Raw genomic sequence first — 52,328 nt, 5'->3', positions numbered from 1 at the left:
GCAATGCTTGGGCAGCTAGACAAAGCTTAAGTATAACTAACTTATCGTACAAAATGTACATTTAACTGAAATGTTTTGTCTATTGAGGTATATTCTTTCTAATCATTCCATGCCTTAGCCTTAACATGCTTGTCATACTAAACTGTTTTCTCACGCCGAACTCTTCCATGTAAGTAAATAAAACCAGTCATGTTCAAAGGTTGAGTTACTGAATTGTTTCAGATGAAAAACCCTTAGTTTTTCAGAAAGTAGATAAGCAGGCATTTGTGAGGCATATTGTGTTTTACGTAATTATTTTACGTAAGTAAATACCTTCATGCTATGAAATGCTGTTCAGTCTCTTACCGCTGCATTGATGGAATAACTGAATAGACTGTGTGCGCGCGCGCGTGTGTGTGTGTATGTATGTGTGTCTGTGTATTATAAGGTTCTAGATTTCAGTTATTCTATTTAAGGGTCTTTGTGAGCACTTTCTTTTACTTTTTCAACCACTTCATTGGTGAGCATGTGTGGATGAAGTGAAAATACATAATCAGATTCACACACACACACACAGACACACACACATTTTCCCACCCATATACCATCCCTGTCTGTTTTATTTCATTGTATTTGTCTGACTCTTTTAAAATGTAAGCCTTCCTGAGTTGTGACAATCTGAAGTATGATTAGGTTTGTTTGAGATGTCTTTACCCACCCTAAATGACCCTTGAATTAAACCTTTGTGGCTCAAATTGGAATCTGTGCATCGTGTTGCTTATATGATGTTAAACTAATTAGCTATTTTAGCAGTTGAATTAATTTTGCCAAATGATTTGTCACCAAGAGGAAAATACTATTTTTTGACAAAGTTCAATTAAAAGAATATTTAGCATTGCAATTTGTTTGTTTTCTGCACATACACATTCCTTTGATTTAATACACACTTGGCTTTATTTACTGTTTATTGGCCTTTACCTATGACTGCACTCCATGAAACATCTTGTTTTTGAGAAGATCCTGTGAAGTAACCTATAATGTCAAATAAGTGAAAAGGTGCTTGTTACCCATTGACCTTTTAGTTTAAATTGTGAGCACAGACCATTAAGTTACACAAAATTGATTCACCTCAAAACAAGATATTTCTCACATATATTGATCAGTAAAAATGGATCACTAAGTCCTTGAAAACCGTTACAATCATCTGGGGTTGTAAAGTTGTTTTTTTTTTTTTTTTTTGTACCCTTACAACTATGAGAAGAACTTGATTTGTTTTGATGTAGTCTATTATACTGACTTATTTATTAAATAAATTTGTGAATTACAACAATGTACAATTGTACCTGTGAGACTAGTTCAATTTTATAAACTGGCCCAATATGGAGGAATTTTCCCTCGCTATACACTCTTACCCCCCCCCACCGTAAATACCTTTTCATTTATCCTCCTGACTGATCTGTGAAAACCTCATACTTCATATTGCTGATATTGCTGTGAAATTGAACTGTACTTTGACAGTCTAGGTATGCAGACTTCCAGCAACTCAGCCAAATCACTGATTTACATGTCAATAAACTGCAATCTTCAGGAGAATTTTTTTTTTTTTTTTATATATATGATCTTTAAATCTAGACTTTTGCTGGACCACTGCTGGACTCCCACTATGGGTCATCATAAGGATTGTATTAGCCAGGAGATGAGTGGTATCTGGTAGTTGCTGAGTTCACTTTTAGTCTCAGACAATCTATTTCTTCATGGTTTAGGGCCCTATAAGTACCATTTGACAAACTTCAGGCAGGCTGTCATATGCCTGTAACTCAGTAATAGATTCCATTGAGCCACTTACTCATGGAAACCTAGATAATGGAGTACTGCTGAGGTGGTTGTGCCTCCAGCAGGTTTTCCCTGGAACTATAAGGTCTGTCAGTGGCCACTGGCTTCTTGGTCAACTCGACCTCCACTAGAGCTCCTTACCCAAATGCCCAATTTGGCTGGACAGGTTGCCAACTCAGAGTCCTGTGCATTCCAGCTTCTTTCATTAGACAGTGATGTTCAGTAAAGTGAATTTGTCACAAGGGGACTACAATAAACGTTTAGAGACATCTGAAAGATTCATTTTCTGTAACCACTTGTCTTATTCAGGCTCGTGAGGGCAGGAAACAACCCAGGATGGGGCAACCCATCACAGGGCACACTCACACACCTACAAGCAATTTTGTACCTCCATGTCACCAGTGCGTTCTTGGTAAACCGAGCACCTGCAGGAACGCCCATAACTGCATGGGAAGAACATGCAGACTCCACCCACAGAACCATGGTGGTGCTAAACATGGTACCACCATACCTCCTCCCATTGCAAAGATGATCAAATGAAATTGGATGCACCTGAGCTCAACTGCCATAGCATGCATGGTGCCTTCAGACCCTTTTATAGCTTGGAGTTGGCAAATGTACCATGTTAGCATGTGATAGGTACCCTAATACCACAACCAACTTCAGCATACAAAATGTGACAGATTCTACAGCAGTGTGACCATATACAATACACAATTACAGTTCTTTTGGTCAGGGGTTCTGGGTTTCAAAGCAAAAACCATGTTTATGTGTTTTCTCTCATGATTCCTCTCTCTGTGTTTCCAGTCCTTGGGGACCTGCAGACAGTACACTATTTTGCTGAGAGCAGGAAGGGAGCAAAGTGTGGACTATCTGGCAGGGAGCAGAGAGGGAGCAAAAATATGGACTATCTGGCAGGGAGCAAAAATATGGACTATCTGGCAGGGAGCAGAGAGGGAGCAAAAATGTGGACTGTGGCAGGGAGCTGGGACGGAGCAAAAATGTGGACTGTCTGGTAGGGAGCTGACGGAGCAAAAATGTGGACTGTCTGGCAGGGAGCAGAGAGGGAGCAAAAATATGTGGACCATCTGTGGGTCCCGGAGGACTGATGTGGGAAACACTGCACTATGTTGATCTTCCTATATATTCCCCATTAAGTGGGCACAGCATGCTGCAGCTACTGTCAAGAAAATTCAGCTACACCATTACTTTCTCACGCATTTGAGGGAGGTCTGAATGTCACTTCTAGTCCACAGGAACTTCTATATGTAGGCTGTGAAGTCCATCCTCAAGGGATGCAGAACATCCTGGTATACCAACTTCTCGTGATAGCACTGCAAAGCACTACAATGAGGACTAAAAGCAGTACAAATCATCACTCTCACGTTGCTCTCAGCAGTCCAGGATATTTGCACCACATGCTGCTCCCGAAAGGCAGATGACATTATGTCTCTTCTCCTCTAGCTGGTGGCCCAGGCCCATAAACATTCAAACATCAAGGATCTGGGATAGTTTTTACCCAGAAACTGGCACTTGTGAGCTCCCACAGCACTGTGGAAAGTGTCTTCACTAGTGGCTTCCCAGTCTGAAGTGCCACAAATAGGATCTATGCGGCTGTTTATCGATTGTATCTGTGCCCCCTGCTGCTGTAGCAGGGTAAAAACAACTCAAAGACACAAATCGTCACAAGATTTTCCTACTTGCATTTGGTAGGAGATATTGTTGTCAGATTTTACATCCATTTCTATCGTCAGGCCTTACATATCCTAAGTTAAATGCGCGAATACTATCATACACACTATTGGATTGTGCCACTAAACTACACCTTTTATGAACATGATGGAAGTTGAGTCGCTGTGTTTCTCACAACCATGTCTATTGCTATTTACAATGAATTACTGTTATATGGTGTCGTATATCTACTGCTGTTTTGGTACAATACTGTAATTTCTAATACCCTACTCCTGGAGTGTCACTTTTGTAATGTCCTTCCGTAAAGAAAATGAGATGGAAAGTTGTGAGAAATCCAATGTACTCCGTACAAGTGGCAAATAAAGCTCACTTGACAAAGGTCAAGTCACTGATTCATGTTTCGCATGCACGTCATTGTAAGATTGTCTACCGTGACGCTATTAATCGCTCTCTTCATATCTGTTGCCGTGTGGGTTAACATGCCAGTAAGAATTTCACCATATTTTGTACACATGACTTTGAATCCTCTGAATGTGGAGGAGTAACTCAAAGCCACCCACTGCACGTGGGCCACTGCTTATCCATTTGCCACAATGGGACAACAAGTGGATTGGATGTGAATGATTTCTTTATTGCATGTGAATTCTTTACTGAGCTTAAATTCTAGCCTGGAAAATAGTAGTAAATGTAGAGGCTTGACTGCATACTTCAAAAACTAACAAGCTCTTCATGTATAACACTGGAATTCTACAATAAACAAAGATACATACTAAAATACCAAACGAAACACACAAACTACAACCGTCTCCAAAAAAGTTGGGAAGCAGTGGAAACTGTAACAGAATGTGATGACTTTCAAATCATACAAACCTGTATTTAATTGAAAATAGAACAAAGACAGCAAATGTTGAAACTGAAAAATGTTTTAAGACGCATAAATGCTCAATTTGAATCTGATGCCAGCCACATGTTTCAAAAAAGTTTGGAAAAGGACAACAAAAGACTGGAAAAGCTGTGTGATACTAAAACAAAACACCTGCTTGAAGAAGTCAGTAAGATGATCGAGTATTAAAAGAGGCTCCCAGAGTGTGTCTGCAGTGAAGGTGGGGAGAGGTTCACCACTCTGTGAAAGACTGTGTGTGCAAATAGTGCAACAATTTAAGGATAATGTTCCCCAATGTTATTTTGGAAGGAATTTAGGAATTTCATAATCTATGGTACATATATCATTAAAAGATTCAGAGAATCCAGAGAAAAATCTGTACACAAAGGACAAGGCTGCAATCCAATATTGGACAGCCATAATCTTCGAGCTTCAGGTGGTACTGCATTAAAAACAGACATGATTCTATAGTGGAAATCACTGCATGGGCTCAGGAACACTTCCGAAAACCACTGTCTGAAAACACAGATGCAAATGCAGGATGAAACTTACCGTGCAATGAAGAAGCCACATCTAACCATGACCCGGGAAAGCCGCTGGCTTCTCTGAGCCCAAGCTCATTTAAGATGGACTGAGTCAAAATGGAAAACTGTGGTCTGATGAATCAAAATTTCAGATTATTTTTGGAAATCATGGATGCCGTATCCTCCAGGCTAAAGAGAGGGACCGTCCAGCTTGTTATCGGTGGACAGTTCAAAAGCCAGCATCCGTGATGGTATGGGGGTGCATTAGTGCCCATTGCTTGGGTAGCTTGCACATCTGGGAAGGCACCATTAATGCTGAATATATACAGGTTTTGAAGCAACATATTTTCAGTTTTTTATCTATATCATATATCAGTTTTTTTAAAATGCGTTGCTGCCATCAAATTAAAACTGAGAATATATTTATTATGAAACAATTAAGTTTCTCAGTTTCAACATATATCTTGTCTTAATTCTATTTTCAATTAAATATGGGTTTATAATTTGTAAATCATTGAATTCTGTTATTTAGATTTTAGTGTCCCAACAGTTTTGGAAACGGGGTTGTAATATTATGGATAAGTCCCGTTATTGCTAGTGTACCTTAAATATGTCTGCTTGGAACAGCTGTTGGTGGTACTATAATCGGGCCTGCTTTGTTACGCTGAATACCGCTTCATATTTATGAATATGGACCTGTTATAGGTACTTTATCTCCATGTGATTGCTGTTCATATTACTATAAACAGTCGTCTCCTTTAGCCTGACAAATGCTATTCTTATATTCATGTTGTATTCTTTATGGACCTGACAGAAAAACACATAACATTTATCAAATGGACTGGCTGCAGTATGAAAGTGCATATTGATAGAAATTAAAGCGAAACAAAAGGTAGTGATCTTTACAAAAGGTAGAGATTTTATTTGGCCCACTTGCTAGTAGAGGTGAATAGCCCCGATCGATGTGGCATGTTCACTGTACCTGCAACCATAAATGGTAACTAAAAGTTTTGAAGTGCAGCTTTTTCAGTTTAATCATGTTTCTAACATCTCTATCAGTATTGTTGAAGTGAATTTTCAAAGCACTGTGTGTATGTCTTCCCTCCCCCAGCCCTGCTATACTTTCACTCTTCCTCTCATGCTGCATAACTTGCATGCTCCACTTGGCTTTCAGATGAGGTGCGCCCCCCCCCCTGCTCCACTCCCTCCTTCCCACCTGGGATTTCGTTCATGAATACAGAGAATATAACAGAGAATATGTGAATGGCCTGTCCGTATTCCAAAACTGCTTAGCTAGTATAGGGTCACAGTGAGTTTGGAGCCTACCCCAGGAAATACAGGGCAGGGAACACTTCAATTATATTTCAAAACATTTCACAATATAACACTAATTACATTTTAGCTTTACTATAACCATTCCTGACAAATCCCCCCTTACAGATTTAGCAACAACATTTAGAAGCACTGGATGATTATATAACAAAAAAAACACTATTAAGTTCAAACCAGTTAAAGTCTATAATACAACAGCACATATTCTGATTGAAAATAGTGGTTGCTAATGTTTAGTTAAATTTTACCGTCACTCCAATTTCAAGAACCTAGAAATCAATTCTCTTCTACGCCCTTTATTGGAGTATCTTTCGACCTGACGTCAGCGCAACCTCTGCTGCATAACCATCAGACATGTTCCCATCCATTTCGGCCACCGGGTTAATCTTCATCCCTATTACAGGGTTGCCAGCTCTCAAGCATCTGAACCGACACTCACGCTTTCAGACTCTCACGCATGAAATCTTACGAAATATCTGTATTATTTCATTATAAACCTAAAATCAGCGACGTCAACAGCCTAGGGCAGTTTGCAAACCCTACAGACTATTTACAGGTTAATAAAACTGTTACATACATGTAAAAACGTGTCCGTGTGTGTTCAGACTTGTTTCGAATTGGCTGGCAACCCTGCAATTAAGGTCAAGGCTTTGCAAGAGCATGGGACCGGAAGAAAGGTCGGCGAATATGGGGAGCACTTAACAAGGTATTTAACGCTCAAAACTTAAGTTTACAACACTAACATTTTTCTTTTGCCCAGCAGCCATTCTAAGATATTAAATGACCCTGATGTGTTAAAACCCATACTTAAATGATTCATTACTGGCAAACTGGCTTAAAATAGAAATCACTAAAAATGAATCTATACTTCACGAGTTTCACAAAAGTTTAAGTTTAAAACGTGACCTACGTACTATCCTCACCGTTTTGTACAAGAACAGTGCTTTGTGAATATGAAATCTACTTTATTATCCTCGGCGACGTCGTTTAGTCGGCCTTTTCCGCTGACAGGAAGCAAAAGACCGCGCATACGGGCTTTAGGAGGTCCCGCGCAAAAGGACCCCCCGACGCAACTACGCTTATTAATCATAAACTGAGAATTATATAATGCACGTAATTATAATAAAAATGCATTGCGTTAACGTTCAGCACGCGCCTCGATGCACTCGGCCGGGGACACGGGGCCCTCGCGCGCCCCGCCACGCGCGTGCATGCGCGTCCCGCCATGCACCGCTAACTGACGTCCTTTGACCCGGTGTGTTCTGCTAAACATCCGGGCTACATGTGCGGTATGGTGGGGAAGATGGCGGCATTGGTCCTCCCTACTGACTGGATCAAAAACTGGGAAAAATCGGGAAAAAGCGAGTTGTAAGTGATCCTCCGATATACGATCCGAGACAACGGGAGCGTTATGTTCCCAGTTTTGTGAAAGTTGTTTCTGTGTGTTCGGTTCGCCTCGTCAAGTTTTCGACTGACTGATTTCTAGTAGTACTTTCTGCATTGTGTCCATTTGACCAGCTTCACCGGAGCAGTACAGTAAAACACCGAGTTGTGTTTTAAAATGAGAAATTTTAATCCGAGCGGTTACTTTTAAACAACCCGAAGTATTCTATGGAATAAACGCGCGTAGCAGAGACTGGATGGCGAACTAGCGTGTAGCATATGAGCCGCGCTAGATAGCCTCCCCGGAGGTTTTCGCTGGCCGTGGCGCACACTGTCTTTCCGTCGACGCGGACAGATGTGTCCAGATAACATTCTTTATTCTCTTTTAAGCCAGCATGTCTCCGTCTGGTAGCGTCTGTCGCTGCTTACGACGGGGTTGATGAAAAATCAAGTTAGCCGGCCGGCTAGCTGCGCGGACCGAGCCTTGAGTGTAATACGTAGCCGGTCCGAGGCATTTAAACAGGGCGTTGGGGTTCCAGGGTGAGATGTAAGACAGTACGATCTAAGCACTTTGCTTTACCAGCAGACATATACTCGGTATTTTCTTAAAACATCCTGTTAGAGACACCAAATTACACTCGAATTAATTTTCTGCCGCCCGTCCGCTGTAGTCCATATTGTGTGGCTACAGTTTGTCCCGGTGGAGTATTTTCTAACTTGCCTGGTGGTACCAATATATCCGTGGCCTGTTCTTCTTCTCCATCTATTAGTACTCATATATTTCTGCAGTGGCATAGCCAAAATTAAATGGAATCAGGCCGCCTTTTCCTTGCATTATACCACCGACAGCGAATCCCACTAAATGCTCTCAGATGATACAAAAACCCATCTGCCTTGGAAAATCGGGACTCGTTTTGGAATATAATGCATGCAGTACTTTTCTGTTGACCTTTGAAATAAAAGTTTTTGTGGAATGTGTAAATTCCCCCTTTGTGTATGTGTGTGTGGGGGAGGGACCTGCTTGATTGAGAATTCGTTAGAGTCTTCCTACCAATATTTAATTTCGGTATGGAATTCTTCACATTTTACCGAGATATTTGTATTACAAAAACAACAATTTTCACTAGAATTACATTTCTTAAAGTTTTAGAAAATAATTGGGAGTTACTTTTAAGTGTTCTGTTTTACCTGGGATTCCTTTCGAATGTTTAACATTTTTCTCCTGAAAAGCTTATTTTTTACCAGCATTGTTATTTTTACATCTGATGATTTATGCAGTACTCATCTATAATGACCTTTACTGTGTTTACATTTACATTTACAGTATTTGGCAGACGCCCTTAGCCAGAGTGACTTACATAAGTGCTTTAAGACGCTGCGATGAATTTTCCCGATACTAGCTCAATAAGGACCCAAGCTATGAATACCATCTATCCGAACACTGTTGAGAGAACTGTTTAGAGCAACATGATGTTCTTTAAGCATTTATCATTTTGTTTTCTTCAGTCTTCAGCTATGTCGGAATCTGTCAGATAGACCCGATGATGTGTCACAGAAAGGTAAGAGGTTACTGAACTTTTCAAATATTTGTGGTTAAATTATTTGTTCTCACACAAGAAATTTAGCTTTATTTCCAAAATGTAGTACTACTCTGTACATTGTGTGTACCTCTTGAAATTTAAACCATTTCCCCCTTTTTTTATTTGCAGACATTGCATTTTTGTAGCAGACCAGTTTTTAGCCAGCAACACGAGAATTTAAAAGTTGAAAATAACAGTGAGCTCCCCTTTAGTTGATCAACCTTTTAGATAACTCTGGTACATGTATATCTTTGAATTTCTTCTGTCACATTCTTGAAAAATAGATTTATTTTAATATGAAATATTATTTCATTTGCCATGCCTATGACTAGTTTTTGCAACTTGTCGAGAGAGCATTGCAGAAGCCATGGAATATGTTCCAGCTGTGTACAGCATGATCATTAAAAAAATAATTTTAATCTATGTATCCAAACTTTGTGACATATCTTATCACATTAGCTGACACAAAAGGGACATATTTTTTTTTAAATGTCGGGTTTAAGCTACTTTTTTTAGATCAGGGTACAAAATATTCAGAGATGAGCCATCGGGGTCTCTCTGGATTCTGTATTTCTTCAGTGGTTTCTAGGTAACAGGAGTTGCAGCTTGCTGAGACTGGAGTATGTTGTTTCACATGTTTTACGGCCTGTTCTCTCAAGGGGATCTCGGTGTTTAGAGACGATAAGGCCACACCCTGTGATGCAGGGTTGATGTTTCGAGTCTTAAACTGCATTTTTTACTCCGGCTTATCTTAATTTGCTTAAAAATAAGGCCAACCTCTGGGTTAATTTCTCATATTTTAGCTAGTTTTCTGAAGGATATTTTTTAACTTATTCTCCCCACTAAATTTTTACAGTAGACCTCTGAAATACTCTTTATTGGTTAAAATCCCTTTTTTTGGAGGTGGTGGTATTGTTTTGTCGTGATTTACAACTTTAATATCGCTGTTGTGCTCACTTCCACAACTCTTTGTGGCGGTGTGGTTGTTACAGATATTGCTTTATGATGACTAAGGGTAAAGAACTGTCCTCTGTATGTAATTAACACTTACGTTTCAGTTTGTAATGTCTGTCAGCACAGCATACCAAGTGGTGCCTAGAGGTGTGTTAGAAGTGAGGAGTGGTAGCATCATCCTGTAAATTTTAGTCTGAAAAGTTGTATTAAATTCTGGCTTGAGCATTTTCTGTGATATCACTCCTCTACTTTCTCCATCCCGTCTCACTTCTGGTACATCCCTTTGATACATTACAGAATTATAAAATGCATAAAAATCCTAAGATGTTGGTCATATTCAGACTATAGAAATTAAAAGTAGCCAGCAGTACGTTAAATAATGAAGTCAGCGAGGCCTACTCAGCATCATTAATGAGAAGTTGTAGATTGGTGCTGGATTCATTACATCATTATCTCTGCTGAAATTCCTGCCCTGTGCCCAAAGCCTACCTTGTATTAGGGTTCTTGCATGAAATGTGCACATGGAGGTTTTTCAAGAATGGGAGGTTACAGTATGTCTGAATTAGCATCAAAGTAGTCCTTGTTATTCTGCTTTGAATGAGTGATAAATAAATGCCTTCTCCTCTGCCTTCACGATTGGATCTTATCTCAGTTCCTGCTGCCTTTTAGACGAAGAGAAGTTTTCTCTGAATACTTGTCCTGTCTGGTGGCGTGTTTTGCGCATGTGCCTCGTACTGAGGTGGTAACTCACGAAGGGTTACCGTAGTAAGCTTGCTCCGCTTTCTGCTCGCTTTGTCACAGAGCTCCAAGCTGCCCTCTATGACCTCTCCTCGCACGTCATCCGCGGAACCCTGAAGCTGGAACTGGCCGCTAGCGCCCTGGCTGACGTCATGGTATGTACCGTGTGACCAGGTGGCGTGCTGGGGGTCTGCTTAACCCACCGTATCACTGTGATGGATGCAGCGCTTCTGTCTCAATAAGTAAACAAGTTTGGTTTATAGCTCTTGTAGTGGCCTGGCAGGTAACACAGCCTACTGACAGCGCAGGGCCCAATTTCTCTAACCTCAATAGTACAACTGCTGGTACCTGCTGGCACATGAATGAAGGTAAACAAACAATCCAGCGAGTAAGGATAGCCTCAGCTCTTCTGAATGCCATGCCGGCATTGTAGTGTGACTTTCTGAAACATTTTCCCCAGATGATTCATAGCCTGGCTCTTAATGTCTATTAAGACCTGAAAACCTGAAAACAAAATAAGTTAACTTTTTTTCTCTGGATGTATAATTATTGATTGTAGTATTTTATAGCATTTTTTGTTCTTTTTTGATGATAGGTTTCACATTGCAAAGTAAACACTACTTCCTTGTTGCTTTTTCCCTTATTCTCACCATTGTTTTTATGAGGTGTACTTTTCCGGTGATGTGGAAAAATTCTTTTCTCTTACGCTTTTTTTTAAATGTATTTGAGATTAATGTATTGCCTATGGGAACATAACCAATTTGCGTTTTATTTGCAGGAGCTGCGAGAAGATATGTCATCCATTTTAGCAGATGTCTTCTGTGTATTAGGTAGGTGTGAAAGTTCTCTTCAGATATAGCTTTTATTTGAATTTACATGGCAATTTCAGCATTATCTGAAATGAAGTGATTAAATCAGTTATTTCCAACATATCCAAGTATAGAAAAGTAAGTTATGATGCGTATCAGTGATTTTGAGATTTCCATCTTTTTTTCTGTGGTATTTAATGCAGATATTGAAACTGGCTGCTTGGAAGAAAAATCCAAACGTGACCATTTTACTCAGTTGGTGGGAGCCTGCTTGGTGAGTGTGGGTGTTTCTGACTGTATTGCAGCAGGAAATATCTGCTGCAGAGAAGGCCTGTGTACCTAAGTAAGCCTGCAGGGGCATAGCAATATTCCCGTTTACCACTGGGTGGCAGCATTGCTCAAGCAAAACAAACGTCTAGCGAGTCATTTATAAAATATAACATCAGTAGTTTTTTTTAAGCTTTATGTTTGACGTAAATATTTTCTTACTGATGTATGCACTTGCATTGCTGTCCTCTAAACTCTGAAGATTGCCTCAGTTAGTATGATTGACCTACATTCTGCCCTGCTAGAGAAACACATTCTCTGCTGGCAAAGGCTTGCATCTCTTTGACATGAAATAGAGTTCTTTAGAGAAGCTTTAATGTTGTGATAAAGTTAGGAACAGGCTGAGAAAAGTCCAGCCTTTTAGAATGCATTAGCAGCTTGTATAAGCTTTGAAACTAAGCAGTTTTTCACCCATTCTGTCCTCAGAGAGCGGAATAATTACTTATGGGTTATGTCTGTGTTATGCTATGTATCTTTGGTTATGTACATGGGGGGGGCAAGAATGGAAACAGGAGCTGGTTGGCAGGATGGCAGTATGCAGCTGTTGGAAGCCATCCTCTGTTTTTGAGGTTTAACCTTTTTCATTCTCCACTTTCACATTAGATTGTGCCACGTGTGCTGGGGCCGTCTAGTTATGTGGCGTTTGCGAGCTCGTCGGCCATCCCCCAAGGCCGCGGCCTTTCGGCGTGTACGCGCACACCCCCGCTCATACTGCTCTCCCCTTCATGCCTCAGTTCTTCGTGTCAGACGCTGTCCTGAAGGAGCGGCTGGATCCCGAGACACTGGAGACCCTGGGCCTCATCAAGCAGGCCCAGCAGTTCAACCAGAAGATCGTCAAGATCAAGACTAAGCTGTTGTGAGTGTGATGCTGTGTTGGGGCGTGTGGTGTCAGGAGATGACCGTCTCGGATCAGAACATCTGTTTACCTCATTTCCCTTCTTGGCAGCCTGAGAGTCATTCTGAGTGTGAAAAATCACAATGCTGTGCTTTTGCTCGACGTAGCCTTGCCTGTGTTTGGGCCTTTTGCAGACTGGCAGCTTTTGGACATGCTGGGCAGACCAGGGTGCAGAAGCTATGGATTATTTGAGCTTCAAGAATATGAGTCTCCAAAATCTGTCCTGTCTTATGTTTTTGTGTGGAGCCTGTTTCTTTGAACCTCGCTAAGTCTAGAAAGCTTCTTGTACTGCCTCAGTGCCTTGAAGTCCTGGACTTTCTGAGGGGGGGGCAGCAGTTGACAAATACACTTCATAGAAAATTGGTTTTCTCTTTTGCAGAATGAGGTCCGTAGACAAATCCCTGAGTGCTAAGCTATACTTTTCCTGTCGTCCTTCTTGAACACAGTCTGCTTCCCTGAGGTGGAATGTGTCAAGTTTCCACCGGGGTTACCTGAGATAGCAGCGCCCCCCCCTCTCTACGCCACATGCCCGTGATTTATGACTGTCTAAACGCCTGAACCCTCTGCTTTTCCTGCCCCATCTGCCACAGCTACAAGCAGCAGAAGTTCAACCTGTTACGGGAGGAGAATGAGGGCTATGCTAAGCTGATCACTGAGCTGGGTCAGGACCTTTCAGGCAGCATCACCAGCCACCTCATGCTGGAGAGCATCAAGTCGCTCATAGGTAGGGTGTCGTCAGGCGCCTCGCCTCGGTGCCATCCGCGCCTGCCGTCCGCCTTACAGCATCCTTCCCGCGTCATCCCAGGCTCTTCAGTGGCATCTCTAGAATATCTGTCCTTTACTTAAACCCAGCTTATGTTCTAATTTGAGCGTAAATCTGCAGAAAAGCCCCCTCCAGATTTCTGTAAATAAATCAGAATGATGCAGCTGTATGCCCAGCTATGTGTTATCATGGACTTCACTGTCAGTTTCCGAAACGGTACAGTGAAATCTCAGTGCTAATCGTGCATTTTTTACTCCCTCTGCTGGCCGCTGCCGTTTCCGAGATGCCGTGCGCTGCGCCCTTTGCCATGCGGCGTGCGTGTGACGGCTCTGTTAATTGCGGCTAGAGACGGCTCAAGAATAATAGATGTCAAAAGTGATTATCTTGGGTGTACCGTGTTTTTTTTTAGTCCAGGTCTGGTTATTGAGCGAATGCAGTGATCAGGCACCCGTGTCCGCCACGGTACGGACATCTGTGCCGTTTGTTTCAGCAAATGTGTGTCCTGAATGGGACATGATGAAATGTTTTGGGACTGATGCCAAAAAAATGCACCTGACAGGCTTTTGGGCTTTAAAAATAAATGAATTTCCTAATCCAAATCGTGCCGCTTGAAAAACGCTCTCTGTGAGTCATGAGGCAGCCGGGTCAGAGGTCACCCCACCCGCTGTAGAGGACAGGTGCTCTGTCACAGCCTGAGCGGTGTGATGACTTCACCTTGTCTCCCTCCAGGTTGCTTCAACCTGGACCCCAACCGCGTGCTGGACATCATCCTGCAGGTGTACGAGTGTCGCTCCGACCAGGACGAGTTCTTCCTGCCTCTCATTAAATCCTACATGTGCGAGCATCAGACTCTCTGCCACATCCTGGGCTTCAAGTTCAAGTTCCACCAGGTGAGGGAGCCCCCCGCTGGCCGTCGGTGCTTCGCCTGCACCGCAGTTGTGAAGCCTCCCACTTGCGTGTCACGACTTCCAATCCCTGGGCAGCCTCTGTGGCCCGGCCACGGGAATTAACTTTTAACTGTTATAGTGAGACTACTGGCGGCATTAAAGATCACTATCTGCCGCCCTGGATCAATGGCTGCTCCAAACAAATACCGTGCAGTATTTCAGCTCTGTAAACCTGCTGCATGTGCCGGATATCAGACTCCTGTACAATTTAGCCTCTCATTGTGGAATTGGCCACTAGCAATTTGTGACTTCAGCTTTCCTTCAGACAGGCTGTGATTCGTTTTGTTTTAGTAGAGGTCAGTTACTGTCATGCATCACTGTCATGAGCAGCTTTAATTATCATTTTAACATTTATTCCTGGTTTTTTTATGTATAATTTATAGCTGTTTACCACTTCTAGTTGCACTTAAGCTACTGACTCGAATTCAGTTTCATCTTCAGCTTATCTTGTCTTTTGACCTTTGGCGGTAATGTTCAGAATCAGCAGAAACCTATCTCTGTTATGAGTCTGAAGTGGATTGGAGTGTGGGTGGGCGGATGTCCCATATAAAGGACAGTGTAACATTCGCAGTTTCTCTCGGCCCTGAAGTCCCCGCCAGGTCATGCTGCCATTGGATTAAATCTTGCATAATTTCCCCTCCCCAATCTTTTGCTTAGCTAAGGATTCAAACTTCAGTGAGGGGCAACAGCTGTGTTTTTTCACCGGGTGTATGAGGCAGATGCAGGCCTAGCCGCTCAGATTGTTCTGGAAGCAGCACCTGCTTGCGCCTTGTCCGGGGTGCATAGCACACGCTTGTTTGGCTCTTGTTTTGACCCTAAGCGACAATCCTAAATTTTACCTGCTGGGTTTTTAAACAGAAGTGGTCCAGCTTGCATACCCTGATTAAGTACAACTGCAACATCTGCTGAGTAACTAAATACTACTTGTGATGACCGTTTTGCTTATCATGGTTTCACACTTATAACCTAAGCGTGCAGTATTTGTAATAGCTCTGTTGCCTGTTTCCAATGGAGTAGCGGGATAATCGTAATAATAGCTGGGGTGGTGTAGTGTCAGGGGGATTCCTTGTTTATTGGGTCAGAGGAACACTAGTCTGTCATTTCCATATATGTTTAGCATGGATCATGCAGGTGGGCTCTCCCTGAGCATCCTGGATACATGTCTGTTCCCTAGCTTATCTATAAAATGGCTGCCCGCATACACAATCCCCCCCCCCCCCCCCCCGCTCGCATACCAATGGTCTGCATTCCCTGTCCTCAGGAGCCTAATGGGGAGACACCATCGTCGCTGTACCACGTCGCCGCTGCTCTCCTTCAGCACAACCTCATCCAGCTGGACGACCTCTACGTGCACGTAAGCAGGCTTCCACCCCCTCCCCCGACACTACTGCCATCAGAGATGCCCCTAACCTCCTCAAAGTTAAACCGTCGAGAGTGTGGAGGTGTAGAAATCATGCGAGGGTTCGCACGTTCCAAAAAATCTCCGAGAACTCTTGCATAAGCACGGCTGCACCTGTCGATTTAAATAACGTGACGGGCATTAGCAGTGGCCTAGAACGCTTGGAATGTCATCTGGTCCCACGGCTCTCCTGGAGGATGGTGTCCACCAGGCTGCAGGCCCTGGACGTGTTACTGACCTCCCTGTCGCTGCCCTTGCCATAATCTGTCCAAATAAACATTTGTCCAGCCAGCTAGCTTTGTGTTTACAAACAACACCTTGCCAAAATTCATCTTTTAATGTCCTCCAAGATCTCAGTGGGGGCTTGGTCCCTCATTACGTGCCGTGTTTGTCACTCCAGTAATGGGAGGGGGCAGTCATGCGACTCGGTTGGATTCACGGCGCGGGGCGGTGGGCCGTCGCGTGGGTGGTGCTGCACTGGAATGCGGGCGGCCGCTTTGGCCGTGTTTTTGACGGGAAGCGCTTTGTGCCGCGGCTTCCAGCTGCTCCCCTCGGACGCCAGCATCGTGGAGGAGCATAAACGCCAGATCCTGGAGGCCAAGCAGATCGCCCGCAAGCTCAACATGGTTGTGGTGCCGTCGGAGAAGACCGAGGACAAGGAGAAAGAGAGGGAGAAAGAGGAGGAGAAGAGTGAGAAGGTAGTGCCACCGGCCCGCACACGCCGCACCCTTCCCTCACACCACCTTTTTTAGAAGTTCATGCGAGTTTCCGCAATTTTCCAAAGCAATGCATAATCCGGTTAATTAAATCATGACTACTAGAGGTCCTCTGCCCCTTATCTCTCCAAGGTCGTCGCCTTTGAATGACTTCGTCCTGCGCTGTGGCATGCCACAGAATCAGCCACGTTAAATTGAAAGCGCTAATTGTATTTATTAATGAACAGGACGAGCCCCGAATGAGCCACCAGCTGTTTGGGGCTGAGGCGTCTCTGGGGAGATGGCATTGTGCAGTGGAGGCATATTTAATATTTATTACGTTTAAACACAATCTTCCAAGCCATGACTCTGTTAATTAAAAGAAGCTGGGAAGGAGAACTTTCATGGTTTCCACCTGATGGGAAGGATTTCACTCATTGCAGCCATGTCAGCTGTGATTGACAGGCGAGAGAGCTTGTTCTTCTCTAAATGTGCTTGACCTACTGATGAGGGACAGGAATGCTGAGCTATTAATCTCCTCACCATTTAACACAGCTTGTGAAACTCCTGGACTCTTGATAAGATTAACCTCTGTGTACTTTAAGTATTTTAAAAATTTTGTGTCTTAAATCTTTGGTCGTACCTGCATATGGTGGGCACTGATTAAGCCTGGAGTTCTTGTATTAAATTGGCCTGAGAGCCAAGAGGTTGTGTGTGATTAGTTAGTCCTAACAGAGACGGGCAACACTTGAGCAGCCAAGGGTGCCGCAGTCATGAAAGGCGTGAGAGTGCCGTCGGTGGGTTTGTGTTAACATCCTGACAAACACTCAGACCCAGCTGCTGGTCCTGGCTGCTGCTCCCCTGCAGAGATTAAGTTTGCCATGGCAACCCTCTGTTCCTCTGTGAATGTCCATGATGGGTAAACGTTCTGCAGAAGATTGGCCTTGTCATGGGTTTGGTCCTTGTGCCACGAGCCTCTGAGTCATGCCAATTCCCTTCCCGTCGTGGCCTCCCTGAGTTCCGTGCACCCTGCCCTTTGTCTCCTTCCTTCACCCCTCCGCTCCGTTTACTCCCCCCCCCCCCAGCCTCCTGACAACCAGAAGCTGGGTCTGCTAGAGGCCCTGCTGTGCATCGGCGACTGGCAGCATGCTCAGAGCATCATGGAGCAGATGCCTGCCTTCTACGCCACCTCGCACAAGGCCATCGCTCTGGCTCTCTGCCAGCTGCTGCACCTCACTGTGGAACCTTTGTACCGCAGGTATGTGTGTGCAAACTCTCGCGTGGCCGCACACACACACACACACACACACTCTTCCTTAAAACAGTCACATATATCTATGGGTTTACCTTTCCACTCGGACCTTCGGTGTTCCTTATTCCGTATTTGGCCGCTCTCTCGCGGAGTCAGGCGTCCGCGGAGTCAGGCGGACGCGCTTAGGCACTCCCAAACAAGTCAACTTCACGTGCCTATCTCTCTCTGCTCCTGTGGGTGGACAAACACTGAGTCATTAGTTCCTTTATCTGTGCCCATGATTCATGCTAATTAACCTATTCTATAAATAATCCTAATTCTTCTGGTAAGAGTTTTTTTTTCTTGCAAATGAATGGAAATGGCCTAGAGGGAGGACACTGTAGGACGCGCTCGCTCCCCGGGGCCTCGCTAGTTCGTGGCTGCTCCATGACACTGAGCCTCGTCCCTCACAGAGCGGGGGTTCCCAAGGGAGCCAAGGGCAGCCAGCTGCGCCCCCTGCAGGGCGAGCGGGTGCCGCGGCCCGCCGAGACCTTCGAGGACCTACGGAGGGAGGTGTTCAGCATGCTGGGCTACCTGGGCCCTCACATGTCACATGACCCCATCCTGTTTGCCAAGGTGGTGCGGCTGGGCAAGGCCTTCATGAAAGAGGTGCGTGATGCTGGCTTCAGCAGCCCGGGCTTGGCCTGTGGGTCTCCCCCCCAGGTCTGTGTGCATCATCGCTAGGTGTCTCTCTTGCCGACATGCTCCTCACTTCCTTCACTCCCCCCACAGTACCAGAACGAGAGCAGAGCGGAGCACAAGGAGAAAATGGTAAGCGATCGTGATAAGGGGCCTCTGTGCCCCGGCCCTCGTCTGAGGCCGTGCCCTTTCTCTGGCTGCTGTCTTAAGGTTAACCGTGTGTGTTTAACATAATCTCAGCAGGGCTTTATGGCGGCGTCGATATGGTATATAACTCAGCGGCTCGGGCTGCGGGTTTGGGCACCTCAGACATTTAATGCTATGTGGGGGTGCTTTAACGCTGAAGAGCTCGCGTGTTGCCAGTGTTCTATCATCAGGCCCATAAAAGGCATAAAAATAAATCTCTTTGTGGGGGATTTATTGGCCGGCCGGCGTGCATGAGGGCGGGTGCCACGTGCCTCCGCCCCGCCCGTAAAGTTCCTCAGTCATCGCTGTGCTCTTGCAGGACACCTTGCTGAGCTGTTTCCTCAGCATCGCCGACCAGGTGCTGCTCCCTTCGCTTACCTTGATGGAGTGCAACGCCTGCATGTCCGAGGAGCTCTGGGGCCTCTTCAAGCTCTTCCCTTACCAGCACAGGTGGGTCCATCCTGTCTGCCGTCTCTCCTGGCCCCTCTACAATGGAAATACACTTGCTATGCCGTTGACCTGTGCCATGACCTTTACACGCATGATTGACGGGTGATTCGGCCTGTTCATGACAGAGCTGCCAGAGAGGATTGTGATGTGGACTTTTGGGGGATGGTTTTCCTAGGGTTGAGCCGAACTCGTTTTGCTGCTCTTTCCCCAGGTATCGACTGTACGGGCAGTGGAAGAACGAGACCTACAGCAGCCACCCGCTGCTGGTCAAAGTGAAAGCCCAGACTGTGGATAGAGCCAAGTACATCATGAAGTACGTGCGCCTGGCCCTTGCCTTTCTGAGCAGCACCCCGAGCTCTGACTGCAGCAGGCGTGAGCGCTTTCCCGGCCAGAAGCCCAGAATAAGCACAAGGTCTCGGGCGAGGAGCTGGGATTCGGTGTTCGCCGTATGACCAAAACAGAGTTTGTGTGATAATGGATGAAGGAACTTTGGCCGGGGTGGTTAGCAAAGCAGGCACTCTGATAACTCTGGGGTGTTTGCTGAAACCAGTTAAACACGCGGCCTGCTGTAGGGCTCCGTGCGGCAGTGATTGTCCTCACATGCTGTTTTAATATCCTTTTCCCGCACTGGCCGTCCTGTCTGTGTGCCGTGAATGCAGGATCGGGCCCTTTCTGATGATCTGGCAGATTGCGGAAGGCTCTGCAGCATGGAGACGTGCTCCTCAGCTCTCATCGATAAAATATGGTGTTTTGACAGAGCTGAGTGAGAGATGTGGGAGGCTGAGGGTGTGCTGGCGAGAGGCTGCCAGGAGACGTTTGTTCATTAAGAGCAATGGGCTGGCTGCATCCCACCGGGACGTGGGGGGGCTCGCTGTCGCCCATCGGCCGCTCTGCTCCAGCGTCACTCCAGCTGCCAGAGCTGGGCACGGGCTGCACCCTCCGTTCTGTGAAGCGCGGTCACCTTGTCTGGTGACACTACGAACGCGCCCCCCAGCTGCTGCTGCGCATGGAAGCACCTGTTCTGCAAGGCTGGTCGTTCATTTGCAGGGAACCCGCCGCATCCTCACCTAATCTGCAGGAAGCTCTGGGTGCTCCTTATGTGTGTCCGCTCACCCTGGGGTTGTCTGCCATGTCAGGGCGATCGCTCCCATGCCGAGATCACTCTGCCCACCTCCTCCTGCATGTCATGACAGGCCCACGCCTCCGCTGCGTGTACTGCGCGGCTGGTGCGTCGCAGTGCTCGAAGTGCCGCGCACCAACTGCCTTAACAGAGGGCCCTTTCCAGTGCTGGAGAACAGAGATGCGATGCAGCGCCTATTGGGCCAATTGGCTGCAGACCGCCAGCCCCCTTTAGTGGGGACTCCCTGGCCTAAGGGAGGCAGCAGAGCACCAGGCCTCCTATTAGCTGCCTGTGTTGGTTGGCTCCCCTCTTCCTCCATCTCCTCCTCCTCAGAGTTAATCCAAGTTGCCGGCTTCTCCCCAGTGGCATCGATAACGTGACCCTAGTGGAAACGTGCCGTGCTTCGTAAGCACTGCTCCTCCCGTTACAAGGTTTCCAGGGCCATCCAGGCCGGTGTTTGGACAAGAGCAATGATCCGGAGGGGAGGTGTGTGTGTGTGTGCGCGTGCGTGTGCCTGTGCCTGACGAGGCGCGCGCCAGGGGGTTGAAATTGGTGGGGGGGCAGGGGACACTTGGCTGTGCGCAAGCGTGGGGCGCGGCAGTGATGGAGAGCTGAGGACTGCAGTGCTGCCGCAGTGGAATTGTGGGAGCAGTGGAGCAGAAAGGGGGGATTGGCCAGCGGTGTGTGCCCCTCCTCGCACATAGCGTCTTTACAGTTTATGTTAACGTCGCGCTGTTAATCACTACCTGGGTCTGTTTTAGAAGCCGTTTGGGAGACATCATTTGTCTGCCCGCTTCCTGTATTCGGACATTTTACTGACACATGAGTTTCTGTCTGCAGTTACTGTTGACTTATAAGGGCAATGGGGGTGATTCACTGCTATTACTGGGGATCCCCCCTCCCCCACCTCCCCGGTCCCAGCTGGCCTACTGCTGTGCCGGGGAATCTTCGGCAAATCTTCTGTTTTATTGCCCCCGTAATGTATTACGTGACGTCCTAATCCAAGAGCTGGTAGCCAAATTCATTCAGCACGCTAAACCCTCTTAACGGCAGCCATGAATAACCGTTCCTCCGGACCGATGGCGAGGTTTAAAACGGCCGTTTTGGACCGGCGCTTGTCCGGGACGCAGCCTGCTCTGTGATGTCATTGCCTCAAGGGCACAGCAGACACCCTTAAAGGCTGTGTTTACACAAGCCTGTGTGCAGATAGTTCCCGTAAGCAGCCGTGGCGAATGTAAACGTGCCCCCCACCCCACCCCACGCGCCGTGACTTCATTACCCGCCGATGAATCATGAGCCTTTATTAGAGCGTTAAGCAGAGCGCTAATGCCTCCTGTTGTGGGGCAGTGCAGGAGGCTGGAGCCGCAGTCGGCCTCATGCAGCATGTTAAACAGCATGGGGACCCGCATTGTTGAGGGGGTGGGGCCAGGAGACGCAGGCAGCCCTGTGCAGGGCCGTCGCCCACAACACGCCGTGCTGATCCAGTGATTATCTGGGATTCCTGACGCGCTTCACTTTGTCTCACTCCCTGAAAAGCCCCCCTTTGTGGCAGTTTGCTGCTGCCCATTATCAGTGCTCTGTCAGTCTGTTTCCTGTACTCCGCCGTACTCGTCAGTGTTCCTGAAAGGTTCCCTGCTACGCTTCTGGAGCCTTTTGTCATGAATCACACACCTCTGTCACGTCTTTGCTTGTGTGTCGCCCCCGGTCATGATTCTGTAGGAAGTTTTCAGTGTCTGTGTTGAAGTTTGCACTTGGCTGGCTTCATGTTAGCCCTGTTAGCATCTGTAGTGTCATCAGGGACGCAGTCTGCTTAATCGCCCCCCCTGTCACCGTTTCCTCTCTTGCAGGCGGCTGACCAAGGAGAATGTGAAGCCCTCCGGACGGCAGATCGGCAAGCTGAGCCACAGCAACCCCACCATCCTGTTTGACTACGTAGGTGCCTCCGGGGGCCTTGCGCGCTTTAAGCAGGGTTGGCGTCAGTCCCCAGCTATATGGCCCGTGTGACCTTGCTGTTTGACAGGCTCCTCGGTAGCAACTGGGCCAGTGTATCGGCTCCGTAATCCAGTTTTTATCTGCTCTGGAATGTTAATAATCTAATCTCTGGAAATGAACGTGACCCGGTTTGCATGCAAGCCTCAGTCGCCACCCGTCAGCCCGGTTAACTCCGTGCCCAGAACTCGCAATCCTGCAGAAACGGAACCGGTGCTTTGACTGACTGACTTCAGTGGCGCTGCTTCAAAAGCATTATCTTTCAGACGAATCTGTCTCTCACAAAGGATGGGGAGAATAAAAGTCTATGGTGAGGGGAGACTTTGTTGTCGCGTCAGAGACTCAAGCCGACTGCAGAACATGGCGACGTCGCCCGTTCCAAGGGCTGCTTCTTGGCAAAGCAGAGAACTTGTGCGAGGGTGGATTTTAAAATTTATTTTCTTGCCCTCCTCCTCGTACTCTCTCGCAGTGTGTCTCCGTGTTGCCTGACAGAAGCTCGGTTGTCAGGGGAGACAAGTCGAGTGGTACAGCACAGAGAATTCTTTCGTGGTGGTGTCGGCGATATCGGCGAGGACCCGTGCTTGCTTTCTGCATGATGCCATACCGCCATCATGATTGTTGACCCAGCTGTGGTCCGGACAGGCTCTGCTTCATTAGTTCTCGAACCTCCTGAGGTCCAGCACTGGCAGCTTGTAACGCATCTACAGCATATAGATTTGTGCCCAAAACCGGGCCTTGGTTTGGAAAGGCAGGAGCCAAATTCCTACATGGCTGACCTTCATTTCTTTATTTTCTTGTTTTTTTTCCTTTTCCAGATTCTGTCACAAATTCAGTGGTACGACAACCTCATCACGCCAGTGGTGGACTCGCTGAAATACCTCACTTCGCTCAACTACGATGTGCTGGCGTGCATCCTTTCAGTGTGTGTGTGTGGGGGGGCAGCTTGCCTGTTTTTGTTGCCTGGGAGGGAATTGTGTGACGGGGGGATATTCGCCGCCTTGTCCTGACAGTCACATCGCCACGAGGCGCCAGCACTAAATGAGCACGCGTGGGTGGGCACGCCGGCTTTCTGAAACGTGGGCCTATCTCCTCGGACATGCCAGCCGGTAATGGGAGACCTTTCAGGGCCAGTAGCCCTGACTTTACGGGTTCCATTAAGGACAGGCTAAACAGAAATCAGCATAGCTAAGCTCTTGCTTTTATATTGTCTGCTTCAAAAAAGTTTTCTGGGGTTTGCTGGTCATGCGTTTCCGCTTGCTGGGCAGTTTGTCTCTGTGGTCAGGTCTAAGCCGGACAGGCTGTACCTGCTTTGGGGCAGCTGGAGAGGCGGACTGTGACCCACAGCATTGTGACCCTTAACCCCAGTCCTCAGACTGCATCATCGAGGCGCTGGCCAACCCCGAGAAGGAGAAGATGAAGCACGATGACACCACCATCTCATCCTGGTTGCAGAGTGAGTCATCGTCCTGTCATTTGCTGAAGCGGCCGGCACCAGATATCGTGATTTTCATTAGCAGACATGTAACCAGTCCAGAGTGCGATCTGGTTACGCAGCTACAGTGCTGACTGCCCCCCCCTCCCCAAATCCCGCTACCGGCCGCCATTTGGTCGTCACATATCTACCGACAGGATGGGTGGGTGCAGCTCTTCTCCCACAGCTAACTAACCTGGGCCGGGCCGATCCGGAATCACGCAGGCGCTAAATTATCTGTGCTGCTGGAATAATGGAATTTCAGCTCATGGCTGCGGATTGTTTTCTGCACTGCTGCTTGTGTGTCCACGGCGCCGGTCTGACGTGGGCAGTTCTGCCCACCTGGCTGGGTTTTTCCTGAGCCGGTGCTGGCAGCCGGCACACGCCGATGCATCCCTCACGCAAGCCGGGTCTGTCACCGGGACCAGCGGTGCTGCCGCCATCGCTTCCAGCTGGACCCCAGTGCAGTTGCGTGTCTGTATGTTGTCTCCAGGTCTCGCCAGCCTCTGCGGGGCTGTTTTCAGGAAGTACCCCATCGAACTGGCCGGCCTCCTGCAGTACATCACCAATCAGCTGAAGGCGGGCAAGAGGTATGTGCTGAAGGGGGGGCTGCTGGGGGTGGGAACAATGCCGAGCCTGTCACTCACCAGATGGGGAGGAAACAAAGGGCATAGACATTCCCTGACCCAACCTGCTTATCAAACTCCCTGTTTATCACCCCCCCCCCAAAAAAAAACAAACAAGCCCCGTGACACTGTTGTCATCGCAGATCCTGACAGTTGCAGCATGAATTATTCAGAGTTGAGCAGTACTTCTCCCTGCATCTCCTTTGTTGTGTGTCCTGAAGATCTGTCTCTTTCCCTGATGATACCTGTGTGTGTCTCTCTCTCTCACCCACCCCTCCACCCCCCACCAGTTTTGATCTGTTGATCCTGAAGGAGGTGGTCCAGAAGATGGCGGGGATTGAGATCACCGATGAGATGACTGTGGAGCAGCTGGAGGCGATGACTGGTGGGGAGCAGCTGAAAGCAGAGGTAGGGGGGCTTTCTCTCCCCACCCTCTACATTGCCTGGCTTGTGGGTGTGCTGGATAAAAAAACTGCAAATTTTTCTGGTGTCATAATTTTCCTGGTTGCAGATTTAAAAAAAACTGAAACACTTATGGTCATCCATGAGCTGTTATGTATGTGATTGGCGTTGAAGAATGTCGGCAGTTGGAAATCATGTGTTAAAATTAAGTTGCAAAAATGGGTTTATTTTCTGTGGAGCGGAGCTGAGTAGGATATCGGGAGATATTTTCAGGTGGAACACTTGAGGTCCACAGGGCAGCAATGCTCTCCTCCCTGGCAGACGTTCAGCGTAGGTTCTTGGCGTGAACATTTTCTCTCTCGCCCAATCCTGTAATATACTTGGATGCTTCTCCATTGATGCCCAGTAAGTGAGAGGTGTAGTCCCTGTACAGTCTGCCTGGTCAGGGAAGCACAGCAGGCAGTGTTTACTTTGCTCACTACCGCCTCTGGAGTTGGGTGTAGCCCTGCCGGGACGCAGCCCCCCCCCCCCCCCCCCCCCGTGAGTCAGTGGTGCAACTCGCTGTCCAGCAGTACAGCTCTCCGTCTCTATGGCTCTGTCCGTTTTATTTTCTTTCTTTCATCCATCTGTATATTTGCAGGGATAAACGGCTCTTTGTCCCAAAACACCATATTCTGCAGCAGTCCTGCAATATTGCCAGCCCTTCAGTAGTCATTTTGTGTTTTTGTTGCTTTACGTCTTTTGATTCGTGTCTCCCCCATACTCGGTCTTTCAAAGTCCTTTTGATGTTTCCTACTGTTCTCTGTATTGATGCCGTGTTCCATCCATTATGTCTGATTTAAACCTGTGCACCTCCGATTTCTGACTTGTTTTGTAAATTTACTGCAAATAGAAGTAAAACACTCCTCCCAGCCCCCAACCGTGCAGTGCGTTTTGGTTCTGAAACACGCATGTGGAGCTGTGTCTTCCAGCAAGTGAAGACTCATTAATACTTGGATTTGTACGTAGATCTCCACGGGGGTGTCCGGCAGGGTGCCACCAGAGTGTCGCAACCAAGCCTGTCGCTTGATCTTTTGTCGGCAGGGTGGCTACTTCGGCCAGATCAGAAACACCAAGAAGTCCTCCCAGAGGCTGAAGGAGGCACTGCTGGATCATGAACTGGCGCTGCCTCTCTGCCTGCTGATGGCCCAGCAAAGGAACGGCGTCATCTTCTCCGAAGGGGGCGAGAAGCACCTCAAGCTGGTGGGGAAGCTCTACGACCAGGTACATGCCCACGTCGTCTCTGCGCCCGGAGGCTCCTGGGGAGGGAAGGGGAGGGGAGGGGAGCACTTGCTGACTGTAATATTTATTTTCTGTGCCTGCTCTGGGAAATCAGTTTCTCTAAGGTCCTGTAATAAATTTATTTGCCAGCTGAGTCATTTTGTGCCGACTGCTTTAAGTTGCTGAAATCGCACCAGTGTTAAGTTCAGCTTCACACTGTAACTCCCTTGTTGTAACACGTAAGTCATTGTGGGTAGAGGCAGCAGCTGAGTAGGTGAGTGCGACTTCCTGCTTCTTTGGCGACAGTAGTTTCCGGGTGCCGACAAGGTTGTTTTGTACTTGTAAGTATCTGCGGCGCTTATTCTGGCTGAACTCTGTGATCTGAGCCGCTGCCGTTCGGTCCGCCGGAGGGAATCGGCGACGTCGCATGCCACAGCGTCCCTTCCTTTCCGGTGAAGAGTCCAGCCGCGAGGCGTCAGTTCGGCACCGGGTGTGTGTGATAGCCCCTTGTCTCCACATCCTTTCATATTGAAATGACAAGCTCAGTCGCTGGAAGTAACAATCAGCAGGGCACCGAGCATTTAACAGGAGCCCTGTGTGTATCATGGGGGGCGGTGGAGGGGCTTTCTTCCTGCCTCTCCCTGAATGGTTCCAAATTGAGCTTTTCTGATTAAAAATCAGTCCCATTGCTACTCTGAATTGTCCAGATAATTAGGTAAGATGCACCAGTGAAGGACCACCCCCAAATTTTCTTGTTGATTCAGGCTTTTACTTAACATGAGATACTGCTGCCCCCCCTCACATTTATTGCCCGTGCCTGGAAATCTTCAAGATAACATTTCGTTATGTCAACGTGGGAGAGATCCTTCTGCGCTGTGACTGCATGACTTGCGCACCGGCCAGCCTGCACCTTTTAAAGCTGGTTTTGTCCATTGACAGTGTCTCACAGCTCTTAATTCGAACATTTAACCCAGAAGCACTTTCAGGTGAAGTAGACTTCTGCTTTTCCAGGATGACCGGCAGGTGTCCAGCATCAGCAGCTCCCCAGGGGCTCTGTGCCCTCGCTGCCAAGCCCAAGTGCTGCTCTTCAAAACCGGTTGTTGTGTGTTTTTTGTGAAATGTGTGATGAGAGCTGGCCAGTAGGATCACACGACCTGGCGCAGCAGCAGCCCTCATTGAGAGCGCTATAACACCTTTGGAGGTATCAGCCTGCCATCTGCTCTCTTTATGGACATCTTTCCCCATTATTAAAAATAATGGCTTTTATTTTCACCTTCCCGGGCACTGCTGACGAAAGGTGTCCTTACAGTATTATGTTTGTGTTTGCATTATTCGTAATTCAAGGACTGAAGTTTCATTTCATATTACTTAACTCCACTTCTGCTTTTGACAAGTGTCGGCCTACAGAACGTAATTTCACAGAAGGAAGCCAAGTGTAGCAGTAGCTTCAGAGCGGCCGCTATGGTACTGGAGCAGTAGCTTTTTCCAACTTGGGTCTTGGGTGCATATATTTTGCAGGGCTCCTGAATGCGGCCAAATTGTCGCATATGCCACCATTTATCCAGAGTTAAAATTTCACGTGGTTGTATCCGTGTGAGTGTATGCTGATGATTACGATGTTTTACTCTGACTCGGGTGCTGCGTCATTAAATGAGCGAAATAATCCCTTTAGCTATGATGTTAGCGTGTTCCAAAAATGAAGCGGTCCATAGCTGATTATTTTATAAGACAAACTGAGATGAGAGGAGGAGGCCAGTATGGAGTGAGCCGAATTGAGGTATAGAGGAGGGTTGGACGATGTCTACCCAAGTGGCACATGACATTGGGATGGATAGTAACGTCGGAGGTGTGGTGTCGTATAAAGGGTCTGTACATTTTTATATAATTTTTTTGCATTTTTAAAATGACTTTATAAGGTCATTAAGTGCTTCTACTTTTTGCACATTTGAACCTTTCACAGTCCGGCTCACCCAGACTTTCCTTACCTTTACTTCATATAACCTGCCTCACGTCTCAAATGCTTAAGTACTTGCGCTTGTTTTGAGTGCGTAAGTGGATGCACAGTTAAATTTGCATGGCCAAAAAGGGCTTACAATTTATAATAACTATCAGAAATGAAGTCAAACGGGAGAGTTCACTCTGTAGGTAACTTTTTTTTTTTTTATAAATCCTCAGTTTTGTTACAGAAAAACTGATCCTCAGATTTATTGAGGCAGGTGCAAAGAAGGTAGATTTAAAAATGATTTTTGTATGCAGGCCTAACAAAGAAGCACAGACATGGGGGAGGGGGTGTTGACAGGGGAGGGTCCAATGCTGGCTCAACACCGTGATATAAGTGACGATGAGAGTGCAGATGCAGAGAGGGAGAGAGCAACTGAGCCAGTGCAAAATAAATATTGCATCCATCAATAATATCACACTGCACCGAAAAATGGGCTGCGACCAACTGAGAGGTGGTGCCGCACCAGTGCTTCCACCGGAAAAATCTGGAGCCCTGTTTTGTTTGAATGCTCATGTAGTTTCTCTTGCTTTTAAAATGACAAACATTTGAAACGGTAAATATGTAGCTGCTTAATGACCTAATTATTCACTGTTGGAGGCCTGGACAGTGATGGGCAGAAGGAAAGTTGTTTTGTTTGAGGTGTTCTGAGGTGTCCAGCTTTTCATTCCCCCCCCCCCCCCCCCAAGGGCCCATTGGATGATGGATTCTGCGTAATCACTTTTGCCAAAACCTATGGCGAAACTGATTGGTCAATCTAGGAGGCCGGTTATTCACTTAAGATTTTTCTTAACCAGGTGAAATGAACTGGAGCATTTACTTTGATCAAACTTTAAGAAGCTTGTAGAATTTCTGATTTGTTTGTCTACCAGAAACTAGCCGGGTTGTACTAAATGTTAAGAAAATAGCAGTAGGCTGTTCTGTGTTGACAGTGTTCTTTCGGAGGTGTAAACTCCTTGGGTATGACACACATTCATTAAACCCACGTACAGCAGGCCGCTCGCGATTTCATATTTGTACGATAATGACAATATTCTTTAGTTTTTTCATATCCTATTTTACTTTCTTATGAGACGCAGTGTGAAGGGAGATGTGGGATCAGAGCCCATAGAGCAGTTTCCGGGCTTAAGGCCCTTCCTCAAAGGTACGATATGATCCTCCCCCGGCCATGAGATTTGATCAGATGACTGTCCAATCAATACACAGTCCTGTTCCTCAGGTTTTCCCAAACGAGAGTAGAAAATGATGATGTTCAGATGTGACAGCTTTGCCCTGCAAAATATTAAAATTCCCTGGAAATTTTGTTGTATTAAACGGACACCACACTGAATGACCCAGCCAAGTAATGGTGCTACATACTTTCTTGGCAGGTGTTTATGTGATAGTTAGTGGAGTTTTTTCTATTTAAATATAAATGAAAAACGGGGTTTCTGCTTGTTAAGAAAAGGTTTCATAGTGTCACTTCTTTGCAGAGTGTCTCGAGATTGGTTGTTTTGTACTGTATACATTTATAGTTTGGACCTTTATTTCTGGGTCCAGGTATGAGGCACTGCAGGATCATCCCTCAAAAGCACAAATTGTAACTGTCCTCAACTTTCCGACACTGCCCTTTGCAGCTGTTCTTTTCAATTTTCTGCTTTGATAAAATCCCCTTGGTCCCCTTTTGTGGAGAAGCGGAAATCAGTTCAGATTTGAGACTCCAGATTGCTGATTGGATCAGCTCTCAGAGACAGATATACCATTCATTTCTCCCTCTTCTCTGGGACAGGATCTGCTGAATGCAGACACTGTCATCTTTTATGCAATGTTTGAACACCCTGGACCTGTTTAGGAAGCTAAAAAGCAGTTCAGAGGCAGGAAAGTGTTCAACACCGATACACAAAACAAATGTATGGTATTAATCTTTCATGAAGGTTATTGCATACGAATTGCGTCTGTAATGCTGAATGGCTCTCACAGCACATTGTGTTTGTACAAATGGGGATTACGGCCCCAGAGTCATTTTAAAATAAGGTAGTAAGGTGTTCATTAAATATTCATGCACAATCTATGGGAATGGATGTAATTGTTTGTCAAACTTCAGTGCATAGCCATTTCTGTGAAGGAGGCCACGTGATTGGATGCCTTTTCTGATATGCCAATATTGACAATGTACTAAAAAAATCCCAACAAAGGCCTGGCTGGGGCCCTGTGTACTACCGCCGACAACATGGAAGCAAACAGGATTCTCTCTCATATGGTAAAATATACGGGCACTTTCTATCAAGCTTTGACCAAAACTAATAAGGTGTGTGTGTGTGTGTGCAGCGTTTTTCAAGTATCTCCACATGAAAATAGAGGACATAACTTGTTAGGAGTAATTAATTCCATTAGGGACACGAGATTAATCAACACCCACTCGGCCAGCCTCCAGGACAGTACCTGCTTGTCTCTTATGATTCAGACGGCCTCGGCGCTTCAGAGCTGAAACGCTCTTCTTCACCACCCCTTAGCGGAGTAATTAAGCGCTCTTTCGGGCGGCCGAACAGCAGCAGATGGATGAGTGGGCACTGCTGAGGGAGAGCGAGACAGATTAAGTGATGCATCTGCATTGTGTCCAGCATCATCAGCACAATATTTTCTGTCCCTTTTTGGGCTGCTCCCAGGCCGCGAGCGGCACGCTTCCCATGTAAAGTCTGTGATTTTGTTGTTTTGTTTCTCTTTTGAGGCAGTTGATGTGAGAGGGTTACTTAGGAAAGCAGGCTGCTACTTATCTCCCGCCTTCATACATTCGGTTATATTTTGTGTTCCAAGATCTGCTTTAATTGAGGAAGGATGCTTTGAAACACTTGAAACAGTGCAAAGGTTTAAGCTAATTCTGTTTACCTAAAGTCATGTTGGGAGGTCTATAGAGAAACTATGGTGTGTTTTCAGACCAGCAGATCATATATCGCTAAAATCCGAGTGTCTTTTACGTCCATTGTCGCCTGCTGTGCTTCTGCTCTTTAAATGCCCTGGATTTGAGCACCTTGGTGGTTTGAACGTTACCTGATGACTTGACTGTACTTTATATTCAGATATCAGATCTTAAGATCTTAAAAGAATGAAAGCCGTCGGCCTTGTCATTCATTGTTTAAGATTACAAAAGACCTGTTATGCATTGTAAGTGATTTTTGTGGCCTTTTTTCAAACAGCCTGGGGGAATGGCAAATTGGCATAGGGGTGTCATATATGCTGTGAGCCTATTCAGGATTGATCTTGTCCCTGGAAAAAACTTGATCCTTGTGGTGATAGATGTTCTAACTGGACAGTTAGAACATTTAGAACATTTAATCGGACCCAGTTAGAACATTTAGTTCTAACTGGGTCCGATTAGGCATTCTTCCTGAACTGTTTCTGGTCACCCAACTTGGTGGTTGGTGACCCAACTTGTGGTCACCCAACTTTTCACTGTCAAGGTGTTTTCTCTGGCTACCATTTTTCCTGGTTTTGGAAAACAATCTGGCGAGACAACTAGTGAGTGACGATGGATTTAAGTGGGCACGGCAGGAAACTTCCTTATATTGACAAAGCTGTTGGTGCTTGTGTGAAGCATTCTGTGTAAACAGTCATTTTCATTGGACGTAGACAGCATTCACTGACCCTGGCCTGTAGAGTTTGCTCACGAAGCCGATTCACAGGTGAGAACTTTTGATGTCACTTGATTTTAGTTTTAGCCCTTAATTTAGGAAAAGCCCTCTTATTTCCCCTGGGTATTCCTCTTACGGTCATGTTTCTTCGGCTTGTCCTCGCGTTGCAATGCCGAGGCAGGGAGGGGGCTCCGAGGAGCTGAAGTCAGGGTGCTTTATTTTTGCATTATGTTGAGTCAGGGGAGTAGTGATGGATGAGTTTAATAAATCGATGCCAAGTCTACAAATAAATAAAGAATTAGGCAGGTATTTATTAAGAACCTGTATAGCCAACATTAAGCACGCTTTTGCTGAACTTGTTAATGATATGGGTTCCACCCTCCCCTCCTCTGCTCCAAATGTTTCAGTGCCATGACACGTTGGTCCAGTTTGGTGGCTTCCTGGCCTCCAACCTGAGCACGGAGGATTACATCAAGCGCGTGCCCCCCGTGGATGTCCTGTGTAACCAGTTCCACACGCCCCATGACGCCGCTTTCTTCCTGTCCCGGCCCATGTACGCCCACCAGATACTGGTAAGGGGGCTCCCAGTCTTCCTCTCTCCAACATGGTGTCCATTCTCTCCCAGCGACCTCCTTCCAGTTCAGGGTCTCGGAGCAAAATAACCCACCTGCCCAAACCCACTTTGTGCTCTGAAAACCTTTTCTTTCCTGGTACAAAGTGTTGTCTTTTCGCTCTGTTGTGACGGCCTTTCTCATAAAATGCTACACATGTCCCCCCCCCTCCCCCCTATCTTATAGTGCTTTCAGGCTTGCTTTTACGCCTGTGTGTTCATAAATGCAGCTGGCCAACCTCTTGTCTACTTATAAACCAAATGCAAGGACAAGGTGTGATCTATACCGGTAATACTTAAAAGGGGCCTTGCTTTCTGTGCTTTTTTTTGCTGCTCCCATGTCGTTTGAAGTCCAAGTACGACGAGCTGAAGAAGGCAGAGAAAGGCAATCGGCAGCAGCAGAAAGTGCACAAGTACATCACCGCCTGCGAGCAGGTGATGGCGCCGGTGCACGAGGCGGTGGTATCGCTGCACCTACCCAAGGTGTGGGATGATCTGAGGCCCCAGTTCTACGCCACCTTCTGGTCGCTCACCATGTACGACCTGGCCGTGCCCCATAACGCCTACGACCGGGAGGTCAACAAGCTCAAGGTGCAGATGAAAGCCATTGATGAGAACCCCGAAATGGTACGCTTGCCCCATCCGTCCGAAGTGCTTTGCACCAGTGTTCTGCAGAATGACCTTCACATGGTTATCAGAGAAATGATGATAATCTTAAATGATTGGTGCCTCGGCCTTAAGTTTTTTTTTTTCTTCTTCCAGTTAAAAAGTTTTTTTTCCCTTTTCTGAATCCAAGATGGCCCACTTGCCACGGTGGCAGACTTAAGCAGTCAGTGCTTTGTGCTGTTTACAGGCAGTTTATACTCAGGCAGACCTGCTTCCCACAATAGTGATGCGTTATAACCCTTGCAGCCCATGAACAAGAAGAAGAAGGAGAAGGAACGCTGCACGGCCCTGCAGGACAAGCTTCTGGAGGAAGAGAAGAAGCAGCTGGAGCATGTGCAGAGGGTCCTTCATCGCCTCAAGCTGGAGAAGGACAACTGGCTGCTGGCCAGTAAGTCTGCACCCTCTCCCACCCCCCCCACCAGTGCTGTAGGGAACTCTGGGACTTTCAGTGGCTACGCAAAGAAGCCTTCGACCCCAAACGGTTACTTCAGACACTTGGAGGCGCTCGGATAGCGCAGACTGCATTTTCATTAGGAAGCTCTGCCTTCATAACGCAGCAGATGAGACAGTCTGGATCCTCCTTGTCTCCTCTCTGGTATTTAAGGCTATTTCTCTTTCTCGCCAACAGAGTCCACCAAGAACGAGACAATCACCAAGTTCCTACAGCTGTGTGTCTTCCCTCGCTGCATATTCTCAGCCATGGACGCGGTCTACTGCGCTCGCTTTGTGGAGCTGGTGCACCAGCAGAAGACCCCTAACTTCTGCACTCTGCTCTGCTATGATCGAGTGAGTCCCATCCCCCCCTCCCGACATCAGCCTCTGTGCCAGTCTCAGCGTCTCTCCAGCTTTCAGGGTGTGATTCTACTCTTTTCCAAGCCTCCTTTTTAGCAGCTTTCTTGATTTTAATTCTCTTTGAGTCTCTCGCTACTCTTGCTCTTTCCCGTAAGCGCAGTGGGCGGCTCAGTGAGCCGCGCTCACACCTCTGGTCCTTGCAGGTGTTCTCCGACATCATCTACACGGTGGCCAGCTGTACGGAGAACGAGGCGCGTCGCTACGGCCGATTCCTGTGCTGCATGCTGGAGACGGTGACCCGATGGCACAGCGACCGCGCCATCTACGAAAAGGTAGTGTCCCCTTTAAGGAGGCGCGCAGACCCTTCCCAGGAGGCTTGGTGTCTCTGTGTCTGCAGCCATCATGTTTGCAAAGACAGCGAATGACTAGCAGCTTCCTACAGTTATGAGTCTCATGCGAATCAATGAATGTGAAGATCGTGTCTCTGATGGAAGCTTGTCGATGTGTAAACTTGGCTTTCGCCCTGTGTTTTCCACGTCAGGAGTGCGGCAATTACCCAGGGTTCCTCACCATCTTCCGAGCCACCGGCTTTGATGGTGGGAATAAGGCTGACCAGCTGGACTACGAGAACTTCAGACATGTCGTTCACAAATGGCATTACAAATTAACGAAAGTGAGTCTGTGCTGCTGGAATGGTTTCGGAAGAATTCCGATAAGTAAAACGGCACAGTTTATGTGCTAAAGACTATCGCAGTTTAATGCAGGGGTCTCCAACTCCGGCCCTGGAGAGCCGCTGTCCAGTAGGTTTTCTATCCTACCCGGCTTCTGATGAGCCACACCTGCTCTCAGGCAAATGCCAGGCACAGGTGTGGCCATCCAGAAGCTGGGTAGGATAGAAAACCTGCTGGATAGTAGCTCTCCAGGTCCGGAGTTGGAGACCCCTGCTTTAAAGTGTAGTAAATAAAAGGTAAGTAAGCAGTGTTGGATTGGCACCAGGACAAGGCCTGTTTTCAGTGAGGTACATAGGTATGGACTCCAGCAGGTGGTGAAAGCTGTTTCTGCTACACGTAGTTGGAAAGCACGTGACGTAACATTTGGCCGGCCTCTCCCCGCAGGCATCCGTGCACTGCCTGGAGACGGGCGAGTACACGCACATCCGCAACATCCTCATCGTGCTCACCAAGATCCTGCCCTGCTACCCCAAAGTGCTGAACCTGGGCCAGGCGCTCGAGTGCCGCGTCCATAAGATCTGCCAGGAGGAGAAGGAGAAGAGGCCTGACCTCTATGCGTTGGCCATGGGGTAACGGAGAGCCACTGAGTTTTGTGTGAAAAACCTCTCGCGCTTTCTTTTGTCCTATCTGGGGGGAATAAGGACAGCGAACCTTCACACACATGATTTGTAACTTGAAGGCCACTTATCATAAAGTAGCAGTTGCATGAGATTCCCCTGGTGGGGGGCTTAGTGGCCGGCGGTGCGGAGCTGCCTCTGCATGTGCTGTCTTTGCAGGTTTGTCTTCAGAGAAACAGCAGAGTATTTCAGTAAAGTTTCCAGTAGCCGAGGGACTGTCGCCCCCATTAAAGATGCCCATGTTGGCTGTGGGAGGCGGAGTCTTGGGCTTCTCCCCTGCCTCATGTCGGGTCGCTCGCGTTCTGGTCTGCCCCGGCCTGCCAGACGGGTGCTCGGGCGTAATCGCTGCATCCTCTGCTTGAGCGACGGCTGCAGCCGCTCCCTGGCAGAGATGGAGTGGCCAGATAAGGTCACGGCTGCCGCACAGCCACCTCATTGCTGCCTAATGAAAACCATTAATTCAATAGGAGGGACTTGTCGGGATCCCGTCGGCCTTTGTCTGCCTGTGATTAAGTGATCCTATCAGTTATCCATTGTAATGAGCTTTTCTGCTTCGTCGTGCTGGGTACGACAGCGCGTAAACAAGCGTTGTCCTCGAGTGCCCCCCCACCCCACAGTAATGGGATTCTCAGGGGTTCCGTGGGGGAACGGCACATCAGACACCATCACGATGGTGATTGGCTCAGCCGCACGGCGACTTTTCGCGCCATTTTTAGTGGATTTCACGCCAGAATATTTGCCTATTTGTGCGTGTTGAGCTGGCCAGACGGTAACGATTCGATGCTCTGTGCTCCTCGTCGTTCCTTCCTCCATTGTGGTTTGCCCATCGTGATGGTTTTTTTATCCTGTCAGGTAAATCTGAGAATCCTTTCTGTGTATAACAATCTCCAGACCTTTCTTTTTGTAATCCTGGACTTCCTGATAAGAGTCGGAATGAGACAAATGAGCTTTTAAGCCCTTTTTGTTACCTCATTTCTTTTTAGTGAGGAAATAATTTAAGGTTTGGGTAGTGCATGAGTTGTTTAGTGACCCTCCCCGGTGCCTCAGTGAAAGCGCCTGTCGCCCTTTGTGTTACTTGGTGTCTGCAGCGCACATCAAAGCTTTATTTCTCTTCATTTCTTCTTTTGGATAAAAGCTTTTAAAAAGAATCACATTAGGAAGTCCTGGTAGGTATAATCTGAGCTTTAAAGGAAATGTCTTCAGTGTCCAGTATATCCTAATGCTGACAGCGACTGCACATGTATTTTAGACCCTGGGTGGTTCCAAGATAGTGATTCTTCGTGCCAAATCGTCCCAGATGCTAACTAATCCTTAGTTTTTAATTTCCTACAGGAGAGCTTAGAGATTTGGAAATTCTGTAACATGGTCCCATGTATCAAACCCTGTGGGTATTTGGTCTTCAATTAACATTTTGACTGGTCCCTGGTTCTTATGTGAGTCTTTGCAGTATTTGGCTGTGTTGAGCGTGACTTATAATTGTGGTCTCCCAGGTCGCTGTTCAGTAATATGCTGTGAAGTATCAGTATTTTGTGTGTGATCTTGGGGTTTAGGTGGGCTAAATGACCTACGACAAGGGTGGCCAATCTTATCCGTAAAGGGCCGGTGCGTATGCAGGTTTTTGGGGTAACCTGTAGGTCAGCTGTACAAGCCCAGGTATGAGGACTCTTCAGTTAATCAGTCCTCTAATTATCAATCTATTTAGGGAGTTGCAGCGATAACCTGCATACACACCGGCCCTTTGCGGAGATTCTGCACTAAATGACTTAATCTTTCCTTGTGTGTACCAAGCCTCAGTGTGTTTACTTGCTTTCCATTGTACACATAACATGTATTTTGGCAAAGACATTTTTAATACCTTCGGTATTTAATACCCTCGGTTTTTTTTCCTTTTCCTTTTGCACTTGCACATTGAATTTGGCCGTGAGCTGCATCATCTGGTTCAGCCTCCCTTGTGTTGTTCAGTGGTAGCTGGTGTGCTATGCTGCTTTATGATTGGCTTGTCTGTGCCCCTTGTGACCATGTGTGCGGCTTGCAGCTATTCTGGCCAGTTGAAAGGCAGGAAAGCACACATGGTCCCTGAGAACGAGTTCCACCACAAGGAGCAGCCGGTGCGCAGTGCCACCCCGGCCAACCTGCAGAACGGCCCAGGCAATGCCGGGAAGCCCAGCGCCGGTACCGCTAACGCTGGCAAGCCAGAGGAGGGCGCCGTAGAGGATACCGGTGAGTCACCACAGCGGGCGTTAGATCACTGAGCTCTGCTTAAATTCCTAATCTAATTTCAAAAGAAATGCTGTCAAATTGATGATGGGGCGGTTTCAGTGCTCAGTGTTTCAGTGGAGGCTAGTGATTTACTGGACCGTAAATATGGTTCCCAGGACTGATATGAAGTGTACTTTTGGCAGACTGCATATTCTGCATAACTCCTGTCCTCATGCATGTATTCAGAGTAAATTGTCACTAAGCATCTCGTCAGCTGCATTTTAATAATACACATGGACAACTCCATCTAGATTTCATTGAGTTTTTGTGCAGTTTGAAAGATGTGATTTCTATAAAAACCTGTCATGAAGTCTATAAAAACCTGTCATGTTTGTCTGTCCCAGTCCAGCACGTACCCAATGCTTTTCTCTCAATATAAAGTCTCCACATTATGACTTTTACAACTGTCACTGAGCCCCAAGCCTGGCTTTTAAGAATACTGATAGGTCAGTAATGTTCACTTATTGAAGCATTTATGTACTGCCAATGTGTTTTTAGACAAACCCAAGGACAAAGCTCAGGGGGCTCTAAAACCGGCCAACAAAGCCAACAGCACGACAAGCAAAGTCCCCACCAGCAATGGCAATGGCGCCCCCAACAGGTATGAGATGGATGTGCAGGAGCTGGTCTCTTCCCTTATGTCATTGAAAGTTTAGATCTATAGGTAAAGAACTTTCATAGCTAGTATATTAACCGCCTGTGATACAAATCAAGCTTTTGTCGTAACGTGCCTCTCCTGTGCACTATGTAATCAAATTGAAGAGGTTCTCAGGCACTGTTCCTAGATACTGTTCTATTAAATTGAGCTATTGCTGACAAAAATGGCTTTGAAGTAACCCTTTTCATGTGCCGTGGCTTTTATGCACACAACAGAGAAGTCACAATAAATTGGTCTGTGTAAAAGGGCATAATGTAATGCTTTTAAGGGATTTGTCAAGGCCAAAGTCCTCTAGCCAGTGTCCTACCTGACAAATGACCTGAGGATTAGACAGAATGTTGCATGTGAGCTTCACTGCTTAGAAATGCTTCCGTTGCGGTAGAAAGGAAGGGCTTCGGGAAGCGGGCCTCCTGGGAACCTCGGCAGGTTGTCTGACGCCATGTGTGTGTCTCCCCTCAGCACCAAGGCTGTGAAGGAGAAGGAAGATAAAGAAAAAAGTGGGAAGGAGAAAAAGGAGAAGAAGGAGAAGACACCAGGCAGCACTCCAGAGGCCAAAGCGACAGGCAGGGAGAAGCAGAAGGAGGAGAAGGCGCGTGACAGCAAGGAGAAGACGCCCAAGGCAGACAAGGACAAGCTGAAGAAGGAAGAGAAGATGGATAAGACCAAGGGTGGCGGTAACCCCGACTTCAAAGCCTCTGACAAGGAGCCCTCCAAGGAGAAGGATGTGGCTAAGGTGAACAGCAAGGGGGAGAAGAGTACCCTAGCTGGGGCCTTGAAGTCTCCTGTTCCCCGGTCGGAGTCCGCTGAGACTGAGCGGGGTGAGTTTCCGCTCCAGAGTGGCCAGTTAAAGCAGACGCTTATTTCCAGCTACGCACAGCTTATTCGTAAATATCAGTTCAACTCAAGTTTTGCTTGTGTCTGTCCCCTTTTAAGAGGGACAATTTCAATCTGTTCTTTCTTCATTTTGCAGAACAAAAAAGACGAAAGCTTGATACCCACGCCTCACCGTCACACTCCTCCACTGTTAAGGTTAGTATGGCCTGAGGAAGCCGCTGCTGTGTTTCTTGCCCTTCTGATTGGAGACAAGTGTTCTTCCAAGTGTCCGTCTTCCTTCAAGTCCGACCACAGAGAATGCCTGCAGGTCCTGTGGAGTCCAGCTTTAAATGGAGAGATGTATAAAGTTTGTACAGCATTTTATGGACTATTTTTATAATAAATATTTTTTGTATGCCGAAGCTGTTAAGGACCTAGCAGAATATTGTAAATAGCAGAATGATTTTTGTTTTTGTCCTTGTCCTGGTCAATATGGAGGATACCTACAAAAGTGCCTGAATGTGTGCTTATAGTTTTTTCCCTGCCTGGAGGAAGGATTTTTGTAAGCTACGTAATTTGTCATATTTAATATTAGTCCCCAGTTTCATTTTTTGGGTTTTTTTGTTTTTTGCTTTTATAAGTCAAATATTTTCTTCAAACACTATGGATTAACTACGGAGTGAAGAATGCATTTTTTTTTTTCCTCTTTAAACACTGCGACAAGATGAAAGTGTTTTTCTCAAGATGAAAGAATCCCATGATGAAGCACCAACGTGATTCCCCAGAATGTTCCGGAGAGGGGCTGGGGGGGCTCCGCAGCCTTTTGGTGCCAAGGGGGAGCATGGAACGCACCGTTAACCTCTAGATGCCTTGCGTTGTTCGTTCAGCGTGTGGTGTGTGTGCCTACCCCCCCCCCCATGAGAAGTGGACACCCCGGCCTTAACCCCCACATCCCTGCAGTGATTCGACAGTAGTGAACCAAGTCAGCCAGACTCTTCAGCAATTGCCAGGAAAAGACCAGGATCCCACCACCGCCGCATCAGCATCAGCAGCAGCAGCAGCACACAAAGAAACACCAACTGCACGGAGGGAAAATACTGCATGTGGGCGTAGCCTTCCAGAAGCTTCTCCCTGTCAGCTCCTGCTCCAGGGAGCTTGTTTCTGTTCTCTGTACCTACCCAACGAGAAGTCATTGTTCCCCCATATCTTGTTCCTTATTGACTGTAAGTTATTAAATTACAGACACATTAAGAAGACATCTTAGCCAGTGACACTGATACCCTCAGCCGCAAAAGGCACACGAGTCCTAGAGCCTTGGAGCAGTTATTAGTGAGCCCACCACATGTATTGTATTGCTAGGCAACACGGGATCATACACAAAGGCACATATCACTTTTAGGCTTGGTGATGGCAGACAGTAACATGCACTAAACAGCCTTTTGGCAGAATCCCTTTATGTAACGCTGCTTTTTGCTGCCACATGCTGAGGAACTTAACAAAACCAGGTCATGATGCTCGACTCATCTCCCAACACAGGCAGTTCAGGTTGTGCTGAAAATCAGCTCGTTTCCCAACCACCACCTAAGCTAAATTTCATATTTCTAGTCTCGCATACAAAAGTGAAATGATTTGGACCAGTGTCTTGGCTTTACACATTTTCCGTTTGATATGTGTGAGACTGCCACAAGGTGTATGATATTCACTGAAATTGAATACATTTTTCGAAAATCAATCACCTTAGGAAGGCTTGCTGATTTCACGCAAGTCTTCAAATACAGATGTCAGGAAAGACTAGAAAGTACCCTGGATAGGGAATACTGAACCTGATGCAGGGAGCAACACGGACCCTAGGTGAACTTTCCCCAGTGAGTCTCTCCTCTTCACCAAATAACCCTGTCAAAGTTCTAGCCCTTGAAGGTCTGTGGGGATGTGTGGAGTGACAGCCATCCTGCCCCCCCCAGTCTCCTGCTGTCTGCCAACCCTTCCAGCTCATCTGTCATCTCCATTCATTCCTACAGGACGGTCTCAACGAACTCAAGGATTCTGCCTCAAAGGTTTGACAAGTTTCAGTGTCTCTTGCTTTCCTGCTCCTCCTGGTTCGTTACTGCTGCCATGCCTGGTGCCTCATAACGCCCCTTTCCTGGGCCTGGGTACTGTTTTTAGTAGCTCTGTGTTAGATGGGAGAGTAACCCAAACGGGTTTCAAGAGAGAGTTAAAAAGAACAAATGAAGTGTATACCATGCTTGAGTTGGAGTCGGGCGTAGGTTAAATATATGTATATATACAGTGGCTGTGTTCAAAATGGTTGTCACTCCCTATTCCCTATATAGAAAAATATGCAGTGTGCTATATAGGGAATTAGTCAGTGAGACAGGGTGACGGGTTTGACAATTACATCCCAGTACACTCTGTGTTGGTATCATAGCAACATTTGACAGCTGACATTTGCAATTGGCAAGATGGAGGCAGCATACAGTTTAAGGAGATGGATGTTTGTGCCTGAAACTTAGTATTTTTATTGCCTTCATTATTATCATAAAGTATTAATCTGAAATGTCAGTGAAATTGCTAGTATTAAGTTACTTTTGAAATGATTACATTTTTCCTTATGGTATACAAACCTGCCCTCTTTTGCCGTTTTGTATCTCGAACGGTGAGTTTGCCGCAGACCCTTCACACTGAATTTGGTGTAGAACATAATGCATGTCACCTGCACCCTGGGCTCTGCTGTGCCCTAGGGTGGGTATAGTGCACTATATAGTAGGGCTGCACGATATTGGAGAAGTTCTGTTGTAATATTAGAATTTTTTTGCAATATAAATTGTGACATTTATAAAAACAAAAACAAAATTAGGTTTATCCAAAATTAACTCTAGTCAAAGAGAATTTACCAAATTATCTGGTTCCCATTACTCACTTGTCTTAGCTCAATATCATCTCTATGGGATCTCAAATATTTCCATACAGCAGAAGACAAATGTCTTTTGCTGACCAATTCTGTGTTTCTCCTCCTTGCTTATTTTGTTAAATTTGTCACACTATGACTGAGTTCAACAACAATGAAAATGACTGACTGGCTTGGATGCAGAGCTCATGCAAAAGCAGAGCAGTAAACAGTTAAAAAAAATACTAGACAATCTTGAAATGGAACAATCATATATATCACTATGTTTTGTTTCTTGTGGCAGTAAATCATTTTACCATAACTTATTGATGCTTTCAACACAGCTCTCGCAGTGCATGGGATTTGACAGTTGCACGTGCAATAACCTGCAATATCAATTAATGTCGCAGCTTGTTCCATACTATATACTGTCATTTTTGACATTTGAAAATTTAAACATTACTACACAATGCTTGTACACACAATATAGTGCACGTAATAGGGAGTAATTCATAGTGCAGTCAATGTCATTAAGTTATCTGCAATACTGATTTAAATCCCATGAATGCTGCTCACATTGCATATACACATTTCACCTGGTAATTTCTGCCGAAAACAAGATATTCAGAAATTATTAGCACCTGGTTTTACAAGGGGTGCAGATTGTCAGTTGAATACTACGCGAGATACGAATGTCAGACCAGTTGTGACCCTTGACAGCATGGAGTTCGCCATATTAATTATAGTAAGCTGCCTGTGTGATGTCTTATTATAGTCGTTTTGCCTCCTGCGCCTCGTGCGCCTGTGATTTGGCTCAGGGTGACTGTGAGGCCTGCCCCCTGCCTTCAGTCCCATCTGGGTTGCTCCCATCATTGGGCTGGTAGCTGGACAGTGGTCTGAAGCTCTGGGAAAGTCTATATGAATAGGTGGAGGCATATAGGAAGGTGGTGATGGTGTCTAAATACCAATTTATAATTCTTCCTAGAATTTACATCATTGATACGGCCTGGCTGTGTTCCCCACACCGTGGCCTGACGCGCACCTCCCCAGAAATGTGACTATAATGCTTAAAGCCAGTTCTCCAGACATTAAAGAAATTCAGCTCTCTGAATGAGTTGATATATTTAGACTTCAGCATTACCACAGTTGCATCATATTGGGGAAGTAGCCAATCCACCACACTTTTAGTTGATGGTGGTTCTACAGTGCCTGAGCTGATTGGCTGAATCACTTCCAGATATGTTTGCACATTTAAAATTCAGCTTTAGTAATGGCACAGAGCACAGATGACTTTTTAAAAGATTTGTTCAAGCATCAAATACAGCAAATTGCTTGTTTAAATACTTGTTCAGAATAATTTTGAAAAAAACTAGTCTGCAGTACTGAAGTTTTCTTTCAGCTGACGTCAGTATTTGTGTGATGGAACGGTGATGTTCCCAGAACCTTTTGAGATCCTCTTTGGCAGGAAGATGTCTGGTTATCTGACTAGCAAGGTAAACTGTGGGTGTTATATTGCTATTGCCAGTAACCCAGATTTTTGTCCGCAGCCTTGCAGTAAATATGGTTCAGTGTGTTGTTTGGACATTTCCTGTGTGTGTGTGTGTGTGTGTGTGTGTGTGTGTGTGTGTGTGTGTGTGTGTGTGTGTGTGTGCCAGTCACTGCAATTTCTCATTCTTGCTTGAGATTGTAGTTTAGATACAAGCCTTTGCTCTTATTTCTTTTGGGTGAGTCTTCTCCACTCCAGAAGAAAGTGTACTTAGTGGCCAATGTGTCAGTTTCTCTGGAAGCCCAGTTTCCTTTACCTCAGTTTAATTAGAAGATGACATAAATCGTCAGATGATTTTTCCGCACATGGGCAGCCTGCAGATACTTAAGTTTTTACTTTTGCTTCTCTTTTGCTATTTTCTCCACCCCGAGGTTTTATTGAACATCTCTAATGGAAACAATTTAGACGTGTTCTCTGAGGGTCTTCTGTGGATCAGATCGGAATTCGTGAAGAATGCCCAGCACAACTTGGATACTTTACATACCTTGGAGTTTTGCAGACCCAGACAGTGAAAACAAAACCATCAGAAGCCTTCAGAGGCCTAATTAATCCCTCAAAAACATTCCTGTAACAACATACCGTAGGCTACTCGTTTCAGACAGACTCCCTCAGCGCTGCTGAGCTCACCTAGACTTCATTGGGCCCATTACGTTTTTCAGCCTTTTTTTTTGTATGCTAAATACTTGAATATAGAAGTAGAAAACCCTCTCTCTCCGCTGTCAGTATGTTACAAGTGACAACACGCTGTAACAGTTGTCAGCTAATAGGGGGATGATTAGTCACAACTTAGACCCCTGTCTGCCTCTCGCATATCACAGACGGCCTTGTTAAACAAGCGCTCGTGTTGCCATCCTGATAAACCTGCTCATCTGCCATTCGCTCGCTGTCACTCCAGTCCCGCGGAAGCGCAGGCAGCAGTCACCTCCCCGCCGCCGACGCCAACTCGCAGCCGGCCGGAGCCTGTCTCACTGTAACTGCGTACGGCGGGGGAGAGATCCGCCTTCGAGCAAACAGACTGGGCCTGTTGAAGCCAGCGGAAGTCTGTGTGCCGCCACACGTCAGGCGGCTTCAGTCGGATGACCCTCCCACTCCTTCCCTGCACTTCCAGGAGCAATCCGCTGTGTGCCGGTATGAATCTTGATAAGACAGCCAGGCAGGGAACACTAATGCTCTGCCTTCCCTACCGGAAAAATTTGACAGCTCTTAAATTCCTAAAATTTTTGCAAGCTATCACTCGGGGCCACCGGGGGAAAAATGAATTATGTAAAACTGAAGGAAAATGGCAGGGATTTGTTGGGTGTTGTGTGTGGGGATCTTGGTCGACACTGATTTGTCCTCAGTTTGAATGTTCCTGCTACCCTTTTGACTGGGTCATATGACTGCTGCTAGAATAAATCAGGGTTACTGCTGTAACTGGATAATCCTCGCAAAGGCCGGCTGTGCCCAAGGTGGATTTCCTCTCCCAGTTTCTTTTAATTCACTGGTTTGTTTGTTTGGTGCATATTGATTGTTGCGAAGCATTTTGTTATTGGTTACACACTAGAACTGTTTTAAAAAAAAAAAATCCTATTGGAATGCCTTGGTTTTCATTATATATTTCTGTATGTTGGGCTTGTACCTGGCCTTAATAGAAAAATTAGCAGCCATTTATAAAGCAAGCAAGATGTTCCCTTTGCATCATGTGCTTCATTACACCTCCAAATTAGAACATGTGTGCTCAGATTGCAGGTTTGAAAGAAAAGCCGCCGGTGCTTACACAGATGTCAGTGTTTTTTACTGTCCCACTTTCAAAAGGGTTATCTAACAGTCTTACCCGTGGGCCTCAAGCAGCCGCGCAGATGACAGTGCAGGTATTATAGTCAAATGTCCCAGCTCTGTCTGGCGTGTTAAAAATGCATAGAGCGTTTTGTAAGTATTTATTGATATTTCCGTGCCGTTTGGAATTTGACTGTTGTGGCCGTTTGCCAAATTAGCGGCGCATTTGGCTGGTACCTGGGCAGCCCTGGGTATGGGCTGTGATTGGGTGAGCAGCTTCCCACAGCAGGCGGATGCCACGTCTCTGGGGAGGCAGTGAAAGAGTAGCCAGACCTGTTGGCCTGCTGAACCTCGTTGTTTCCAGTAGGCGTTAGTATTTGTGCCCATTAATGCTTTCTGTAGTTTTGTTATTTTTATAGTGATAATTACGGTGATTTGAATCTGAGTGCTGGTTGGTTTGTTAGGGTACTCTGCCTCTTCCCTACTTTGCATTTGCAGCAGGTCTTGTGATTTTGAATGCATGTGTAAACGCAGGTCCAGTCAGTGCCAGTACGCAACATGGGCATGCAAGGTCTTGGTGTGCCTGGGGCCTGGAGCGTGGCCTCCCGGGGTCTGCCAGTGGGTGGCGCCAGGCTGGAGCAGTGGAGCTGTTCTTTCTCCTTCAATGAGGTTGTGCCTCAGAGACTCAATTTGCCTGTTCCTTAATCCCAGCAGCACTACGCCAACCACAGCACAGCTACTCAGTCCAAAAGCAAAGAGAGGGAGGTGGATAAGAAAGAAGCAGAGAAACCCAGAGATCGGTCCAAAGAAAGGGAGAGGAAGGAGGATAAAGACAGGAAGGACAGGAAGCGAGTAAGTACTGATCTGAGCGAAGCTGCAGAGTGTCGCCCGGGTGCTGTTTTTGGGCTCTACTTAACCGAAATGAAGTCAAATCAGGGTCTCAGGGTCACGGAGCCTAATACTGTCTCAGCAAAGTTTTCCTGAGCTTTTCCTTTTCTTGTCGTCCTCCCTCAGGATTATTCCAACAGTGACCGTGAGCCGAGTCAGGAAATGAAACGGCGGAAAGATGAGAACGGAACCGGTGAGTCGAATGCGTGGTTTTGGCTGTTCCTCTTCACAGATTCTGTAAAGCTACCTGGACGCTCGCACCTGCCGGCCCCCATGTTCATCATCATGACCTCCATGCTCCCATCCCCCCCCCCCCCCCCCCAGGCTCCTCCAAGCACAGCAGGAGTACCAGCCCCTCCACCTCCCCACGCGCCAATGTCACTGACAAGGAGAGAAGCAAGAGCTCCAAGTCCTCCACCAAGGAAAAGAGTGACCTGGCCAAGGCTGAGAAGAACTCCTCTGGTGGCAAGAAGGTGGGGGTGCCAAGATGCGTCTGCAGTTCTTTTGTCCTGGATCATTTGTCAGTCAGTTATATATAGAATTCAATCATGGGGGGTGGTCTTTTGTGTTTGTCCTACCCAATTTTCTAAGACTTTGCTTTTAAAAATATGAATAAACTTATCAGGAGAATTAGTTCTAATTAACCTACTGATCGAGTGGAGGGGGGGAACGTAGAACCGACTATTTCTGCTGCATATGCATCAATGAATGTGTACCATCAGTATTGAAGCAGACGGGTAGCATGGATTCGGATTCGGAGTGCATAAAAGATTCTTCAGCGCCTTTGTCTGATGATGTTTGTGTATGACGTCTTTTGTGCAAAACTCACACCGGTTCTGTTGCACACTGAAGGAGTCCAGGCACGACAAGGAGAAATCTGATAAGAAGGAGAAGCGCGATGGTACCGGGGCGAAAGACGACAAAAAACAATATCCTTTGCAGAGGACGTGAGCTTAAAGGTGCGGCTTTGAGAACGATCCATCGTCCTCTTGCTGCCAAGGAGTTTAGCGCGGCGTAGATCCTCCAAGCTTCTGACTTTCCCAATCTGTGCTGTGTCTGGGGTTAGCAAGCTTTAAATCAACGTTCACCTTAACAGTGACACTCATAAATCGTCAGAGAAGCACAGATAATGTACAGTGGTCCTGCCAAAGGTGAGTTCACACGTCAGGCGTTTTAAAAATAATTCCCTGGGAGAATGTGCTCGGATGCTTGACCAGCCTGTATGGCGGAGGTCGTGGGCTGGGCACTGTACGCTCACTACTTCCCCATGTTCTCCAAGGTTAAGAATCATTGGCTGGGTATAGCAGGCACTGATTGTTGGGTAATTGTGAGATTTGCGGCTTTTTTAAATAGGATTTTGAAATGTGAATAATAATGAGCACTAAAGCTGCAAGAAAGTACACTAATTATCACAGGCAAATGGCGTCTTGGCAAGTTAAGGAAACGCTTGTGACTGGCTGCAAATTATGTAGCATTGTGTTAAAAAGAACTTAAGTGTGTTTAAATTGAATCGTTTGGCGGCAGAAATAGCTGTTTGTAAATACGCTGCCAGTTCTCTATAGTGCTGGGCTGCTATGTTAAAACTGTCTTTCACATGGGTACCCAGGGTGTAGATTCTGTGACACTTTTCATGTCTTCCCAGAATTCCTTGCTGCGGGCTGCTACAGTCTGGAGAGCCACTTTTACTCAACATTTGCAACGTGTCTGCTTCTTGTTTCACTTCCTATCCTGTCAATCTGTCTGAAAAGAACCATCCATTTTGACAATTGCTCCCTTCATTGATATTTTTTGTACTGCCTAAAAGGGGTCTAGTTCTAGTATTTTAACTTGCTATCCTGTATCTTACACTGTATTTTCAGTAAACAGCTGAAAGTCTTTTCTTTGAATATTAGCACAATGTGCTGCTCACATAACAAAATTTGAGTACAAACAAGTATTGAATACTCTGACTTGCTGTCCTCAAACCTGCCTGCTTTTGTATAATTTCTCAATTGACTTTTTTTTTTAATAGCAATCAACAATACATTTCCCATCTCTGCATTTACCTCATTTAGATTCCGATTTTTATTTATTTTTTTCCTCCTTTTAATCCATGTATGTGGTATTTAGGCATAGTGTTTGGAACAATACAATTGGTCTATTTGTATATTATGTATACAATAATAAAATGGTTACATGTAATTAAAATTTGTTACTTTTATTTCAAATGTCCCTAGCTTAATCGGTTGTGTGTGTGCGTGTGTGCATTTATCATGTTTTTAAATGATTTGTATAAATGAATAAAGTTGCATTTCTTCACTAAGCAATTAAATAGATTGTAAAACTTCAAAAGCTTTGTACTGCATAGTCAAACTTTCAGAACTACTTTTTGGAGTTTTTATCTGCTGTATTCTTCCAGTGTAATGCTTTTTTTTCTAAATAAATGATAGTTTTCCTAGTGGGTCATAAAAGTTGTCATGTGCTTCATTGATCGCTGCCAGCTAAGCTGGCCTCTCAGACGGAGTGACAGGTGCGATCTGGGAGTTCACAGGTGCGATCTGGGAGTTCACAGGTGCGATCTGGGAGTTCACAGGTGCGATCTGGGAGTTCACAGGTGCGATCTGGGAGTTCACAGGTACACCTGAGAGCAGCTCAGTAACAGCTAGAGCTGTTTGCTGCTGCACAGTTTGGAGACGTTTCATTCGTGTTAAATCTAAATGCGCTTTGACCTCATGGTCCATCGGGGTGTACTAGTCATTAGAACCTATAGATACATTCATGCACCAAATTATTTAAAATTACAATGTAAATAATGTATTACTTTGTGTGTTGACTGATCCCAGTCTTGGAGTTGGTACTTTGACTGTGGTAGGAAATACCTGGCATGTAGTGCTTTTTGTGGTAATGGGGGGACAATGCAGGGCAATGAAAACAAGCACTTTATTGTCTCCAGAGGATTACCTGTTTTGCACCCGACACCAAAAGGTCAAGTGCTGCATTATCTAGGTCTAACGTCACATTTGGTGCAAAATGAATTCTTGCGATACAATCTTAACCTGCTGGTTTGTCAAATTGTCTGCTAATGTAATTTCTTGCAGGGCCAGATAATCCAGAAGACTGATGTTAAACATAGGCACCAGTTCCTGGTCGACCTCTGGTTCAGAATGTCATGGATCATTGGTTTGATCTTTAGGGTGACAGTTGCAGGACAGGGAGGCTTAATTATATCTAATGCAAATGAATAATGTGGTCCCTTGGGGAAGGATGCTTTGGCCAGGTTAACATTTGAAGGACAAGCAATCTATGCTTTCTTTAGTGAAATTAATTAAAATGTAAATATAACAGCCGGTTGGTACAGTGTGAGCTATGAGATGAGTTTGCTAATCCCCAGGGGGACATTGGGGATGCAAGTACAGCTCACAGTATGCAAACGATAAAACTGACATGAGTGGCAGTGAAACACCACCAGATTTTATGTAGTTGTTAAAACGTGGCTCGACTTTTCCTGGATGTTCTGTTGTCAGAGCCATCGTTCCTATGATGGTTGTTTGTTATGGTCTTGAATGCTGTCGACGTTTGGTACTGTGGATGTTTATTCCCATCACGGTGGCCAATTGTCAGATATCAGGTTATCAGATTAAAGCCTCTAAAGGCCCTAGTTGTGCTTCTAAGAGAGCGACTTTGGGGATGTTAGTATAGTAGGAATAGCAGGTGTTTGTATTTGGATTGAATTCACCAGTACGAATATATTAGGATTCCACCATATTTGATATCAGTCCTCATATACTGCAGGTATAATGCAGTATAATTCATCGGCCTCATATTCTTTGAAAAACAAGCAAGGCCTGAGAGTTTGTGCGCTCTGTGTTGTTTTCCTGTGTTGTAACCATAAAATATTTCATATACTGAAGGTATTTCAACCTGCATCATGCACTGTGCATACCAGTATCACCCAGGAGAAGCTTTGTGGTAGAAAGTGCTTCTGCTGTCATTTCTGTCATTTATTATAAACAAAAGGTCTACACTGTTCTGTCTTTTGACTTCTCTGCCTTCCAGGCTGCATTCTAATCCAGGAAGCAGTTGTTTTAATTTGCTCTATTTTTCTGTATGCTGACATGATAACAATCAGCTTTCCCTGACAAAAACAATGCCATCTGGTTCACTGAAATTTTGTTGACGCATCCCCTGGGTTAACAAGATGTTTTTGAGGAAATGTATCGTTCAGATTGAATGACCCCCAACCCCAAGTTAATCTTTGCATTTACGCCAGGTGTTCCCATTTTTATTTATGCCGCCTGAGGAAGGGGTTGACCTGCAGTGTATACATTAGTGTTATGCTCTAGAGCAGGGCTGTCAAACTCCAGTCTTGGGGGGTCGTGGATCCCTGCACATTTTCGGGTTTCCCCTCATTTAACACACCTGATTCAACTCCTTGCACCTCCTTATGCTAATTACCACACAGCTCTTGAGCTGAATCATTAGTGATGGAACGGGGAAAGAACTAAGCTACACAGGACTCCGCCCCCCCCCCAGGACTGGAGTTCCACAGCCCTGCTCTAGACAAATGCTTTGCAACAAATTCTACCAAGATTAGTCATGTATCTGCCACTAGGTGGCACTAAATGAAAGGAGGCTACTGCAGACATAAGTCCTGAGGATCGTTTGAGTAGTGAGCCTGTTGACAAGGATCGGTAATGGAGAGAAAGGCTTGGAAGCTAGGGAGGAGCAGGCGTGGGCTGTGAGGACATTGCAGCTCAGTACTTTGCCTCATGGGGTGTGTCTGGCGGTGGGTGGGAGTGGGGTCAGCATGTAGGAAATGAAGCAGTGAGAAGTGCAAAGAGGTGGGAAGGCCGCAGCACCCCACCGAGGCCCATGCAGAGTCGTCCTCCATAAATCTCGTTTTAACGAAGTGGCAGCTGGATGAAGGGCGGCTGTGTGAAAAAGCACGGATTTACCGGCGAATCCCCACGGGTCGGAAAGAACACGCCTCACAGGTGCCACAGGAGCAAAGATGGACGATGACAGCAGTCTGAGATTAAACCAAACACCTGCAACTGAAAAACAGAAGCTCATCATGTAGAAATATGTATATTCACGGCATTTTATTTTCCCTTCGATCTGATTAAATAAATAATCTGACATTTCATCGAGCCCAAATATGGTGAGAAAAGTCCTAATCTATTTCAGTAAATGAAGAGTATAGTACACCAACAAGGACAAAAAGCATTAAGTCCCCCACTCAATGAATTCCATCCATCCATTTTTTTGTTGTAATACCAATATTTTATGTGACGTTGTAATTCACTTTTTGATTTTGATCATCCGTGTATTTTAATGCGAAGTATAAAAAAAACAGATTCTTTAATTTCCATCCATCCATTTTCTGAAAACACTTGTCCCTCTCCTGGAGCCGACACCTTATCGTGGTGGAGGGCTTTGCGTGTTCCAGTGATCTCAGGAACTATGTTGTCTGGGGCTTTATGCCCTGGTAGGGTCACCCAAGGCAAATAGGTTCTGGGTGAGGAACCAGACGAAGTGCGGCTCAGAAGACCAAGAAAAAGATTTTGGACCCACGGTTTCCCTTGCCCGGACGCGGGTCACTGGGGCCCCCCCTGGAGCCAGGCCTGGGAGTGGGGCTCGAGGGCGAGTGCCTGGTGGCCAGGCCTACACTCATGGGGCCTGGTCGGGCACAGCCCAAACAAGGCACGTAGGTCCCCCCTCCAATGGGCTCACCACCCATGGGAGGGGCCATAGGGGTCGGGTGCAGTGTGAGTTGGGCAGTGGCCGAAGGCGAGGACCATGGCGGTCTGATCCTCGGTTACAGAAGCTAGCTCTAGGGACATGGAATGTCACCTCTCTGGCGGGGAAGGAGCCTGAGCTGGTGCGCGAGGTTGTGAAGTTCCGGCTAGATATAGTCGGACTCACCTTGACGCACGGCTTGGGCTCTGGAACCAGTCTCCTTGAGGGGTTTGGACCCTTTTTTACTCTGGAGTTGCCCACGGGGAGAGGCGCCGAGCGGGGGTGGGCATACTTATTGCCCCCTGGCTGGGTGCCTGTACGTTGGGGTTTACTGCAGTGGACAAGAGGGTAGCCTCCCTTCGCCTTCTGGTGGGGGGACGGGTCCTGACTGTTGTTTGAACTTATGCACCAAACGGCAATTCAGAATACCCACCCTTTTTGGTGCACTTGGCACCAGGACACCCTAGGCCGCAGTTCGATGATCGACTTTGTAGTCGTGTCGTTGGACTTGCGGCCACATGTCTTGGACACTTGTGTGAAGAGAGGGGCGGAGCTGTCAACCGATCACTACCTGGTGGTGGGTTGGCTCCGCTGGTGGGGGAGGAAGCCGGCCAGGC

At 46.4% G+C, this 52,328-nt stretch overlaps 2 protein-coding genes across 6 annotated transcripts in view; both read left to right on the top strand.

Moving 5' to 3' along the window:
• stag2b (stromal antigen 2b) overlaps positions 1-880 on the top strand; it is a 34,088-nt gene extending 33,208 nt beyond the window's left edge. For both annotated transcript variants that reach the window (XM_049027374.1, XM_049027375.1), the window contains exon 34: positions 1-880. This exon is cut by the window's left edge and continues 1,362 nt beyond it. The gene's annotated coding sequence lies outside the window, so the exon portion shown is untranslated.
• Positions 881-7,489: 6,609 nt separating this feature from the next.
• thoc2 (THO complex 2) lies at positions 7,490-48,443 on the top strand. Of its 4 annotated transcripts, none has more exons than XM_049027653.1 (39): positions 7,490-7,611; positions 9,133-9,185; positions 10,962-11,053; positions 11,677-11,728; positions 11,911-11,981; positions 12,769-12,890; positions 13,520-13,653; positions 14,422-14,582; positions 15,901-15,993; positions 16,581-16,736; positions 17,819-17,991; positions 18,438-18,633; positions 18,757-18,795; positions 19,169-19,299; positions 19,511-19,612; positions 22,267-22,351; positions 23,224-23,317; positions 23,781-23,861; positions 24,373-24,469; positions 24,796-24,913; positions 25,991-26,170; positions 32,182-32,346; positions 32,736-33,011; positions 33,297-33,438; positions 33,679-33,836; positions 34,046-34,174; positions 34,384-34,515; positions 34,958-35,142; positions 37,226-37,410; positions 37,948-38,050; positions 38,567-38,925; positions 39,078-39,136; positions 40,939-40,974; positions 45,820-45,957; positions 46,120-46,186; positions 46,318-46,466; positions 46,846-46,922; positions 47,096-47,144; positions 47,636-48,443. In XM_049027653.1, exons 1-38 carry the CDS (start codon positions 7,526-7,528, stop codon positions 47,121-47,123), a joined length of 4,704 nt encoding a protein of 1,567 aa, XP_048883610.1. In that variant the 5' UTR covers positions 7,490-7,525; the 3' UTR covers positions 47,124-47,144; positions 47,636-48,443. The 4 variants fall into 4 exon arrangements, with proteins under 4 accessions (XP_048883610.1, XP_048883609.1, XP_048883608.1 ...); XM_049027652.1 differs by having other exon boundaries at positions 45,817-45,957; XM_049027651.1 differs by having other exon boundaries at positions 40,882-40,974.
• The last annotated feature ends 3,885 nt before the right edge of the window (positions 48,444-52,328 follow it).

The sequence above is a fragment of the Brienomyrus brachyistius genome, chromosome 10 (assembly GCF_023856365.1).
Source record: "Brienomyrus brachyistius isolate T26 chromosome 10, BBRACH_0.4, whole genome shotgun sequence".
In the NCBI taxonomy this organism is placed as follows: domain Eukaryota; kingdom Metazoa; phylum Chordata; class Actinopteri; order Osteoglossiformes; family Mormyridae; genus Brienomyrus; species Brienomyrus brachyistius.
The sequence above is the reverse complement of the archived record's forward strand: the minus strand, read 5'-3'. Positions and strand labels throughout refer to the sequence as shown.

Coding starts and splice junctions, on each gene's coding strand:
- thoc2 (XM_049027650.1), top strand. CDS start 7,526: ATGTGCGGTATGGTGGGGAAGATGGCGGCATTGGTCCTCCCTACTGAC. Junction 7,612..9,132: donor AAATCGGGAAAAAGCGAGTT/GTAAGTGATCCT, acceptor TGTTTTCTTCAG/TCTTCAGCTATGTCGGAATC. Junction 46,187..46,317: donor GAAAGATGAGAACGGAACCG/GTGAGTCGAATG, acceptor CCCCCCCCCCAG/GCTCCTCCAAGCACAGCAGG.